This window comes from Pinus tabuliformis, chromosome X, assembly GCF_031772625.1.
Source record: "Pinus tabuliformis cultivar Carrire ecotype Pingquan chromosome X, CPIR1, whole genome shotgun sequence".
Lineage (NCBI taxonomy): Eukaryota > Viridiplantae > Streptophyta > Pinopsida > Pinales > Pinaceae > Pinus > Pinus tabuliformis.
This window is the reverse complement of record NC_142308.1, coordinates 1,670,842,027-1,670,914,115: the sequence shown is the minus strand read 5'-3', so window position 1 is coordinate 1,670,914,115 and position 72,089 is coordinate 1,670,842,027.

Below are 72,089 nucleotides of genomic sequence, written 5' to 3'. Positions count from 1 at the left end.
TTATGCATTCATTAGAACTTAATTGCTTTCATGTCAATCTTTTCTTCTGTCTCTTTTCATTTACGTGAACTATAAGTCAGCAACTGATATAAATCTATATGCAGGAAACATCTAAGGAAAAGCGCCAGAACTAGAAGAACAGAGAGGAAATGACGTCGCAGTTGGATACCGCATACAGCAGGACCGCGGATCCCAGAGTATCACTCAACAAATGTTGATGGAAATAGGCTATCTAGGACTCAGAGTCAAAGGCGCACAAAAGAAAAGCATTTATGAAAGATCCTGAGTCCCAAATTGGGTAAAGCAAAAAGAAAAACGCTTAAGGGGAAAGACATCTCAGAAAAGCCTGGAACAAAGAATGGAAACAAGTTTCAATTGAGAAAATCGTTCAGGCAACAAAATCCCCAGCTCATTGAGTCATTCGCACGGTCGGAAACCGAAATAGCAACAGCACAATCAGTTTGAAAGAAATCTGAGTTGTACTAAGTATACACGCCGTGAAGGCACTCCTCCAGAAGAACACTTTCAAAAATATCTTCTAGTTTGTCAGAAAGAGGTGCCAACTCTTGTTATTTCTAATTTTCAAGCTTGAACAAAAGGAAAGGACAAGCAGCCAACTCTTTCATGGCGAACAACGCATCGCTTACAAAACTAAGGAGCAGATACAGAAATGGTTAGAAATTAGATTCAGTTTTTAGAAATAAATTTGTTTTAGTAAAAGGGCGGTCATTTGAAGCCGTTCCCTAAATTTGTGTAATTAAAATTAGCCGGTTAGTAGTATTTAACCCTTCTTGTTGCATTGGAGAAGGGTCCGGAAATTTGTCAAAAAACTTGTCCTCAGAACATGCACTTCTGCACCCTCGGAGGGGGTTTTTGATGAATGGACGGATCAAGATTTATTTATGTTTGCATTTTAATACCTGCTACTGATGTTGCACTTCTGTACTCTTAGTAGGCATTAGAAGTAAGTAGAAATAGATCATTATTGCTTCAGGTCTGTGAGTATAAAGTCAGTCATAAATGGTACTTTTATCTCTTGACGAGTTTCTGCTTGCATTCTTAGAGTAATATACAGCTGATGTTGTTTATATGTTAACGTATGAATGAGTGGACTACCATTTGGCACTTCTGTACGGTGGAGTCATTGATTTATGCTTAATACATGAATAACTGATTATGCGATATGTTGTTCACAACCGTTTTGTTTAACTTTTTATGCAGGATGGTTCATCTTAATTGATTTATATTCTCATAATAGCTGAATAATCTTCATTACCAGTTATTGTGTGAAATCTTTCTAGATCGCATAATGGAAAAAGTTCTATCCCGGGTTAGCGTAGATTAGATGTGTTGTTCTTGATAGATTAAAGTAGTATAAAGTTTAGTCTCAGAGTTTAGAACTAGATTAGCTTAGAAATAATTCCATATTTTCATTATCTAATCTTACACACACACACATCACCGAACTCTACACACACACACCCCCTTAGAACGGGAAGCTGGTCCCGTTATCCCCAGTCGGACCCGCTACACCAAACGGGCACGGAGCCGCCAACCAGGTTCTCGACCGGGTGGGTATCCCCCTTGTTGTTGACCCAATTTCAGGGCCCTCAACATATTTGGCGCTAGAAGGAGGGCACGAACTATGAATGGCACATAAAGAAATATCAAAATACCATTCTGAGAGTAATACACCCTCATCAACTCCCTCGACTTCTCCAACATGGTTAAACCCAGAATTTGAAGTCGCTCGAGTACCTACCACTACTACATATTCGAACATATCAGACCAATCTATCATTGATCCCCCTAAAATTCAAACTTTGATTCGTAAACTCCAGGGATTCTCTATTTTTAACCAGAAGCCTGATAAATCTAAAAGCAGCGTGACTTCGCAGTACAACCCTGCTCATCCCCTTACCAGATCAAAGAGTGAAAAATTTGGCATACAACCAAGTGAACTCCCTCTCCCCACCAGGAAAAGAGCAAGGAAAACAGCACCAGAGTCTGACAGTCAGACTCCTTCATCCACTTCGTCTATATCAACTCCCTCACCGCGAAGTCAAACACCCACTCTTTCATTCCAACTCACTCACCCATCTTCTACAAACCTTCCTCTTCAAACATCAAAGATCTTAATATATTCATCTTCTCAACATCAGAGATCGTCTTCTGCACTTCCATTAACTAGCAGCTCAATGATGGCTCAGTCTCCATGGAACAATCCTGGGGTGGTTTTAATGCCTCCACCCCTGAGCCCTATACTGACCCATCCTGACAAATGGCTGCCTAAATTCAATCCGGAAGCAGGAATGCTAGCCGAGGAACATATCAATAATTTCATGCTTTCTGTTAATCTTAACGGAGTCACTAACAAAGACGCTGTTGTCCGGCTTTTCCCTTATACAATGCAAGGAACAGCCAGGTCATGGTACTTTTCGTTACCTTCTGGATCCATCACAAGCTGGGACATTTTTGAAAGCCAGTTCCTCACCAAGTTTGGTGATGACAGATCCACGGCGACATTGATCAATGACCTATCTAATCTTAAGGCTGAGGCTAGAGAACCCATTAAAGATTTTAACTTAAGGTTCAATAAGATCCTCAACAAAATCCCCGCTGCCTCACAACCCAGCGAGGAAGTAAGATGTGAATGGTACATCACGGCTTTACCTCCAAAATTGGCTATCTTCGTAGATAGGGCAAACAAGACCACCTTAGTTGACAACTTGACAGAAGCGTTAGCAGTGGAAAAATGCGTGGTAGCCCTAGAAAAGAGATCCGCTATAGAAGAACGCAAATCTAAGAAGATCTCTTTCAAAGAAGACACCAAGAAGAAGCAAACGAAAGATCCTTTCGATTTGGAAGGATTACAAAAAGTGTTGAAAGCCATGTCAAATGAGATGATTGATATTAAGAAACAAGTAGCAGAGACTTCTTCGAAAAAGCCCTTTAGGACTTTTAAAAGAAACCCTCCCATGGAGGTAAGACCACCTAGTGTTGTCTCAAACGTTGAATCTGAAGAAGACGAAGAAGAAGAGAATACCACTGAAGGGTAGACCGACAAGGAAGAGGTCATAGAACTACAAGGAATGTGGGACTTCATCCTCCCACAAGAAGAGGATCAAGAAGCATTTCCTGTTAGCACGAGAAGCAGAAATCAACTTGATCCTCCCCTAACTACCCCAAAACAAAAGGGCGCAAGCCCTGCAACAAAAGAAAAGGTCGCAACAAAAAAGACAACTGCTAAAGCGACCCAGATTAGCCCAGTCCAATCTGATCAAACGCCTCCATCAAGAACACTAATAGTGTCGGATGAAATGGAGTATAACATCATTGATGACATGAAGAAGACTAGGGCTAATATCACTCTGTATGAATTGAGTAAATTGAAACACCAGCAGAAAATAATGATGAAAGAATTACATGCTGTGCCTACTACATCTTTACCTACAGCTGTAGCTTCCCACAATCTGGGAAGGCCTCCAACCAACACGATCAATAAAATTGATCCAAATGACATCGCCTTGATTGGAGGAAGATCAAGATCTCATACTCCTCCTTTTCTTCTCACATATGAAATCTTCAACAAAAACGTGCACAATTGCTTGGTCGATTTTGGTGCTTCAACGAACATTTTACCCAGATCAATATGTGCCAAATTGAATGTGCAACCTCAAAAATCCGCAGTACGTATAGTTCAACTTGATCGATCCCAAGTCGAAGTGATTGGTGAACTCAATCAGGTGACCATAAGATTGTCGTCTAACCCAAAAGTGTGTCAGGTTATCGACATTCTAGTAGCTGATATCCCTGAATTCTATGGTTTGATTCTTAGCAGGGATTGGTCGGAAAAACTCCACGGATATTTTTCAACCGATTGGTCGCACATGTGGTTACCATACAATGGTAAACCAAATCAGATAAAGGTTGAACGAGAATTGCACCAAAAATACATAGTGACAGAACTGGAAGGAGAAAATGAGGCCATAACGTACAATAGTAGCATTGTAGGCAATTACGCGATAGATTCTTTCCTAGGTAATTTCAATGCCCATATTTCACCATACTTAGAGAATTCAGTTTTATCCCAAGTTGAAAATTTCTCCCAAACTGATGACTCAAAATGTTTTAGTTTTTAGATAATTCTGTAAATACATCTTTATTTTGGAAATTATATTTTGACGGATCAAAATCCAATGAGGGGGCGGGAGCAGGATGGGTTCTGATTAACCCAGACGGGAATAAGACTATGCTCACATGCAGACTTGAGTTCGATTGCACGAACAACACAACGGAGTACGAAGCCTTGGTTCAAGGCCTATACAAAGCAATCGGATTGAATGTTAAGTATCTTCAAGTCTTTAGAGATTCGGAGATCGTCGTAAAACAGGTACGTAACACCATACATTGCCTGTCAAGTCATTTAAAGCATTATTAATCATTAGTTCAAGATCTCACTGCACATTTCATAGCATTCAACATCTCGTCAATTCCAAGAATTCAAAACGCAAGCACAGACCTGTTAGCTAACGTAGCCTCTAGACTTATCCCTTCTGAAGATTTTAGTCCTGATAGGTTTTCAATAGAGTTAATCTTTAGACCATCCATCCCTGACAATATCACCAATTGGAGAGTGTTCAACGACGATCCTGACATCGTAAATTTCCTTACTTCTGAAGGATCCTACTCAAATCAGATAATCGACGAAGACCATCATGATCATCAAATACAACAAAATGGCTCCGATAATGCTATACTCGAAATCGGTGGTCAAGCTAGAAGATTTATATGATTTGAAAAGTTGGTTTAAAAGGTCCGCCAATGCTAAACTTTGTAGTTCTACCCTGAACTATGAATTAGTAAACCTAGGGACCGATCAGAAGCCACAAAACGTTAACCTAGGTCACAGCCTAGCCCCTGAAGAGAAATCAGCATATATCCGTCTTCTGAGACAATACAAAAACGTTTTTGCCTGGAATTACGATGAGCTAAAAACATACAACACTTCTATCATTCAACATGTTATCCCGATGATTGACAATGAAAAACCTGTCCAGCAGAAGCTCAGAAAAATACACCCTAACCTAGAAAATCAGATAAAAACTGAGCTTAATAAGTTGTTGAGAGCCTGAATAATTTTCCCTGTAAGGCATTCTAAATGGGTATCCAATATGCCCGTTAGGAAGAAAAACGGAGACATTAGAATCTGTATCGATTTCCGAAATCTCAACAAAGCCTGTCAGAAAGATAACTTTCCCCTCCCACCTATGGAGCAAATATTACAACCGGTAGCAGGCTCAGAATTAATGTCATTCTTGGATGGATTTTCAGGATACAATCAAGTACTGGTGCATCCCGATGATCAGTTAAAGACTACGTTCCGAACCAAATGGGGTACTTATGCATATCGGAAGATGCCATTTGGTCTGATCAATGCCGAAGCTACCTTTCAGAGAGCCATGGACATCGCGTTTAAAGGGTTAGTTAATAAATCAGTAGTGATTTACTTGGATGATATAACAGTGTACTCCAAAAAATGAAACAACCACCTCAAAGATTTGAAGCAAATCTTTCAAAGATGATTGAGGTATGGGATTTCGCTCAACCCAAAGAAATCTTTCTTTGCGTTAAGCGAAGGGAAATTGCTCGGATTCATAGTGTCGAAATCTGGTATTCATATAGAACCCGACAGAATCAATGAAATTTCCGAAATATCCATACCCCATAACAAGAAAGCCATGCAATCCTTCCTTGGACGGATCAATTTTGTCAAAATATTTGTCCCGGATTTTTCACGTATTATTTCTCCCTTACAAAATATGATAAAAAAGAATTCAAATTTCAAATGGGGCCTAGATGAGTACGAAGCGTTCAACTTAATCAAACAAGCTATCATCAATGCTCCATCTTTGGCCACCCCAAATTTTTCAGAATCTTTTACCTTATACACTTTTGCCTCAGAGAAATCCTATGCCGCGATTTTGACCCAAACAAATCAAGAGAAAGCGGAAGCTCCAATCGCATTCTTTAGCGCGAACTTACAAGGTGCTGAAATTAATTACTCAGACGTAGAGAAACAAGCATACGCTGTTTTCAAAGCAATCAAATATTTCAGACCTTTCTTGCTTAAAGCCCACACTAAAGTCGTAGTACCGTTTCCGGCGGTAAGAAACCTTTTGGTGCAGAAAGACGTGGGCGAAAAGAGAGCTAATTGGATTACCGCTTTACAAGAATATGATCTTGAGATCAAACCAGAAAACATCGTAAGAGGTCAAGGCTTCTGCAAGATGTTAGCCGGAGCATCACAAATCCCGGAGAACTCATCTGAAGAGGTACAAGCGTACGAGGTAAGCCTAAACGATGCAGAATCATCATATGCTTACACCATTTATTTTCTTAAGAACGGGTATGCTCCATCATGTCTGGATCATACCAAGAAAAGAGCTCTAAGATTAAAAGATAAACAATACCAGCTCATAAATGATGTCTTGTTTAAAAGGAATTATGATTATGTGCTTCTTAGGTGTCTTGAGAAAACTGAAGCCGAAAAGGTTTTGCAGGAACTCCATGATGGACCAGCGGGTGGACACTATGCCGGAGATGCGACTGCACATAAAATCTTGCGTGCAGGATATTATTGGCCCACGCTGTTCAAAGACTCATACAATCATGTGAGGAGATGCCAAGTCTGCCAGACTGCTGCAGGAAAACAAACGAAACCTGCCATGCCGCTACAACCAGTCATCATCGACCAACCATTCAGTCAATGGGGCTTGGACATAATAGGTGAGATCGTTCCTCACTCTTCTAAGCAGCATAAGTATATCCTTACGGCAACTGATTATTTTACCAAATGGGTAGAAGAAGTTCCTCTCAAGACAGTTCATTCTGAAAATATTATTGAATTCATAGATCAATTTATCATCACTAGGTTTGGATTTCCAACAGCATTAATGTTTGATAACGCTTCATATTTTTCTGGAAATACTATGACTGAGTTCGCGCTTAAAAGAGGTTTCAAACTGAAATATTCTGCCAACTACTATCCGCAAGGTAATGGATTGGCTGAATCAACAAACAAGAACCTAATCAGAATTATCAAAAGAACAGTCAACCAAAACAAAAGGAATTGGCACAAAGCGCTGGTAAATGCTTTATGGGCTGATAGAATCACAAAGAAAGCTTCAATCGGCACTTCTCCCTTTAATTTAGTTTATGGGAGAGAAGTGGTTCTTCCGACTCACCTAGTCATTCCCTCTTTGTCTTTAGTGCAATATATCGATGAAGTATCTACTTCCTCTTTACAATTAAGACAAATGGAAATAATCAAACTAGAAGAACAAAGAGAACAAGCTAGGAAAACCCATGCTCATCACCAAGCGCTAATAAAATCTTCTTTTGACTCAGCCATCATAACCAGAAAAAACTTTCAGATGGGTGATTTAGTTTTGAAATGGGATAAGGCTCATGAAGAAAAGGGCAAACATACGAAATTTCAGAAGCTGTGGCTTGGCCCTTTTCAGATTGTGGAAGTCGTAGGCCCATCTACATTCGTGTTGCAGGATCTGGCAGGAAGGAGAGATTCTTTACCTGTCAATGGACTGATTCTTAAATTATATTTTCCATAGAAGAGAAATCTTCTAATTTTTGTAGGATAGATTTAGTTTTTAGTTTTTATTTTGTTTTGTTTTTCTCTTTTATGAATAAAACCCGTTGTAGATGATCATTTAAAAAGGATTCATGAAAGAGCACGCCAATTCTCTATCATATTTTGACTTCGCTTGTACAAATAGCAAATTTTTTTTGAAAAGCTGAATTTTATTATTGACAAATAGAGTTAACTTCACTTTGATTACGATACTCGTTTCAACCTCTAAAAAACTTTGACAAAAGCAACCTCTGGTAAAAGAATTGTTTTGTATCACCACCATGAAGGGTATCATCAATAATAAAATAAGCATTCTCTGCAAAGCTGTTGTTTTCAAAAAATCTATTATTGTCGTCCAGAGCTTTCTTAGGGAAAAACAATGACTTCCTCCCCGCTAAAAGGAAACTACAGCATCCAGAGAAACAATCCAAACAAAACACTATATCTCAAAGAATAAGAGGTCTCATCACGAGCCGGCTTATCATGATCACAGATATTATAACTTGCTGACTTTGCCAATACTGTCTATCAAAACAGGGCAATGACTTAAGATTGTTGCAATCAAAAGACAAGAGGTCTCATCACGAGCTGGCTTGTTCAGCACAAGTGTAAATCAGGTGAATGACTGTGTCATAATTTGGCCACCAAACCAAGACATTGTTCTTTAGAGAATTAAAAAAGGAAAAGTGTGTTAAAAAGGATTTTTCTCTGGAATGTTGCGAGTAACCTCAAGCAGGAAAAAGGATCATTGCTGGATAACATGGTAACCCAGTCAAGGCTATGGACGCTTGCGGGCAGTAGAGGCTCTACCTACGACAAATGAGCATACTTTTAAGCCAGTACGCAGAGAAGACCTTATTTTATCTTTTATCAAGACCAAGTAATGTCTGATGCAAATGCAAGAAGAAACCCGAGGAAGCAAGAAATTGAGATATAAAAAGGGTTGAGACAAAATATCGTCGAAAAGGTGAGGGGCAATCTACTCTATCTGTCCATAACAAAATTTAGACATATAAAATTTTTTGCTGTTTCGGAAGTGAACGGTCAATAGAAATGCAGAGATAACTGGTTCTTCACAGTGAATCGCCATTGTTGTGGTCACCAACAACCCCCCTCTTTGTTTGATATTAGTAATAACATCAAGCAAAGGGGGACCCTTAACCAAAAAATCCAAAAAATATTTTTGTTTGAAAAAAATCTTTTATATCAACTCCCTAAGAGCTATATCGCGTCGCAAAGGAAAAAGGAGCGCTTTCCCAAAACGCACAAACACACCAAGGAAGAGCGACGCGAGAACTCATCGCATCGCGTGCATTAAAGGCACTCAAAAGAGGAGAACCTAAAGAGTAGCCGACGGCCGATATGCGACGTCGCACATCGCAATGTCGCATAAGCAGCACAAAGTGACAAAGCGAAAAACCTTGCGACCTTGCGATATTGCGATATGCGATCTGCGGCCATGCAAAGCTGTGACCTGCGATCTATGGTGTGCGACAAATGAGACTATCAATCACTGCGATGCCACCTATTTACCTCGCAATCTTCGATGCTGCGATGCAAATCACAGAAGCTAATCGTCACAGGCATTCCTCGACATGATCTGGGATCCTAAAGTTAGGCGCGCACCTTACGAGAAATTAATGATTGTACGCCTGTGTATCCAAAGATGATTATGTTGCATTTTTCGAAGAGTCAAGTCATAATGGGTGACATGATTATTCATTCATTAGAACTTAATTGCTTTCATGTCAATCTTTTCTTCTGTCTCTTTTCATTTACGTGAACTATAAGTCAGCAACTGATATAAATCTATATGCAGGAAACATCTAAGGAAAAGCGCCAGAACTAGAAGAACAGAGAGGAAATGACGTCGCAGTTGGATACCGCATACAGCAGGACCGCGGATCCCAGAGTATCACTCAACAAATGTTGATGGAAATAGGCTATCTAGGACTCAGAGTCAAAGGCACACAAAAGCAAAGCGTTTATGAAAGATCCTGAGTCCCAAATTGGGTAAAGCAAAAAGAAAAACGCTTAAGGGGAAAGACGTCTCAGAAAAGCCTGGAACAAAGAATGGAAACAAGTTTCAATTGAGAAAATCGTTCAGGCAACAAAATCCCCAGCTCATTGAGTCATTCGCAAGGCCGGAAACCGAAATAGCAACAGCACAATCAGTTTGAAAGAAATCTGAGTTGTACTAAGTATACACGCCGTGAAGACACTCCTCCAGAAGAACACTTTCAAAAATATCTTCTAGTTTGTCAGAAAGAGGTGCCAGCTCTTGTTATTTCTAATTTTCAAGCTTGAACAAAAGGAAAGGACAAGCAGCCGACTCTTTCATGGCGAACAGCGCATCGCTTACAGAACTAAGGAGCAGATACAGAAATGGTTAGAAATTAGATTCAATTTTTAGAAATAAATTTGTTTTAGTAAAAGGGCGGTCATTTGAAGCCATTCCCTAAATTTGTGTAATTAAAATTAGCCGGTTAGTAGTATTTAACCCTTCTCGTTGCATTGGAGAAGGGTCCGGAAATTTGTCAAAAAAATTGTCCTCAGAACATGCACTTCTGCACCCTCGGAGGGGGATTTTGATGAATGGACGGATCAAGATTTATTTATGTTTGCATTTTAATACCTGCTACTGATGTTGCACTTCTGTACTCTTAGTAGGCATTAGAAGTAAGTAGAAATAGATCATTATTGCTTCAGGTCTGTGAGTATAAAGTCAGTCATAAATGGTACTTTTATCTCTTGACGAGTTTCTGCTTGCATTCTTAGAGTAATATAAAACTGATGTTGTTTATATGTTAACGTATGAATGAGTGGACTACCATTTGGCACTTCTGTACAGTGGAGTCATTGATTTATGCTTAATACATGAATAACTGATTATGCGATATGCTGTTCACAACCGTTTTGTTTAACTTTTTATGTAGGATGGTTCATCTTAATTGATTTATATTCTCATAATAGCTGAATAATCTTCATTACCAGTTATTGTGTGAAATGTTTCTAGATCGCATAATGGAAAAATTTCTATCCCGGGTTAGCGTAGATTAGATGTGTTGTTCTTGATAGATTAAAGTAGTATAAAGTTTAGTCTCAGAGTTTAGAACTAGATTAGCTTAGAAATAATTCCATATTTTCATTATCTAATCTTACACACACACACATCACCGAACTCTACACACACACACCCCCTTAGAACGGGAAGCTGGTCCCATTATCCCCAGTCGGACCCGCTACACCAAATGGGCATGGAGCTGCCAACCAGGTTCCCGACCGGGTGGGTATCCCCCTTGTTGTTGACCCGATTTCAGGGCCCTCAACAGAACCAAAGAATACATTGGAAAAGATTAAATTAGAGTATGAAGTGTAGATATCAGAGTTGAAGATAAGGCTGCAGCCAGCCATGCCACCATAATTGCGGGAGAAGAGGCAGGAAGACTTAAAGGCATCACAGAAAGGCATCTCCGACAAATTGGCCGACTGTGGGGAATTATTGGATGACACGATGCAGATTTGTACCTCATTACAAGAGGATCCAAACGTCCAAAAGATTGAGGAGGAAATACAGGTGAAGCAGAAGCAGCGTGAGGAGATCATGGCAATTGTAAAGACCCTACTAGACTTGTAGAAGCTCGCCAGCATTACTAAAGGAAAGAAACTCCAAAATCAGATAGATGATCTTCGGAGGAAGGAGCAAATTTTGTAAGCGAGGACTCTGCCATGACAGGATGACGCCTTTAAAATTTCTCAGGAAGTGGATGAAAGGCTCAAAGAGTTGAAGAAAAGCGAGGCCAAAATACTGCAGAAGGTTGTTGGCCCAACCATAGAGGCATTGCTGGAGGAGGCACGCTGGGAGGAGAACCAAATGCTATAGATAGTCCAGTAGTATAATGCAGTGTACAATGGTTGTAGCAAAAATCAAGGGAACCATAGTTGAGTTACTCGGGACGAGTCACGGGTGAGTGTTGGGAGCTTGTTTAGCGGAGCCCAAATTAGTCCATGTTTTGGTCAAAGACTCTGTATTTTGAGGAGAGGAGCACACGGAGTTGGCAAATTTGTATTCATCTCACAATGTTTAGGGGCTTTGGGGTGGGTCAAAAGTCCCTTATTTTGTAATGGGTTTCAGGTATTAGTCCTTTTTTTGTCGTAACCATGGTATGCAGACCATGGTCTTGCAGTAAGAGAGCCTATATAAAAAATATGTAATACTTTGTCAAAAATAACTAACCAAGAATAGATAAAATTCATAATTGATCATATTTTCTAAGTCGTTGTTTTGGGGAAGGCTCCACAGCTGAGGGCACGGAGGCCTTGAAGAGTCTATAGCTGAGTGTGCAGACCACCTGTAGCTAGGTGCACAGGTCAAAGAAGTGCATGTATTGAAGATCCTTATTAATAAATAAGAAGTTTTGGCGAAGTATTGTGTATCTTTCTATGTTCATTATCTATTGTTATTGATATCGTTATGCATTCTTTTATTGAATTACACAGAAGAATACATGTTATGCTTTTTTATGTTATGTTTATGCATTAAGTACCAATCTGTGAAGTTAATCAGCAATGCAAAGTTATTCATGTATGTGAAGTTATAAATGGATATAATACATAAATTAACACACGTGCACCACAATGCACATATCCCTATGGCTATAGAAACCTAGTTCTGCAACCTCCCGTAATCGCTTCGGATGAGACTGTGATATTGTAAGGCTCCCTCCTAAGGTCCCCTCAGTAAAAACTAAATTTCTCTAATTTTAAACACAATAAGATGGGAAATAACTTATTTATATCTAAAAATTTGTTTGATGATAATATACCATTAAAATTTATTTACCACTAATTAAATAAGAATTTCATTGCAACCATTTAAATAAGTAATCAATAAATGGAGGAATACCTGTTCCAATAGCTTAGTTGAGATGCTCCTGAGCTCCTGACTCTGTTGGGATGCTCCTCTTGACTACCTGACTGGATTTGTCTCCCAGCCAACTAGGAAGTATTTCCTAGCCTAGGGAACCTCCATAGGTTCCCTAGCCCTCCGAGCCCAAGTCCAATCAGATGTAGCGTGTCTACGTTTAACAAACACTCTCTAGATCCAAGTTTGATCTCCCTCCTCTTTCTCCACATCCCTCCTCCAAAACAAAATCCTCCAAAACAAAACCAAAACCAAAACCAAGACCAAGGATCCCCCCTCTCCTCTCATCATCCTTCCCCTTTTATGCCTCTTCCTCCCATCCACCTCAACCACCTATCATTAATGTCATGACTACCCCCTCATCCTTTCATTTAGTATCCTTGACTTTTCTTACCATATCTTCTCCTAGGTAGATTTGAGAAGGCATTTTGGGGATAAGATATGGATATTTAATTTGGAAATTAATTGAAAAGACCATATCTTCTCCCAAGTATATTTTGAGAATACATTTTGGGATATGGATATTTAATTTGGAATCAATGGAAGGAGACCATATCCTATCCAAAATTAAATTTGAGAAGACAAGTTGGGAATTTAATAATAACAATAATAAAATTTATATTAGTAAATAAATTTACAGTTTCACAAATGTAGGTATGTACCAATATTTCTGATAATTATAAGTCAATATTTTTAGGTAATTTAAACACTAATAAATTTTTAATGATAAGATTAAGTAGGGCATTACATACACCCCTCCTTTAGAAAAATTCATCCTGATGTTAGAGTGAAAAGATACAAGGAGTTCGAAAGTAGTTTGACAATATAACATAACAAAATAGCGAAAGAGTTATAGTAATAAAATTTGATAAGTCAGACAATGACACCACTTCCCATCAAGAGTCTCCCACTAATATATATCCTCCTATCCTTCCTAACCTACTTCTGTTCCCACCCTACATCCTCTGCTGCTATATACTATGGCATCGGCTATACCAATCTAACCACTGATAAAACCAGTATGGTGGAAGCATCGACTACATCGACCTAACTTCCCCAGTAGGAAACTGACAATCATCATCACACATCTAGGGGAGCATGTCCATCACTTCCCTCCCATAATTCCAGGTTTGGATGTTACACAATGGGAAATACCTCCACCCCTCCTGACAACTAGGGTCAACACCCTAATATGGAGAACACTACAACACTGGTTGGATACTTGACATCGAATAACCTAGTCGGGTAGTCTTGTCACCTACCATTTACATTTTACCCGTGTCATAAGAGTTCATGTAAAGTAGATACAAATTTAATAAAAAATGTACATCATACCTTTCCTCAATAGATGTCTCGACCTTCTCCAATGGAAGAGTAGATCTTGGTCATCATATAGTTCTTTCCAATATGCGGGTTAGTTCTCATTCATGCATATATATGTAACAACAAAATATATATAGATAAGTGATCTTAAACATCATGTTATTAAGTTTGGTATCACATGTCAATTTTGTAGTTCATACTGGAAATAAATCTCACATTAGATAAATCATAATTTCACTAAGTCATTCATTAAATAAATCATTTCCACTTAAGCCATACATGAAACAACAATAACTCTGATAAGTGATGCACTAGATAGATCATAACCAAGTAAGTCATACATTAGGTCATACATCAAACATTTCCATCATCAATACCTAATCCATCTAATGATTTATATAAGTAGTTTCACCTATCCAACTAAATGCATCAATATTACATATCGTTCATAAATAAATAACATCGAACTGTAAAATAGAGCTTTTGCATAGGTAGCTATCTAATTCAAAATGGGTGTCACAGATGTTCAATGTGAGGGGTAGTCATGACGTATAGTCTCTGCATCCTCCCTGGTAGCAGATCCTAGGCTATACTTGTCCCACTGGACCTTAACCTGGTCCACCATGCGACCTTTGAGCTATTGAACCCTATGGTCCAATATGCATAATGGCTCGACCACTATGGTTCCCATGTCCGAGACCTGCAATTCCCTCCAATCCAGTTTGTGAGATTCATCATAAATATAATATCGTAAAATAGATACATGAAAAACATCATGAGTTTTATGCAAATGGGGTGGCAGTACAAGACGATAGGAAACTAGTCCAATCTTCTCCTTGATCCTAAAAGGTCCTACAAACTGAGGTGACAACTTTGTCCCTTTCCCAAACTGAATGGTGCTTTTGTTGGGTCGGATACGAATAAAAACTTGGTCCCCTACTTCATAACTACGATCAATCCTATGTGAATTAGCATAACTCTTCTATCTATCTTGTGCTTCCTTTAACCTTTGTCAAATATGTCTTACCTGTTCCTCCATTTCTTGAACTAATTCTAGCCCAACTATTACTTGGTCCTCCAACTTTTCCCAACTCAATGGTGTCCTACATGGCCTTCCATATAGAGATTGATAAGGAGGAATCTTGATTGAACTGTGGTAACTGTTATTATAACCAAACTCTACCAATGGTAAGTACCTTTTCCACTGAGTTTGATTATCCATAACGTACATTCTAAGCATGTATTCCATAACATGATTTACTCATTCAGTCTACCCATCTGTTTCTCGATGATATGCAATGCTTAGGTTCAGTTGAGTCCCTAGCGCTAACTACAAACTTGTCCAAAACCTGGATGTAAATCGTGAGTCTCTATAAAAAATGATCTTTGTTGATAACCCATGTAGTCAAATAACTTCACTTATAAAAACTGGTGCCACATAAGTATCATCATAAGTGTCTCTTACTGGAATGAAATGGGCACTTTTGGTCAATTTATCAACTATAACCAATATATCATTCTACCTCTGTGACGTGAGTGGCAAAACTACAGCGAAATCCATAGTGATTACCTCCCATTTAGACAAAGGGATGTCATGTGGATGTAGGAGTCCTGTTGGATGACGATGATTAGCCTTCACTCATTGACATTCAAAACATTTGGCGACAAAATGGGCTATGTCATGCTTCATGCCTGCCCAAAATAAGAGTTTCTTCATGTCCGCATACATCTTCTTCACTCTAGGATGTGCACAATACAGTTCTCTATGTGACTCTTCAAGGATGGTCCTTCTTATACCCCCTTCCTTAGGTATGTACATTCTCCCTTGAAATCTCAATAGTCCATCTGGTTCAAGGACATATCCCTCAAACTTTGGTTCTATCTGCTTCCCACTCTGGAGTGCTGATATAGCCTTTAGATACCAACTATCTTCAAAGATTTTATCCAACGCTAGTTCCCTCAAATTTACCCTCAAGGCTACTAGGGAGAAGGTTTGTGGCCTCCTGCTTAGTGCATCGACCACCACATTCTCCTTTCCATTAATGTATGAGATCTAAAAAGCATACTCACTCATGAATTTGCTCCACCGCCTTTGTCTAGCATTCATATCCCTCTGAGTGAAGAGGTGCTTCAGGCTTTGATGATCTGTTCTTAACTCAAATATTCTCCCAACAAGTTAGTGTCTCCACAGTTTCAAAGCTAACATCAGTACTGCTAACTCTAAGTCATGGGTAGCATACAACTCTTCATATTTCTTCAGTTTTCTAGATGCATAATCTATTACTCCACCTTATTGCATCAATACTTCTCCCAATCCTTGCTTTGAAGCATCAGTGCAAACAATCAAGTATTTTTCCATGTCTGGTACTTGAAGAATTGGTGCACTAGTTAGTAACCTCTTTATTTTAGTGAATGCAATGTCATATTCATATGTACATTCATACCTAACCCCTTTTCGCTGTAACGTGGTGATGAGTTTGGAAATCCTCGAAAAACCTTCCACAAACCTGTGATAATAGCGTGTTAACCGCCATAAAACTACACACCTCATGAGCATTTTTCGGTACTGGCCAATTCATTATGGCCTTTACCTTTTCCAGGTCAACTGAAATCCCTTCTCCTAAAATGATGTGCATGAGGTAATGAACTTTCTTCTGAAAGAAGGAACATTTTGACAATTTTCCATACAATTGATTTTCCCTTAAGCAAGTCAATACAACCCTTAGGTGCTTTTCATGCTCCTTTTTATTCTTGGAATACACAAGAATGTCCTCTAGAAAGACTTGCACAAATTTATCCAAATACTTCCTGAACACACCATTCATGAGGCTCATGAATACTGCTGGTGCATTGGTTAAACCAAATGGAACAACTACGAACTCATAGTGACCAAACTGAGTTCGAAATGTAGTTTTTGAGATATCACCTTCCTTCATCCTCAATTGGTGGTATCCAGATCGTAGATTGACCTTTGAGAAAATCGATGCTCCCTTCATTTGATCAAATAGGTCATCTATTCTAGGTATCGGGTACCTATTCTTTATTGTGGCTCTATTCAAGTCTCTATAATCTATGCATAACCTTAAGGAACCATCCTTCTTCTTGACAAAAGTCACTGGTGCACCCCAAGGTGAAATACTAGGTCTGATAAATCCCAAGGCTAAAAGCTCTTTTAACTACATCTGCAATGCACAAAGTTCTGGAGTTGTCATCCTATAGGGTGTCTTAGATATTGGTTCTGAACCAGGTTTTAGGTCTATTGTGAAGTCAATCTCCCTTACAGGAGGTAATCTAGGCAATTCCTTAGGAAAAAAATCCTTGAAATTTGACAAAATTAGGGGTTGATCTAGGTAGGGTCCTTTCTGGTTGCTTACAACCTCGACCACATATAGTTTGCACCCTTGTTAGAGACAATGTTTTACCTTCATCACATATATGAATCGTAGGGACACTCCTCTCTTGATTCCACAAATCTCAATTGACCTACCGTCATCATCTAAACAAATTACCTTCTTCTTGAAACAATCTACCAAAGCTCGATGAGCTTCTAGCTAGTCCATTCCAATAATTACATCGTACATCCCCAATGCTGTGACGTATGCCTTCAACTTAGTTATACACATTCTGAGGTTTACCTCACATTAGTCAACACTAGGTCCTACTACTTTTTTTTATCCCAGAGGCCATATCAACTTTCTTAAAGTCATCATATTCATAGGCTGCCAACCCACATTTTTCTAATGCAACTGGTGAAATGAAACTATCTGTAGCACCTGAATCAAACAAAATTTTAAATTTTACTTTTTTTTTATCATACTTGAGGTTTCTACTACTACAGATTGGTGTTCAACTTGTTGGTTATCAACTGCTACATAGATTCGATGGTGGCTCCTTGCTCCCCCCATTGGTGCTTTTCCTTATCTACGGTGGTTACTAGTATGTAACTCAAGATAGTCATGCTGGTAATGAAGTCCCCCACATCCCCAACAAGTGATGCATGGTAGACTTTGAACAAAACATTGTGGAGTTCTTTGGAAAGAGTTCCTTCCCTTGGGACCCCTGCCCCTACTTGTTTCTCCTCATGCATGACCTTGATTTGCATGCGTCCTTGAAGTTGTGGGTGAAGCTACACTAGTAACCATTGAAATCCCCACCGTCGGTGCTCTGGGTACAACCTTGTTTCCATATGGCGGTGGCCTTAAACTTCCTCCCCTGGGAAAGGTATGAGGGGCCTTCCCCATAAAACTTGGTGTTGTGGAAAAATGGTTTTCTTTCCACCCTTTAAGTCTAATTTCTCTTCAACATAACGAGCATGTTCCACAGCTTCTACCACTGAGGATGGTTTCCACATCCGCACCATTTCCCTAATCTAAGGGTTCAATCTATAAATGAAATGATCTGCTTGGCGCTGGTTAGTATCCATGTAGGAGACATACTTGACCAATTCGATGAATCTAATATTATATTCTTCTACTGTACCATTTCCCTATACCAAGGCATGGATGGCTCCTACCTGTTGTTCTTCATAATATGTTGTAGGTACTTTTTCCTGAATCTCTCCTCAAATAACTCCCAAGTAACTATGTCCAGAGCGAGGTGTAGTTGACGCTCTAAGTTACTCCACCAATTTAGAGCACTATATCTGAGTTGGAATATCACTATTTTAGCTTTTGAATTGGAAGTATAACCTCTTAGTGAGAAGCACCTTCTCATTCCTTCTAACCAGGCTTCTTCACGTTCGCTAGCACGACCTCCAGCGGACTTTGGGAACTTAATCTTTTGGAGCTCCCTAGTAATGTCCTTTGTTGGAGGTCCCCAATCAGAGTCTCTTGATCCCTCAATATTTTCTAACCCTGATGGAGGGAGCTCTACTTCCACTTCAATTGTTTGGCGCCCTCTTAAAGTATCATTAATTGCTTCTAGGGAACGCAAGATGAGAGCCAACTCCGGTGAAGGTAATGGGTTATTTGTAGGAGGTTCTTGGGATGACCCTCCTTGAACTTGATTTCTTTACATCCTCACCATTTTGAATTGTTTAAATATCTATATGATATGCAAGACTCATTAATCCAACTTAAGACTTGTCCACTCTTAGCTGACTCAAATACATGTGTATAACGATAGTCATAAGTTTTTCTTTTAATATGCTCGTAAATAAGCATTATTAATACTAAGAAGATTCCCAAGGATCTACCAAATCCTCTCATGTGTGAGTTCTACATAACTTACAAATTTTCTCTTGATACTCGCTAGGGTACTGGTGCAATGTACTTGTAAGTCATGCTCTAACACAAATTGTTTTCTTTAGTACCATAGTTATAATTTATATTAAGATAATTAATAACTTGGTTTAATATATTAAAATAAATAAGTTAAATACTAATGTGAATAATACCCTTTTTAGTCGTGTATTCCTTCTATGACCATTAGTTGTTCCTTCCCAACCTTTACATTATGTTTTAACATCATTTATGTCCATTCTATGAATCTTGGGATATCCTATCGAACACAGAGGAATTGGTCTCACCTATTGAAGAGGCAGTGTCCTTGAAGCAAGTGTTAGAAATCCATTTGGGCACATCACTCCCATCATTCAGATCAGTACCATTAGGGCTCATCAAACCCTAATTCAGTTGGTACATGCCCTAGACAAGTCACCATTTTGAATGCCTCCTTCCCTGAGAGTTTCTTGGCCTAAAGCTCTCCAGAATTGCCTCCTTGAGGAACCAATGCAGCCTTGGACAAGGGTAAGTGCGCTTTAGTGCAGGTAGGCCCATGTCAGGGTGCTCTGCAGAGCACCTAGGCCCACTTTGACCTGTGTTGGGCGAGATTGAGCAAAATTCAGATAAGGTTCTGGGAATATTGTTATCTTCTGGAGCCATCTAGAATATTCCCACACTTATCATCTCCTATGAGCTCGAAATTGGATAGGGAATGAGTTAAGTAACCTCTTATCCTCTCATCCCTTCCTCCATGGAAACTAACTCTAATTTTGGAAGGTCATTCAATACCATCATCTATGACAAAACCTCCTCCATTTGCCTATAAATTAAGCACTCATCTAAGTGATTAGGGGCTAGACTTTGAGAATTTGTAAGGAGATACTGTTGGTTTGAGACTTGAGAGTATAAGAAATTTTTTGTTATGCTGTCGAAGTGCTATGCTATTGATGTGATGTTGGTTGGAATCCAAGTTGGAGGAGTGATAATGGATCGGACTTCATGGTTGTAATTCTTCATTCTACTTAATAAAGTTGTTTACACCTTTTTCCATATGCTTATCTTGATATATGATGTTTATATGCGTGAATGTATCTGATTCCATTTACTTATATTTGATAGATCTCTTTCTTTGATTGGCTCAGTCACCTTCTGCTATGTCTACACTTGAGGTACTTCTGAACTGTCCCTCCCAAAAGTAGGCTTTGTTGTCAACAATTGGTGGAATCAATCCAACTGATTCCAATATTGTGGTTTTCAACCATGCGGGTTATACACCACAGTTACTAGTGCAATTAACATTCTTGATTCAGGTAAATTCCTTGAATAAAATTGTTCATCCAACCATTATTGACGAGGGGGCATCTACTTGTACTATGTATATGAAATGCTGGAAAACACTTGGCTTGCCACCTTTGTCACTTTCACCAACAATGTTAAAAGATTTTGATGGACACACATATACGCCTTGTGGAATATTGAGTAATCTGCAAATCGAACTAGGAGGCAAAACAATAACTGTTGAAGTTGAGGTTGTTGACGGACCCCTTGACTACAACATTTTACTAGGAAGACCATGGGTTTATGTTATGGCTGCTGTGGTTTCAACATACTTTTGTACGATTGCATTCCCTCATAAAGGTGGAATCACAGTTATCGACCAACTTGCCTTCTTTGCCTCTAGTTCATAGGCTACTGGAAGCATTCCGTTGGTACACAGACCCCCGCTATCTCTTCAAAACATTGGTGTAGGTCTCTTTAAAAATTCTTCCCTAATGGGTATTTTTTCATTACCACCACCATCAAATTTGGTGGAGGTGGCAAAATTTGAGACTTGCAACATAATATTTTCCACTTCATCTGACTTAAGAAAGATTACTAATAGCTTTTAAGTTGATAGTAGTAATGAAATAATGCTGCTAAGCCCTATTGAGCTAGCATAGCAATCAAGCTTTCTGGCTTGCGAGACGAACCCAAATCCATATTTTCAATTGTATGGGTAGATCATTCATTAGAATATGGTACTTCCTTCGATCCCTTTTCAGGTATATTTTCTACTGATGAAGGAATCATCCAATCAATGATGATCGAAGGAGAACAATGGGAAGATTATCATCATTGTTCCCATCTTCCAGATCACAGAGAAGATTATTCAAACGAACTTAATCACCCTTCAGTTGTCAATTTCCTTTCGAATTTTGTTTTCAAAGATACAATAGATTCTGAGTGAAACCTGTCAAATATCGAAGAAACTATTTCTATCGATACTTCGACCAAACGTAACATTGTAGAAAACATTCATGTTGGAAAATCTTGTTCTCCATTAGAACTTGATATTTACCCTGATCTTTTTCGTGAATTTCGAGATATATTTGCATGGTCGTACGAGGATATGTTAGGAATTGACTCTAGTATAGTTGAACATGAAATCAAAATGTATCCTGATGTCAAACCAATGCGACAACGCCTCTGTCTTGTTCATCCAAAGAAGGCTGATGATATTAAAGTAGAAGTTGAAATTTTTTTGCATGCTGGTTTCATTTACCCTGTTCCTCTTAGTAATTGGGTTTCCAATATTGTTCCTGTCATGAAGAAACAAGGGACAATATGATTGTGCGTCGATTATAGGGATGTTACTCAGGCTTGTCCAAAAGAAAATTATCCTACTCCCTTTATCGACCATATTATTGATGAATGTGTCAAATGCGAAATATTCTCATTTATGGATTCTTTTTCCAGCTATAATCAGATCAATACCCACCCAAAGGACCAATCTAAAACTGCTTTTATTTTTCCATGGGGCACATTTGCTAATAGGAAACTCCCTTTTGGTTTGAAGAACACAGGGGAAACATTTCAGAGGGCAATGAATTATGCCTTCCATGACATCAAACATATTGTTCAACCATACCTTGAAAATTTACCTGCTCATTCACGAAAGTGTATTGATCACCCACAACATTTGAGAGCTATATTTTTATGGTGCTGACACTACAAAATATGACTCAATCCAAAGAAATGTGTGTTTCGTGTTGGTTCTAGTCATTTTCTTGGATTCATAGTGTCTAAGGAGGGAATTCAATTTGATCCACTTAAGGTTCAAGCAATTCTTGATTTTCCTCTACCTTCAAATCTACTACAGTTACAAAGACTCCAAGGGAGGCTAACTTTCTAAGGAGGTTCATTCCCAATTATGTTGAAATGGCTAAAGGATTTAATTGTTTATTGAAAAAGGGGATGCCCTTCGATTGGGACTAGGTTGCGCAATCTTCCTTTGATGATCTTAAATATACCTTGATTAGAGCCTCATTAATGTATTCCTCGAATTATCAAAACAACTACTTCCTATATCTCGCCGCTGCAGATATAACCATTGGAATAGTTTTAGTTCAAGAAGAAAATGGGATTGAACGTTTGATATATTATTTGAGCTGTAATCTCAATGATACAGAAGTTAAGTACTCTTACGTCGAAAAGTTAGCTCTGGATGTTGTTCAACATGTATAGAGATTTCACCACTACATCCTGCTTCGAAAGACCACTGTCATTTCGGATTGAAACCTTATGAAATATGTTTTGTCACTTCAATTTTTGGGGGGAAAATACTCAAAATGGATCGTCATTTGCAGGAGTTTGATTTGGAATTCATCAAATCCAAATCAAAGAAATCTCTAGTCCTAACCGAGCTTCTTTGTGACCTTCCCTCGAATACCATTGATTCAACATCAGAACCATCAATTCTGGATGAGATTTTGTCCTTGATTTCATCATCTGATGTGTGGTATGGAGATATACTGATTTATCTCTAGACCCAAAACTTCTGGCTTGATGCCTCTCGCTCGCAACAACGACGTATCTGATACCAAGCCAAAGATTATATGATCGTTGGCAACACTCTTTATCATCGTGGTATTTTACGAAGGTGCCTCACTAATGAGGAAGCTGAGAAAGTTTTGAATGATTTCCATTTAGGTTCTTGTGGTGGACTCTTATATGGTTATGCTACCGCACAGAGAATTCTCCGTTCTAGTTACTTTTGGCCTTCCATATTCAAAAATTTCATAATTGCTGTCAGAAGTTGTCACGCATGCTATATCTATGACCGTAAAGCTAGATTACCACCTGCACCATTGCATCCTGTTGTTGCTGTTGGACCATTCGCTAAATGGGGCATTGACTTCATGACATGTAACCCCACCTCGGCTATGGGGCAAAGGTACATTATAGTCATCGTTGACTATTTCACAAAATGGGTCGAGGCGATGCCAACATTAAGCAACAACGACGATATGGCTGATATTTTCCTTTTCAACCACGTGGTTGCCCAGTTTGGTGTACCATAGGCTATAGTTACAGATCATGGGTTGCATTTTCACAATCACATGATGGCTGAGTTAACTTCCAAGTTAGGAATTTCACATGATAGTTCTACTCCTTATTATCTGCAAGTGAATGGACAAGTTGAGGCCATCAACAAAGTCATGAAGTGAATTATTCAAAGAATGATAGGGGTTCATAAACGAAACTGGCATTTAATCTTGTACTCTACCTTGTGGGCATATTGAACCTTGGTGAGAAATGCAACTGGATTCACACCCTTTCAATTGGTGTATGGTCTGGAGGCAATCTTTATGATACAATGCAAAATTTCATCTCTCAAACTCGCGATTAACTTGTTACCTGACATTTCTAAAGAAGAAGTGTGTTTCCTGGAACTTATCCATCTGGATGAAACCTTTCATGAAGGCACCTTAGCTAATGAAGCACATAAGAAACGAATCAAGGTGCAATATGATAGAAATGTCAAGCCTCGCATTTTCTTAGAAGGAGACCTGGTCTTTCTTTATGATGAGGAAGCTGATAAACTAGGAATAGGAAAATTTGAACCACTTTGGATGGGTCCTTATATTGTCAAGCGTGTTTTGGCAAAAGGTGTCTAGGAGTTGGTGGATTGTGATGGAATTCCATTTCGCAACCTTGAAATGGACTGTACCCCAAACGTTACTATGCTTAATTGATTGTAGTAAAAATCATTGTATATATGCTTTAATTGCATGTGTGTGTGTCAGTGTGTCTTTTAGAGTTTTTATGTGGTTAAGTAATCCGCTTTGTATTTGTTGCAAATGTCAGAACCTTTGGAGCCATTTGTTGGTTACACAGATGGTGCTAGTCATAGTAAGTAGAACCTATCTTCTGCGGCATGGGACATTTTCGCTCCAAGTGGCGAGTAAGTGAGTTTTCAAGGGATTTGTATCGGTCGATCGATGAACAATATCACTGAGTATAACACGTTGATCGAACTTCTCTCTAATGCCATTTCACTTGGCATTTGCCGAATCATCGTTAGGCTAGACTCACAACTCGTCGTACTGCAACTAACAAATGTTTATACTGTCCAAAACCGAACAATTCTTTGTATGTTCCTTAGAGTTCGTATTTTGGAAAGACATTTTGAGTACATTCAATATCAACATATTTATAGAAACTTTAACACATTAACTGACTCATTAGCAAACTATGTGTTAAATAGACATTTGTGACACATGTAAAAGTAAATTTTCAATTCACATCATTAGTTGAATAAGATTGAACATAATCATATTTATATAAAATCTGAAAGTAAAAATAGGTAGATGTTTTAAATTTTTTTTTAAAAATTTGTGTCCAATACATGTTTGGCATCTAACCTAAAAAATCAAAATGCATGCAAAAAACATCCTAAGTAGACCTGGTGATGCTCATGATAACAGGTCATAGCCTGAGCTATCATGGGTAAGAGCTACATCCAATGACCTGGAACACCAATAGTATGGCGTTGCAGCCTCATAGGTAACTCCTCGATCTAGACATATAAAATACCAAGGGTTAATCCTTCCACATGATCCTGCAACTCTTCCAGTGTCTTGGCCAAATCCAAATCCTAGAGAACTGCTCTCCCAATGTTTCTCCGTGTTGGCCCACCTACCTCCTATTGGTGCCTCATAGGTCGAACAACACCCACATTTGCATGCATGAGAACGATTTTAGTTTAGTCTTGGAACATCAAAACACAAACACATGTAGAAAATTAAAAATCAAAAAACATTTTGGTCAAAAACAATTTACCTATAGTACCCCATTGAGCACCCACTGGTAGACTCAACTTTGGATCTCCATGAAAATCCATCCCTGAATATGGATGCTCCTCGATGACAATGTGTTGTCAATCAAACCAACTGAAGAATCCAGTGGTAAATGTAATCAGTGACTGACCAGCATGTCTAGCCATCAATTCGACCCACTGTTGCATCAGTGGATCTCCAGGACTAGCTACACCCAGTGTTACATGTTGTGGTTGCATCAATGGAATTATTTCTATGGTAAAAGAAATTAAGAGTGATCCATGGCTAAATTTATTGGCCTTATCGCTCTTTACCTTTGTCAGCTGCTCTTTCAGTGAAGAAAGTACTGCCTCACACTAGTTGAATAAAGTTGGCTTAAGACACTCAAGTGCATGTTAAACATATGATCTGTTCACCAGATGAAGTGTCACACTGCCTAACAAATTTGCGATGGTGAAAAGGATTGTTCTCAAAGGAAAATCATGGATGTCCTTGATGATTATCTTTCCATCCTTGCTAGGCTATGTACCTGGCCAACATAATTGTCGAACATAGTCCCTCACTAACTCCCCTCCATGGCAAGCACCTGAAAGAGACATGGGGGCACCACATCTCGAAAACCTTGTAAGGAAGTAAACATCATCGATCACAATAGGGACAACTTTGTCTCTTATGTGAAAATCTTGATCTATCGAATCCCATGCATGAACTAGGAACTGTAATAGTTCTAACTGTTGCCTCATTCCGGACAACTTGAAGTATATGAGCAACCCATAGTTTTTGAGGGCCTCAACTGTACTCGGATCATTTAGGGAAACCATGTCTTGTTCTTCATGCTCTCTTTCTCACCAAGTAATAGACATTCTAATCCGATGAAAGCCTGAAATCAAACCATAAACTTAGTTAGGATCCTTTTCATGCAAAAAACTGAAGAAATTTGGGTCAATTTGGTGAAACAAATTTGGGAAACTCGCCCAGCACAGCCCAGGCAAGGAGACACTACAATGCAGTGCATAATCCCTTCTATCTGAGTGCTCCCTAGTGCATTTTTCGACATGCAAGCCTGTTCTGGTCCCACGATGAAAAATTCAAACCCCAGAGGCCCTAAAAACCCTAAAATATTGCATGAAACAGTAAAAGAATGATATGAAAAGAAAGAGGAGGGGTAGATATCCTACCTAGTCTGGACAACATGAGAAATGATCCACAGAATCTCTCATAATCAGCTAATGAAGATCGAGGTAAAAAATAGGGTCAAAGCACAAACTGAATGGTAAATATCAAATGGTGAAAATAACATGGTAAATTCTTGTTTTTATGTCTATTTCAAGATCATTAAATGAGTAAACGATAGTATTTACCTATTTTTACCAATGAAACAGGTATGTTTAATCCATTTGGTGTTGCTTTGAACAGATTTAGCGCTAGAATTTGATGTGCATGATTGTGAATTGTATTTTGACCACAGAGCATACTTTTATCTCTTTTTCGAGCTCTGTTAAACATCGAAAAAGGAACCCCCTTGGAGTCATCTTTAAGCTCTTTTCAGACTCTCAAAATATGAAAATATTGTCGAACACTTGTCCTTTTCAGCTCATTAACGGATTGGAAATGACATCTACTAAGTATAAGTTTAACCATTTTTCGGGCTGAGATAAATTATTTATGAAAAATGAATACATTGACCGAACATGGTTAATAGTTTCGCTCTTGTATTGTTTTACACTTTTTCGGACTTGAGAGACAAATATACGAAAAATAACTTGTGGAGTTTTCTTTTTTTCCCTTTTCAAACTCTCTAAACATGAAAATGACTAAGTTATAATTGTTGTTAGACTCGTTAAAACATCAAATAACGACAAAATTGTCCATCATGACAAGACCAAGTTTCACCTTCGCTAGACTCGTTAAAACATCACATAGTGATGGATTCACCTAAAGGGTGGAATTATATAGCAAGCATATGTTATCCTCCTCAAGCTTGATAAAAATAAAGAGGTACTAATCGGCAATGACTGGGGAAAATGGGAAAATGGGTAAACCACTTTATGGCAGCAGGTCTCTCTTGAACATGACACTTTCACTTCATCATTGTGACTATTTGGGTTGGGTTATCTGCTTGATGGTCATCATACCTTAGTCTATCATACCATCCATTAATTTTTTTTGGGTCAATGCTATCAATCCATTCAGTGTCACTGACATGTTCAAGAGAAGTCACTTAGTTTAAAATTCATCCTTTGCAATACTCATAAACCTTCATTTTCATGACCGCCATTCCTAAACCTTGTGTCGTCAGTTAAATTCCATCTCCAAAATGTTACACTCATTTTGTGTCATTGATGTGGGATACATTAAGGCCCTCCTGCGATGAGTCACTTCTAGTTGACATCAGCACATTATCTAAGGAGTTGACTTAGAAACACCCTTCTAGTACCTTGAGGCTTGCATACATCAATGGAAGGTTTCTCGCTTCCGATGATAGGTTAACATCACTGGCCTTTGACCGAAAGACTTTGTATGGTGTTCGAAATCAAAAAATCCATTTACACCATGTAGAATGTACTACAGTACCTTGAGGATCATTATCATTATCGATGATTTCTCTCGTGTCCGTTAACAGCTTACATAATTCGCTGGTAATCAGACGGTGTCTTCCCATGTTTGACTTGAGATCACATATTCGCATGGTTAGACTCGTACTTGAGTGAACGATTGAATGAGATAGAAGACCCCAGATCTAGTTTCATCCATCTGGGCTGCGATTTCAAGAAATGTACCAAATCATCCCATCATGGGTCTATATTTCTAGGCGACTATCTATGTACTTGTAATGAAAGTTTATATGCTGAAAATGGGTATGCCTTCCCTCAGTGATTCATGAGAAAAAAATCGAAATATCATGATATTACGTATTGTAATTGATGCAGGTCACCAACCACTTCAGAACCTCCTCATCACATCATAAAGCATATCACTCGATATCGTTATTTCCGACTTCATGCTTTAGGGGGTAGCTATTACAAATCCATTTGGGCACATCACTCCCATCATTCAGATCAGTACCATTAGGGCTCATCAAACCCTAATCCAATTGCTACATGCCCTAGACAAGTCACCATTTTGAATGCCTCCTTCCCTGAGCATTTCTTGGCTTGAAGCCCTCCAGAATTGCCTCCTTGAGGGACCAGTGAAGCCTTGGATAGGGGTAAGTGCACTTCAGTGCGGGTAGGCCCATGTTAGGGTGCTCTACAGAGCACCTAGGCCCACTTTGACCTGCACTAGGTGAGATTGAGTGAAATTCACATAGGGTTCTGGGAATATTCTTATCTTCTGGAGCCATCTAGAAGATTCCCACACTTATCATCTCCTATGAGCTCGAAATTGGATAGGGAATGAGTTAAGTAACCTTCTATCCTCTCATCTCTTCCTCTATGGAAACTAACTCTAAGTTTGGAAGGCCATTCAATACCCTCATTTATGAAAAAACCTCCTCCATTTTCTTATAAATTGAGCACTCATCTAAGTGCTCAGGGGCTGAACTTTGAGAATTTGTAAGGAGATATTGTTGGTATGAGAATTGATAGTATAAGAAAGTGTTGTTATGCTGCCGGAGTGCTATTCTATTGATGTGATGTTGGTTGGAACCCAAGGTGGAAGAGTGACAATGGATCAGACTTCATGGTTGTAATTCTTCCTTCTACTTAATAAAGTTGTTTACACCTTTTTCCATATGCTTATCTTGATATATGATGTTTATATGTGTGAATGTATCTGATTCCATTTACTTATAGTCGATAGATCTCTTGCTTTGATTGGTTCTCTATCTTCTGTTTATGCTTGCAGGTACTTGTTGAGTGAGTTAAGTTCAAGAAGGAGCGATGGGAGTCATACAAAGGAGACAAAAGGAAAGCGAAAGAACAAGTAGGTCATTTTATTCCCTTTGTCTTATTTATCGTCTATAGAAAAAGGATAAGCACTTTAAATCTGTTGTTCTAGGTATAGATACCTACCTAGGGAATTAGTATTTATCCGTAGATGCAAAATTCCTCATAACAGCAAGGTTTCTAAGAAATTATTATGAATTCATATATATATATATATATATATATGCAATAACTAGATTAAAGAAGAAAAATAACATTGTTAAAATAAATGTGAATTCTTACGAGCTTCATAGACAAAGTCTAAAATATTTTTGGATGAAAGAATGCCATTTTTGTGATATTCATAGAATGGAGAATGAAAATTAATATCATTTATATACTTGCATTAGACCAAACACATAAATCTTAATTTCAAAATGTATTTGACATATAATTTTCATAACTTCTTAACTCATCGAAATTAATGGAATTGAGAGATGCTTTTAGGTCATTATTTATGACTCAATTTCGATAGATTTTTTTTTTTTTTTTAAAGGCAATCCTGCATGTGACTTCAAGTAGACTAAGTTTTCCCCATATCCCAAGTGGTATATGCATTGGTTTAATCCCTTTACCTTTCAACCAAATACTTTTAAATTTCCCCTTTCATTTTTTTCATTTTTCTTGCAACCTATGGTTTAAACTGATTTTATTTCTAAATCTAGATTGGTTCTTCAAGGCTTCCAGCCTAATGTTTATAAAGAGTATTTCACTTGCAAATCGTTTCATTTCCCATTCTTGAATCACTTTTTTGCATATCTCTTAGATCTATAATGGCTTAACTTCAAAAACTTTTATCGATCTAAACAATAGATTGACTAAGCAGACTAAAGAAATGCTATAATTAACCAAACAATCTTGTGGTTTTAAGTTTATTTCATAGCTTCATTATTAGGGGTTTGAAAAAATTGACATTGTATCTTTAAAATTCTATATAATTCATGATCTCGTGACCCACATGCATTAAATCGATATCCAAGAATGCTTAATGAATTTCCTCTTTCTGGTTTGTCAACTTTTGAGGGTTCAAGAACTGGTTTGACATATTTGGCACCTATTCTCTTTAACTTTCACTTGTTTGGTTCTCCAACACCAAATCGACGAAAAATAATCCTCAACGACTTGGTTAAAGAACTTAACATTTCACCTTAAATGCAATTTACACCTGCTAGAATTTACTATATGGATGAAGGTTTCAGGTCTGATTTTTTTTCTTGAGTTTCTCAAATTGGAATTCAATTAATGCTTAAGTATATCCATAAGCTAAATCAATGATGGAGAAGGGTAAGCGATATTCTCCTTTTAACATACTTTTAGTCATTCATTTGATATAATATTTTATGTGGTTTAAGTCTGGTTTAATAGCATCAAAATAAATTTTATCTTTTGACATAATCATTGGTTATAAATCTGATGTCCTAAAGGGCTTGATAACATAATTAAAACTCCATGAATGGTTGGGATCTTTACGGTTGAATTTGTTTAGACTTATTTCATGGCTATCATACTCTGAAGCTAAACAAATATTCATGTGTTAAGTTTTAGTGCTGGCATAAATTCTACTGCGAATAAGGATTCTATAAACGGAATTTAATCAAGGATAACTCTTCCATTATTGCACCCAGCTGCTGGTTAAATCTAAGTCTTCCATTTCATGATGTTAAGTGATAAATTAATTTTATAATTTGACAATGGTTCATGGTAAATATACACATAGGAGGTGTGTAGGAGCTGCACGCAGAACCATGGAATCACCGAACAGTCTCTTGCTATTGTAATTCAGCCACAAAGTTTTCAGCGTTAGCAACGCCACTGCTTTGGAAATTCAACTCCTGGGGAGTTCCCACTAGCTGCTAATCCCTCAATTGTTTTACATGTGCTTACCGAATGTGATTTGGATCCACAAGATCTTGCAAGCCTTGAGGCTACATGTTTGTTTTTCAGACAACCTGCAAACTTTTCCCCTGATTTTGATCTGTCTATTTCTGAACTCGCGGCATTGGATATGTGCCAAAGAAGAACTGTATTTAAACCAATGACAAAAGAAGAAAGGGAGAGCCTAAAAAAAGATATGGAGGTTCGTGGAAGTTGGTATTGTGATTTTTGAAGGTTGGTGAAGTATGCTTCAAGTGTGAAAAGTGTCAAGCCATTGTTGGCCCTGGTCATAGTATTGTGGTAACAAAGACTGGAGCAGTTCATTCATTTGGATCTAACAGTTCTGGGCAGCTAGGTCATGGGACAAAAGAAGAAGAATGGTGGCCAAGGTTAATCAGGTCGCTTCAGGGCATTAGAATTTGTACATTGCACTTTTCTTCTCTCCTCTACTCTGCACGTACGTATGTTTTTAGTACAAAGGAAGGATTGAAGCTGAAGGTGCCTTTCAATTCACAGGTGTTTGTTATTTTTTTGGGATCTCAAGGGCATGGAAGGATAAATATGCCCATAAGCTCCATGTGATGCCACTGTCAACAGGTCTAGGGATCAAATATTGCTGATCAAGTCATGAGAAACTAGACATGGATTGTCATTGCCCAAGTGGTTGGGTAAATGCTACACCAATTTGACCTGGTGGATGCCTCGGCTCAAAAGTGTGTTGTGCAAAATGTTGTGTACCTGTTCAAGGGAACAAGTTGGGGTAGAGGAAGGTGGTCTCTCCAAAGATGTGATGGCTTTCAAAGAGGTCTCTGCCAATGGACTCTCTGCTAAAACAACTGAGGTTGAAACGAAACTTGATGAAGGAAACATTGAAGAAGCCGAGTCTTCACTCTGTGAGGCATTATCTCTAAATTATGAGGAGGCTAGAGCTCTATTAGGAAGATTAGAGTATCAAAGAGGAAACATTGAGGTTGCCTTGCAAGTATTCGAGGGAATTGAATTACATGTTGTAAAACAGCGCTTACGGTTGTCTATTTTAGAAAAAGCTCACTCTAAACGAGGTCGATCACAGCAAGAACTATCACAATCAGTTTCACTACATGCAGCCAACCTATTGCTTGAGGCGATATACTTGAAGGCATTGTCACTGCAAAAGCTTGGTCGAACAATTCTCATCAGTGATATGGGTCGGATTTTGGAACCATAAGATCTTGCAAGCTTATGAGTGACCCGTGGCGCAATGGTAGCGTGTCTAACTCTAGATGAGAAGGTTGCATGTTCGATTCACATCGACGTTATTCCTTTGATCCTTCTAGTATGTGATATTTTTAATGGATCCCAATTTTACCTCTATTTGACATAAAATTTTGATGTCTCTAGGCATAATTTTGAAAAAAAAATCAAATCGTTTTAGCAATAATTTTTTTATTTTTATTTTTATCATTTAAATTTATGGTCAATGTCAAATAATAATTTAATAATTCAATTTATTTTGGTTTCTAATATAATTAAATTTGTTTTCAAAAAATATTTTTTCCTAGTAGGTAGGCTTCAAGGTCCAGATTTTGAACCTAGGCTCTAATACCACGTGTGAGGCTCCCTCATAAGGTCCTCTAACTAAAACCTAAATTTCTCTAATTTTAAACACAATAAGATGGGAAATAATTTATTTATATCTAAACATTTATTTGATGATAATATACCATTAAAATTTATTTACCATAAATTAAATAAGTAAGAATTTCATTGCAACCATTTACATAAGTAATCAATAAATGGAGGAATACCTGTTCCAATAGCTTAGTTGAGATGCTCCTGAGCTCTTGACTCTGTTGGGATGCTCCTCTTGAATACCTAACTAGATTTGCCGCCCAACCAACTAGGAAGTATTTCCTAGCCTATGGAACCTCCACACGTTCCCTAGGCCTCCGAGCCCAAGTCCAACCAGATGTAGTGTGTCTAAGTTTAACAAACACTCTCCAGATCCAAGTTTGATCTCCCTCATTTTTCTCCACATCCCTCCTCCAAAACAAAATCCTCCAAAACAAGACCAAAACCAAAACCAAGACCAAGGATCCCCCCTCTCGTCTCATCATCCTTCCCCTTTTATGCCTTCTCCTCCCATCCACCTCAACCACCTATCATTAATGTCATGACTACCCCCTCATCCTTTCATTTAGTATCCTTGACTTTTCTTATCATATTTTCTCCCAAGTAGATTTCAGAAGACATTTTGGGGATAAGATATGGATATTTAATTTGGAAATTTATTGGAGAAGACCATATCTTCTCCCACGTATATTTTGAGAAGACATTTTGGGATATGGATATTTAATTTGGAATAAATGGAAGGAGACCATATCCTATCCAAAATTAAATTTGAGAAGACAAGTTGGGAATTGAATAATAACAATAATAAAATTTATATCAGTAAATAAATTTACAGTTTCACAAATGTAGGTATGTACCAATATTTCTTGATAATTATAAGTCAATATTTTTAGTTAATTTAAATACTAATAAAATTTGCATGATAAGATTAATTAGGGCATTACAGATATGCTTGTAGGTCATTGTTGAAAGGGCGAGTGATTGAGGGTTTTGTTGATGCACAGTACACTCTAAACCTGGGTCAAGTCCCCTTAAAACAAAAAAATATTAGTCAATCCTCCTTATCACAAGAACATGTGTTGGGTACACTTCCTTGGTCTGGCGCTAACGCACTCACTAGTTGCATTTGACACTCCTTGGCACAAAGATCTCTGTTAAGTGCACATCTAACTTCCAACCTAGTCACATGTGTGGATCTTCCTATACAAGCAACTCAACCCCAAGATCTCATTACACACATTCATTTCTCTCATTGGAGCTCTACGCACTTTTGGAAGCACAAGGCCAACCTCTTGCCCTTGATTGCAAGTGCACTATCTCCCATGTAAGTCCTCCTCCATAGCAATTTGAAATTGCGCTCTTGAATGTGTCATTTCATTCATTATAAAAAAATTTTGGTCTAAAATGGGCCTCCTAAGGAATATTATAAAATAATAGTGGAAATAATAAAATTATATTAAATTACATCATCAAATTTTAGAGGGAAAAAAAAGAAAAAAACTACTTTTTCAACTCATATTTTCAACTTATCTCCCTACGACTTTGCTCAAATTTCAAAGGGGATCACTCATTGGATGCATAATTTAATTCCTCATCCAAGAATACCCATGTTGCATACTTTTGATGGACACAACTACACGAAAAATAAGAAATGCATGAAAAAAACATGATTACAATAACATTTTTCATGTATTTCACATTTTTCGTGTAGCAGGGTTCATTGAAAGTATGCAACATGGGTACTCCTTACATGAGGAATTAAATTCTGCATCCAACGAGTTCTCCTGCTCAAAATTATAGTAAAATTTTAGGGAGATAAATTGAAAATATGACTTGAAAAGATAGTTTTTTTGGTTGTACATTTTTGTTTTTAGGCCCATTTTAGACCTCAAAATTTCTCTACTGTCTTGGATGTTGGTTTTTAGTGTCCCTTCACAGTCCTAGACTATTGGTATTCTTGTCATATGTTAATTCTATATATGTGTGCATGCCAAGGATTTCCATTTCTATGTTCCCTCTTTCTTGTTTTCATCTCACACTTAATCGATTTCTGAGAAAATCTTTGTTATCATGCCTTGCGCCAACTCTAAACCCTTTAATCTAAGCATCAACACATTGTTCTCTCCTATCTAGTAGACCATCAAACACTTGCTCCTTGGACCTACATCATATTCCCTTCATAAGAAACCTCTCCTTTTTAGTGCATAGTGTGCTTCTAGAGCCCAATCCCGAACCCTCTTTCTCCATGAACATGCACCATGAGCCCACCATTAGTAGCCCAATCTTGAGTAGCAAATAGTGAACTTCTAGTGGATAAGCATGCCAAACATTGGCCCTTATAGATGAAACATGCACCCAACTCAGAGGCCCTCTTTCAATAGTGGCACAATGTGCTCTCCTAGTGTCTAGGCCTCCAACCTCTACCTCCAAAACTTGTGCCATGCACCAAGGTTGGGCTCTCTCTAAGGCCTAACACGTTATACACCTTCAGTGACTAGTCTAAGAATATTTGCTTCTAGATTGTGTACAAGTGCCCAAAACTAGTGCATTGTCCCCGCATAGTTAATATTTATGCATAAGTAAAAAAGTTAGAGTAGGTATGTTTTTGGGAGTGATTGTGTGCTTGGACATGAGTGAGTTTTAGTTTCCAGATATTGCAAATCTAGAGCTTATCAGTCTATCATCTTCTATATTCATCTTTTACAGAAACCATGCCTTTAGTTCCACTCAAAGGACCAACAAGAGAGGCCACTGACAAGAATATTTAAGGTGTTGTGGATAATCTGAAAACCAAAGTACCAATCCTAGCAAACACGAGATGCTTCATAGAAAAGTCCATCACCTTGACATGTCGATGATATTTAAGGGTTTTGTTAAGAATGAGTTCTGAGAAGATCTAGAGGACATGGAAGTGTATATTAATGTTAAAAGGTCCAAATTCTATAGGGTTTCTATCCGTTATATAGTTTTACCCTATGCAGAGGTAATCAGGTGAATATCACAACATATTGATCCTAAAATCATGATCCTTAGAAATGAAAGTGGACAAGAGCTTTCCACATACCAGCGCCATGATCTTCATTCATATTACAAGCTTCCAAAGCGAGAGGAATACTTGAATTCAAAATTCTATGCTTCTTTCTCTCATCAGTAAAGCGAGAGGAATACTTGAATTCAAAATTCTATGCTTCTTTCTCTCATCAGTATACCATAAAGGACATGCCCAAGACATGGTGGCAAGAGTTGAGAAAGTTTCGCCAAAAGATTGAAGGGATTTACAGAACTAAGTCACTAAAGAAAGTAATCAATATCTGATGGCTATGTGTTATAGGTTGTTTTGGTGTGAAAACAGAGAATTATTTGAAGAAAGATGGGTCTATATGGTCTACCCATGCACCGCTGAAGGAAATATTTTCAATTGGTTTGACTTGATAGCCCAATAATTGTAGTAGAATGTTACAAAGGTGAAAAATGTCTTGCAAGGAGAGAAACCCTAGTTTTACATGTCATCCTACTTGCTAGATGGGATCTATGCCAAGAATGAATTCTTGGGTCTAGAGTGGAAGTGGACCAAGCAACAACCTCATGTCTACACCTACTATAAGATATTGTCAGAGGTTAGCTATAGGGGGATGTATGCGAAAATAACTAAGCAGTTCATTACAGTGTTATATCAGATGATATTTGGAGTTGAGGCACCTTGCATGACTGATAACACTAGGGAAGTTGGAGCTCAAGTTGCAGACTAGTTTAGATCTTCTCAAGGTACATTCATTAGGGTGTTAGAAGCTTATAATATTCCACATCTTATGCCAAAGTTTGTAACAGATAAAGTAGTCATGCAAGAGGTTGGTTACCAGCTCTGCACAAGATTATCTCAACAATTGTAGAGGTCAAGGAAGTCACCATGGCCTATTTTTCCTATGAAAATAGGGTTGTACGAATTGAAGAATTTAAACGTAGTGGAGGAAGAAATTGAATAACTTAATCGCCTCAGATTTGGTGAGATGATTGTTCAACGATACAAACCTAGAAGTATATGCAAACAACATTGTGCAAATATGAGGTATACCTAGCCATATGCTTCTGTCTCTTGGGAGGATGAAGAAAATATCAAGAACCACTATAATGCCTCTAAAGAAGTTGGACCAAGTGAAGAAGCAAGCCCTTCTCACACAATATATTTTATGGATACACACAAAAAAGGGACGTAATAGGGAATGGGCACTCAAGATAATGTCGAGTTGAAGAGGAAGCAGGAACAAGATGCTAAGGAGGAGAGGAGTAAGAAGTTAAAATCTGATCCACACACTAAAGGAGAAATCGAGGAAGAGAGGAAAATAAAAGAACTTGAGGAAGCTAAGAAAAAGAGACAAGAGTAAGAGCGCAAATGGAAAGAATAGCTGGATAAGAATAAACAAGAGGATACATAGAAGAGAAAATAGGAACAACAGAAAAGGAAAGAAGAGGAATCCCATGAGAGACAACAATGTTGAATGGTGTTGTCATTGATATCAACATTGATTATTGAATGCTCTTAATATTTGTCTAGATTAATTTAGTTGGAAGCTCCAAAGGAAGAAGCCCTAGAAAACCCGTGAAGCTCTGCACTTATTTTAATTTTTGAGGATGAAGATTGGTTTGGCTACTCCTAAGGTTACCACCATCAGATTCTCCTAATTAGGACGATTCTAATGGTATATGGTATGCCTCGTGCAAGCCCCATCTTGAGGTAAAAGCCCCAAAAGATGTGATGATGTGGAAATTTCTCTTTGGCTAAAACAAGACTCAAAATCATAAGGTTTTTTTGTTTGTCATGAATTAAATTAAATAATTTCATAGGGATGTTTATGGCGGGTCTCAACATTTTAAATAACGTCAGGAGTTTTAACTCCAAATAAGATTTAAATATCCCCTCCTAAAGGTCTCAATATTTGGCTCAAAATTTAAAAGTCAATTTCACGAACTATTGGGTCAACTCCCTCCCTAGAAGCCTCTACAACCTCTATAAAATGAAAATATTTTTCTCTCCAAGAGTGAGAAAACATTTGCTTTGAAATCAAGCATAGCCTTGAGGAGCTTTGGAAATATGATGAAGGATTTTATATGGGTTATGGGATATAGTGAATATATTAAGGTTTAGTTGGGGTTTATTGAGTTTTGTACGTGGTCTTTTTAACTCTATCTTCTATGACCAAGTTTAGAAATCATTCTCATTTCAGACTTGTGGTAATTTATGAAATTTTTGTATTTGTTGGAGGTTCCTTCTCAGAGAAAAATATCCGTTCAAGTATTTTATTTGATCCAGGGCACCTTATAATAGATTTAGTTGAGCTTTGCAAACGTGGATCATAGTTCAAGGGTTGGTATACATTCTTCTGTGCAAGGTTCTATCTAAGACTTGACCTTTGACCAACTTATCTTATGTTGCCCATGCACTAATCGCATTAAGAATTTACATGTTCTCTATTTGTTGAGAAGCCAACAAGGGATATTTGTAATTGATCTAAGGAAATCTGAGTATACTCAATGCTTTTGAGGATATTTTGACCAAGGAATCTTCTGATTGATTGCTTGTGGGATCAATTGGGATATATGATGACATTTTATAGACCCTAAGTCACTTTACAGGAAATTTATATCATCCTCAAACCAAATCTTTGAATATTTTGCGTAGTTTGAACCTTTGACTGTTGAGTGCACAATCTCGTAATAAACATAAGGCTTCATCTAAATGGATATGCAACCTGGAGTTGATTTTGTGCTTAAAAGATTCTAAAATTCTAATTTAGTAACCCTGGTCCTTTAGTAGGGCATCTAAATCCTTATGTAGCCAATTTTTTGAAGGAAAATGGAGTGATCTCAAGGGATTTGAATGAGTGTTGATTGTTATGAAATCAACTCACAAAAATATAGAAAATATAGATCAATGACTTAAAAATCAGCCTCTTCGAGGGGGAAACCTCCTTTACATTACACAAATGAACAATTCTTGGATGATACAAATGACAAGACCTCCTTTCTATATATAGGAGTCTAAGGGGTCCTAATACAATCAGAGCCTACATAAAAATAATATTGTAGGGGCACAACAATAACAATAGTGAGCTTCTATGGGGCATAATAATAACAACATGGGGACTATATGGGCACAATAATACAATAAGGGGTTACACTAGTAGTATAGGGACCTAGCATGCCCCTCTCCTTCAAAACATGTTGTCCTCAACGCTTGACTAGTTATGGATTCTTTTGTATAAACTTCTCATTTTTCCATGTGGAATCTTTAGCGGGTAAGTTCTTCCACTTGAAGAGATACTCTAAAATTGATCGATTATGTAGCTGTTGATTTCCTATTTTTGTGACTGCTTCCGATTCCAATATGATTTTGTTAGAAAATTATATATTACAGAGCAATGGAACACATAAAATATATTGCAGAAATATAAACACATAAAATGCATAAAACAAGAGAGACACAGATATATGTGGTTCACCCAATTTGGGCTACATCCATGGAGAAACAACCAGTCCTTCCTTTTATATTATCCAACAAAATGAAGAGATACAACCTACAAAAGATCCACTGTAATTCCCTCTTCGATCTCACACAATCTCCTCTCTCTTTCTCGCTCAGAATATAGATCTACATAGACACGATACAATTCCCTCATATATAGCGAGTGGTTTCCTTCTAGGAAAAAAACCCTAAATTAAACATAACTTCTACTGTTAGATTTATTCCTAATGAATGCCCCCCCTGGACCCGGCTGGCGGCACACATTTACGGGAGGTGTTGTCACTACATTAAGAAATGGGGACCAATGCAGCGATACCTCTCAATAAATAAGATAATTAGGCTCCACACCCAATAGATTTTTCCTTCCTCATCAATTTATGGCAATATTGTTTGAACTAGGATTTTCTCACCTATAACCTTCTTTAAGCATGAAACATGGAAAACTGGGTGCACTCGGGAAGATGCAAGAAGCTCCAATTTTATTCCATAGTACCAATCTTTTGTAGCACCTTGTAAGGACCATAGTACTTTGGTGATAATTTATTATCCTTCTTAGCATGCTTGAGGGACATTTTTTTGTATGGTTGTATTTGTAAAAATACCCAGTTTCCTATATCAAAACTTCTTTCGCTGCAATGTTGATATTGCTTTTGTTTCATTCGATTCTGCATGAAAGTGAGGTTATACTTTTTCTTCTTGATATGTCCTATCTTGGGAGTTTGAGGAGCGGTAATTCCTTCCAATGCATTGCAATATATGGCCAAATTCATTTCTTCTTTCTCTGGGGTTGGTTCCTAGTGTATATCCTCTTCTTTTGACATTTCTTGATCCTTTTATTCTTCCTCTTCACAATCAATGTAAAATAATTTCTTCTCAGCACACTTATGACCTTTAGTGTATTTTCTATCACAACTATAACAAAGGTCATTTTCTCCTTTTTCTTCCAATTGTTTTGGTGTCAACCTTGTAGGTTTTGGAAGGCTAGGAGCAACAACACTTCCATATTTATAATTGTGAGTGGTAGGATTTCTTGTTTCCATAATTTTTCTTTCAATTTTTTCTTTCCAGTCTGAATGTCTTCTCCAATGAATTAGGTTCGCAAAGACGAACCTCATGTTGAATGTTATCCTTTAAAGTCCCTATGAAGACATTAATCCTATGCTTCCCTAAAATATCATTTACCCATATATTCAATTTTTGGAAGTCCTCAATGTGCTCTTCCATTGAACCCTTTTGTTTGAGATTTATCAATTGGCTAAGGAAGGTGTTTCTCTTTGTATCCTCATAATGTGCTATCATTTCCTCCACGAGAATTGACCAAGTGACAAGTGGTTTATGAGAACAAAGCCCTTTATGCCATAAAAATTGATTTGGTTCTAAATATAAAGATGCAATACGTACCTTTTGTAATAGTTTCACATCATGTAGATCAAAATATTTCTTCATCTGTAGTATCCATGTTATGGGATCCTTGCCATAAAACTTCCTCATATCAATCTTTTGAATATGGTAGGTCTTCAATCTAATGTTAGATTCTATGAAATCATGAATAACATTTTGTTTTTCTCATCATGAGTTTCCTCTACTACCTTTTCGTCATTAGGAGGCCTTTCTTGTAGCAGCTTTGTCCCACCTTCCTTCAAACCTTCCATGTCTTTCTTCAAATATTCCATGCCTTTCTTCAAATCTACTTCTATACCATTGATATTAGCTTCCATGGCACATATAAAACTATTTATCTTAGCTTCGATTTCATTCTTCAAATCATCCATCCAATTTTTCTTACTAGGTGTTTCTATTTTCTTGATTTGAGTCATTATTTTCTTGCTTTTAGGAGCTTGATATTTAAACGAGTGTAACTCTATAATTGTAGATCTTCAAGTTCTAAAATTTTGGCCTGTGGTATCCCTCTGAGTCCTCTTTCTAACCCCACTATTCTGATCAATATTAGATTCTTCAATAAAGCGTTATTCCAAATCTCCTACAATGACCTGATTATAGACTGGTTCAGTAGAGAGAACTTGTATGACCTGCCACATGTCACTGTTTCAACCTTCGAAACTAAAAAATATACACAGAAAAGTAAAGTATGCCCTCTTTCTATAACTTCTTACATAATTTCAATTTGATGCTCAGAGAGAAATTTATGATGATTTTCCCATGGTTACCTATTTGGAATGTAATTTGTGAGTATGCAAAAAACCTAAATGTCTTGGACTGTATCTCCGAAAATATAGCTAAACAAGATCTGAAATTCGGGCCCGAGCTTCACCATGATTTCAAATCAAATGGGTTGTAATTTCAGAGTCTGAACCTTCGTAGAAAAGAAAGTACAGCGAAAATTCCATGATGACCTATTTGAGATGGAATTTTGGAGCTTGCAAAAACCCTAACTTCTTGAGATCATACCTCTGAAACTATAGCGAGAAAAGATCTAAAATTTGGATCCAAGTTTCAGAACAATTTCTGCTCAATTGCATTTTTTTTTTAGCTTCTGAAACTCCATAGAGAAAAATTTATACCGAAAATTCCATGATGAACTGTTTGGAGCAAAGAAATCCTAGAATCAAAAGCTATGATACCAAATGTTATGAAACCAACTCACAAAAAGATAGAAAAGATAGATCAACGAATTAAAAGTCAGCCTCTTCAAGGGGGAAACATCCTTTACATTACAAAAGCTAACAATTTTTGGGTGATACAAATTACAAGACCTCCTTTCTGTATATAGGAGTCTAAAGGGTCCCAATAAAATGAGAGCCTACGTAACAATAATATTGTAGGGGCACAACAATAACAATAGTGGAATTCTATGGGGCATAATAATAACAACATGGGGACTATATGGGCACAATAATACAAGGGGGTTGCACTATTAACAAGGGGTTACACTAGTATTGGTTCTTGACATTGATTGTGTTGGTTAGTTTTTGAATGGTCGAATACCTCTGAAGGAAGTCTATGGCTAGATTGACAAGCACAAATTAAATATTGACTCGACTCCACTAGATTGATTTGGAACTTCGTTTCAATTGGTTTTAGTCGATATAGTTCATATAATGTCGTTCCAATCAAAACCATGACAAGATTTTAGTCCTCTTCCTTTAATGTGAACTTCCATGATTTCCAGAGTTAACAAGGGATGATGCTTACCAATAGAATTTTTAACAACATGATTATCTAGAACTATGTACCGAAGGGTCATTAAAATTATAAATATTGATCGATAGTTGTGGCATTTGAATTGGGCATGCAAACATAGGCCAAATGAATATAGTATGTCATGTGCCAGTTTGTGTTGCATGGAAAAAGTTGTTGTGAAACATATTTTGTATATTCTAAGTTGTGTTTCTAGATAGGATATTATTCCATGATAGAAAGATTAACAATGTTGAAAATGTTTTATTTCCCCTACAGTTTCGATGTCTGAAATTGTAATGAATTGATAATGAATGACATCATACACTTCATCAAATCCAACAATTGGTATGGACAAGTTGTGTTCACAAGGGGGCCCAGTTTCAATTTTGACTCCTTCTTGATGACAAAGGACATTATTATTTAATTTGTAACATCATTGAATGATTAACCAAAATTCACTTTGAAGGCACCTTGAAATGCAAAAAATGTAGTATAATTAATTTATTCTGTGGGTGTTTTGAGGGTTTCTAGAAACCTTTAAGTCTGAATTGAATTATTTAAAAATGCCACAATCAAGGTTCTATAGTGAGAAATTAGAGATATGAAATGTCTTGATTTTGTTGTAAAGCCTTATTGTGGATCAAGGGGTTTCCATTGTTTGAGGTAGTAGTGAAAACATTTAGGTTTAATTGAGTATATTTGATAATGATGGATGTATCTTGTTGCTGAGGGATTATTTATTATGGGTGGTGGTTGAGCTTAGTTAGTTGTGATAATTGTATTATTGACAATGTTTATTTTTGAGCTTTTCACATGTTGAGAGGATTGGTATGTTGTTTGGATAAGAAAGAGTTTGATAGGCTATATATTGTCGATAAGCTAGGGTTTGTGCAAAGGGCTTGATGTAAACATTGAGATGTTTCAAGTGATTTGTTAGTAATGGTTGATATCACTTTTGAATAGTTTGATTGACGGAGAGATGCACACATGTTGTTTGTTTGATTTGTCAAAGAAGTATGCGTTATAGAATAATGCTAGGTTTGATACTAGAGCTGAGTAGAATTGTTTTCAATTGTGTATGTTGCTAGTATAAGTTGTCAAATATGCTTTGGTTAGAATTACTATAGGCTGCTAGGGTTTGTTGAGAGGAATTATATGTGGACAGATTATATGTGCCAGAGTTTAAAATTATTGTTGAATTAGAATGGTTGATGATAGGATGATGCTAATTGACTTTTATGAGTCCAGGGCTTGGTGTTGGATTATAGAAGAAGATTTCATTGATGTTATGGTTTGATGTGCATATTGATCAAAGATATATTTGATTGACCAAAGATTGTATTGCAATTTATTATTGTATTTGAGCACAGGTGGATCTAATCTAAAAGTTGTGAAATGTGGTCCACCGGTTGATCAGGGTGGTAGGGTGTTGCAAGGAAGGAGAGTGGAGTCTCCTTTAGGTCCAATTATGAGAATGCTTCAGGGTGGAAGGGTAGTGTTAGGGTAGGTTCGAGCTTATGCAAGGTGTTGTAGCATCCTTCCCGTAGCAACTAGTGAATCAAGAAGTACGACCTTCCTTCAAGTTAGAGCCTATAAACTTGGGTGTTGGAGCATCCATCTAGTTAGATCTAGTAAATAGGGTGTTGGAGCATCCTTCAAGTTGGAGATTGTAAATCTGGGAATTGGAGCATCGTTCTAGTATTAGCTAGTAAATAGGGTGTTGGAGCACCCATATGGTTGTAGCATGTAAACCATCAGTTGGAGCCTCCCTCATTTGTAGCTAAAAAATATGGAAGTTGTGGCTTCCTATTGATGCATTTATTAAAGACAAATATTAAGAAGCATTTGGTGGTTTTTCTCCCAGAATGGTTTCCACCTAAGAATATTCAGTGTCTACTGTCTTGATTCTATGAATTATTGGATGGTATTAATGATTGTTTATGTTTAACTAATGTTAATAATGTTTAATTCTCTAAAAATTTAAAATTAATAATTAAAGTAAGAAGTAATGACTCACCCCACTCTTATCATTTCTAGAAAAGAATATGAAGCTCTTAGAAAATAAAAGGAAGAAGCAGAGCAACGAAGTGTTGAGTGTGGAGCTTGAATATCTTCTTAATTCAATGGTCTTGTTTTTAGTTGGGTGTATACGCCAGGAATATTGTACACCCCTCCATGTGAGGGGGACTTGTCCCCCCGTTTTGGGGGTTTGGGGGCTAGCGGGTCCCCAATGGGGGTTTGGGGGCAGTGCCCCCGAAGCTAAAAATAGAAGAAAATTTGCCTTGTAAAATATTGTCATTTCATAGTCAATCTGGGCCGTTCATGAGGTAGATGATCTGATGGTAGAAGTTATGTTAATTTAGGGTTTTTCGCCCTAGAAGGCAACCCTCAATTTACATTAGGAAATTATATTGGAATTGTGTATTATTATTCTGAGCGATAAAGAGAGAGGAGACTGTGTGAGAGCGAAAAGGAAATTATAACAGATCTACTATAGGTTGTATCTCTTCATTTTGTTGGATCATATAAAAGGAAGGACTGGTCATTTCTCCATGGATGTAGCCCAAATTGGGTGAACCACGTATATTTGTCTCTCTCTTGTTTTATGCATTTATGTGTTTTTGTTTCCATTTTATCTTATGTGTTCCATTGCTTTGTGATTTAATTCTATAACAACTAGTGCGAGATCCAAAGGTCTATTTGGATGATAAACTCGTAGGAAATAAGGGTTCCTAGTTCAAGTGGGAGAAATGATGGAAGATGGTAGGTTTAGGGTTGATAAATTCAATGGTAAAAAATACCACCTATATAAGATATAAATGGATGATTATTTGTATCAGAAAGATATTTACCTACCAATGAGAAAAAAAGAAAAGAAGCTGACATGTATGACAAATGCAGAATGGGAGATTCTTGATAGAAAGGGACTTGGAACAATATGACTATGTTTGGAAGCATTTATGGCATTCAACATGTCAAAGAAAACAACAACAAAAGGTTTAATTGTGGCATTTTCCAAACTATATGAAAAACCCTCAGCCTCAAATAAAGTATTTCTTATGAAGAATTTATTTAATATGAAGATGTGAGAAGGTAGATCTGTTGCTGATCATTTAAATGAATTTAACATGATTACTAGTCAGTTATGTTCTGTAGGTGTAAATTTTGATGATGAATTTAGGGCTATGCTGTTTATGTGCTCATTGTGAGAAAGTTGGAATGGCTTAGTTATGGATATTAGTAATTCTATATCCGGATCTAGTACTTTAAAGTTTGATGACGTTGTCTGTTCCATCCTTAGTGAAGGAATCTAACGGAAAAGCTCTGGTGAGACATCAGGTAATGCTTTGATTGTAGAGACTAGGGGAATAAAAATGGAAAGAGGAAGGAGCTGGGGAAATCATAGTAAGTCAAGAAAAGGCAGATCCATATCTAGATCATGGATAGTGTGATGGAAATGTGGGAAGAAAGGACACCTAAAGAAAGACTACAAATCTCGGAAGGGAAAAGAAGGATATATAAATAAAGAGAACAATCATGAAGCGAATGTGAAAAGTGATGTGTTGCAAGATGCTTTGATTCTTTCTTTAAAGAATATTATTGATGCTGGGGTGGTAGATCCAGGGGATTCATTCCATGCCACAACTGATAGGAAACATTTTCATGACTATGTTCAAGGAGATTTTGGATAGTTTTGTTTCAGTGATGATAAACCCTGTAAAATCATTGGAATTGGTAGGGTTTTTATAAAGAAAAAAATGGAAACCAATGGCTATTGAAGGAGGTAAGGCATGTTTCAAATCTAAATAAGACTCTAATTTAAATAGGGTATTTAGGTCATGAAGGTTGTGTAACTACATTCACAAACAAAACCTGGAAGGTCACTAAAGGAGGCCTGGTAATAACAAAACAAGAAAAGGCTGGTGTGTCGCATTTATGCAATGGTATTTCTAATTATGTCAATGTTTTAACCTCCACTGGAGCAGACACAACATTGTTGCATCATAGACTCAAGAACATGAGTAAGAAGGGGATGCATATTCTTCACTCAAGAAATTTATTGATAGGTTTGAAGCACACTGATTTGGATTTTTGTGGGAAATGTGTTTATGGAAAGAAGAAGAGAGTTAGATTTATTAGAGTTGGGAAGGAAAATAAGAGCAAAAAATTAGATCTTGTGCATACAGATGTATGGGGAACTGCTCAGTTATCATCTCTTGATGGATCTCACTATTATGTTACTTTTATTGATGATGCAACTAGGAAAACCGGAATTTATTGTATTTGGAATAAATATGATGTATTTGATACTTTCAATAAATGAAAAGCTTTGGTTGAGAATGAGATAGGAAATAAGTTGAAGTGTCTCAGATTAAACAATGGAGGTGAATATTGCAGAAAAGAGTTTGATAACTACTATTCAAAGCATGGAATTCGTAAAGAGAAGTTCGTTCTAGGAACACCATAGGAAAATAGTGTGTCAGAAAGGATGAACAAGACAATCATGGAGCGTACAAGGTGCATGCGATTCCATGCCAAATCACCTTTACAATTTTGGGTAGATTTTGTAGATATTTGTGTTTATCTAATAAATAGATGGCCTTCAAATTCCTTGGATTGTGGTATTCTAGAGGAGGCATGGATAGGTAAAAGGTAAACTATTCATTTTTAAAGACTTTTAGATGTGAAGCCTTTGTCTACATCAATAAAGAAAATAGAATAAAGCTTGAGGAAAAATAAAATAAATTCACCTTTATTGGATATGGTGTTAATGATTTTGGTTATCACTTATATGATTATGAAAATCAAAAAATCATTAGGAACAGAGATTTCATATTCAATGAAAATGCCTTGTATAAGGACTAGATGTAGGGAAAGAAATAGGAAAAGGAAAAGAAAGAATATGTAGTTCTTGATGAAATCACAGAAAAAGTAAATATGCCTAAAAATCATAATCATAAGCAACCACAACATCAAAAACAACCATAACAACAACAACCATATCAAACACCTAAAAATGATGTTAAAAGATCTACCGAGATAAGTAGACCCCGTGAACAATATGCTCTTTCATTATATTATGTATTGTTGATTGATTATGGTGAACTAGAAAGATATGAAGAAGAAATGCATATAGAAACCACGAAGAAGTGGGAGCAAGCCATGGAAGAAGATATAGACTCCTTGATGCATAATCAGACTTGGGATTTAGTCAAGGTCTTTGCAGGTAAAACAACATTTCAAAATAAATGGGTTTACAGGTTGAAGGAAGAAGATGGAGGTAAACAAAGGTATAAGGATAGACTTCTGGTGAAGGGGTTTGAACAAAACAAAGGTATAGACTTTTATTAAATGTTTTCTGCTATTGTTAAAATGACTTCAATTAGAACTATTTGAAGTCTAGTGGCAACAAAATATCTGCATCTTGACCAGTTAGATATAAATACAACCTATGGGGATTTGGAGGAAGAAATGTATATGCAATAGACACAATGGTATGAGGTCAAAGGGAAGGAAAAATTAGTGTGAAAATTGAAGTTTGAGCTTGTATGACTTAAGTCAAGATCCAAGGTAGTGGTATCTAAATTTTGACAGGTTTATGTCTAAGCAAGGTTATAATAGATGTCACTCTGACCATTGTGTTTATCTAAAATAAAAAAATGATGGCAGTTATATTATATTATTATTGTATGTAGATGAAACGCTTGTTGTAGGGTCTAACATATGGGAAATAACTATGCTCAAAATAAAATTGGCAAATTCACTTGCAATGAAGGATTTGGGTGCTGCAAAACAAATCCTTGGTATGAGAATAACTAGAGACATGAAAAATCACAAATTAACATTATCTGAGAGTAAGTACATAGAAAAGATGTTGGAAATATTAAATATTTAGAATGAAAACCCAATTAGTACACCTTTGGCTAGCCATTTAAAATTAATTAAGGAGATGTGTCCTAAGACTCAAAAAGAGATGGATTATATGTGTAAAGTTCCATATGCATAAGAAATTTGAAGCTTAATGTATGCAATGGTCTACACAAGGCCTGATATTGTGCAAGCAGTGGGAGTTGTAAGAAGGTATAGGAAAAATTCAAGAAAAGAGAATTGGATGGAAGTGAAGTGGATTCTTAGGTATTTGAGAGGTGCCACAAATCAAGCATTATTCTTTGGTGGTTCAAACATTGATCTACAAGGATATGTTGATGCATATATGGCATGTGATAGAGATAAAATAAGGAGCACCATGGGGTACATGTTTATTGTAGGTGGAACAAATATCAGTTGGGTTTAAAAATTGCAAAAAATCATTGCACTTTCAACAACGAAAGCAGAGTATGTTGTTGCTACAGAGGCTAGTAAAGAAATGATTTGGTTACAAAGGTTTATGGATGAATTGGGCAAGAAGCAAGAGATGGGCATGTTATACAGTGAAAACCAAAGTTCCATTCATATTTCAAAGAAATCATCATTTCATTCCAAGTCTAAACATATACAACTCAAGTACCATTTCATACTGTTAGTGTTGGAAGATGGACAATTGAAGCTAGAAAAGATACATACTAGCCAAAATCCTGCAGATATGTTGATAAAATTCGTAACCAGGGATGAACTGATATTCTTCTCAGTTTCAATTGGTCTTCAAGTATGATGATGAAGATTAGAAACAATCAGATCAAAATTGGAATAATTTTCCAACAAGTGAAGCAACGATGGAGTTTCTATAACTAGTCTCCAAGTGGGAGATTGTTGGGTGTGGAGCCTGATTATCTTCCTAATTTAGAGGTATTGTTTCCAGCCAGGTGTATATCCTAGGAACATTGTACACCCCTCCATGTGGGGGTGTGAGGGGGAATTGTCCCCCCCCTGTTGGGGGGTCTGCAAGCTAGTGGGCCCCCGACGAGGGTTCGAGGGTAGCGCCCCCAAAGCTAAAAATAGATGAACAATTTCCTTGTAAAATATTGTAATTTCATAATCAATATGGGTCGTTCATTAGGCAGATGATTTGATGGTATAATTTATGTTAATTTAGGATTTTTACCCTAGAAGGAAACCCTCAATTTTTATGAGGGAATTGTATTACGACTGTGTATTATTATTCTAAGTGAGAAAGGGAGAGGAGAATGTGTGAGAGCGAAGAGGAAATTACATTGGATATGTTGTAGGTTGCATCTATTCATTTCGTTGGATAATATAAAAGAAAGGATTGGTTGTTTCTTCATGGACATATCTTAAATTGGGTGAACCACGCATATCTGTGTCTCTCTTGGTTTATGTGTTTCAGTGTTTTTGTTTGCACAATATTTTATGTGTTCCATTACTTTGTGATTTAATTTTGTAACACAAAGGCTATAAGTCGAAGAATAAAATAGAAAGAAACAAGAAGAGGAATTTGCAAAAAAGTTAGAGGAATATTTGGAGGCCTAATGTACAAATTATGAATAGGAAGAGGAGACCCAAGTGTCATAAACTAAGCGGATAATATCTCTTCTATATAATCAACCTCTAACTCCTCTAAATAGTGGGCACCTTCCTTTCAGTGAGATGGGGATTCCACCTCCAGATGATGATAGAATTATGGACATCTCAAATTTCACCTTTGATGAGCTCAAAGATAATATCATTCAAGAAAGGAGGAAGTACTTCCCAAATGAACCAGATCAACCTATTTCCATTCATATAGAAAGAGATTTTGTGTGAAACACTAAGACCAATCCCAAGGAAGTTTCTTTAGAAAATGTAGCCTTTGCATTAGCCATGAAAAGGAACACTGATTTTTTGATGCAAAGGAATGAACAATTGGAGAAAGAATTGGCTAGTGTAGAGAAACAAATTGATCAACTCTTTATCGAAATTTAAGGGATGTCTTTCACCATTTTAGTAGAAAAGGATTACAGTCAGCTATACCTAAAGAGCTCAAGAAATTGGAAGACATGATGAAGCAAACTTATGAAGAGATGATAATCTTGCATAAGGAAATGGAACCTTTGTACGAAGTCTAGAAGGGATCACAAGAAAAATTGAGGATTTTAAAGCTAGCTCATACAACTATAGACATGATTTAGGAATGGGATGCCAAGTACTTAAATGCATCGACATTGTTGAATAGAAAAGGAAGGGTTGAGGCTGAAATGGATAGGGTGGAGGTAAATATGCATATGCAGGCCTATGCCAAAACTCAACAATCATATATCCAACACTATGTTAGCTTACAGGCGATTTCATAATGGGTGGAAAGCCTTGGTACATGTGCATAAAGTTCCTTTTATAGGTGCACTTGGGGAGGTGAGACACAAAGATATTATCAGACATGAGTTAAAGGATTTTTTGGACCATATCAGACAGGTGGCCACCCATAATGACATAGATGTGACTAAAGACACTATTTAAGTTACATATGAATCTATTCATTTTGTGGAACAATGTACAATCAAGATCCAAAATCATATATCCAAATGCTTTGGAGGGCAACATGGGATACAACCAAAAGCTACCACAAAGAGTTGAAGGCATAGTATCAAAGTATAGGGATTAGTTTCAACACATTACAATGAAGTGTTGGCTTGTTGGTGCCTGATCCAAGTTCGGAGTTAATTAGCCAAACAAATCCCTATACTACTGGCCCTTTCGGCAATAGTCTGCAGAGTGCGGATTAAGGTCTCACCCGAAGTAGTATGGGGGGGTGCTGGAACTAGGTTTCCACACCCTTGAGATGTCTGAGGGGTTGATTTGGTCCAACTATGAGTCCCTTCACACAGGTTACTTCGCACACTTCCCTGGCCTTCGCGCCCTGATATATTCACCTTCGCGCAGCCCTAACCAAGGGCTGTGGAGCTTTTGCACTGCTGGAGCAGTGACCTGCACTATTTCCCTAATTCACACTCAAAATCTTACTTGTCTTCTTATACCAGTTACTTATCTTTCCGTAAATGGATGCCTTATGTTATATTTACTTACTCAGCACATTCATATGAGTTCGTGCAGTAAATAAACAGTAAACTTGCAATTCATACCCAATAATACATAAAACAAGAAAAGATACACAAAAATATGGTAAAACTTCTCTTTTATTAATTCTTCCCACGGTTACAAACTCGACCTACCCTGCGCACTCAGCTGCAGGGGTTTGCACACTCATCTGCAGACTATTAGGCCTCTGCACACTCAGCTACAGAGCCTTCTCCTACTCTACGACCCAAAGACACGATTTACACTTCGACTTAATGTCTCTTCAATTCCTTCTTTTCCATCGATTCTTCCATTCATTGTTTTCTACACTTAGAGCCTCACTCTATTTATACAATCCCATGGTCCGCGGACCATGGGTAGATCTTTCGAACCGACATTACATTACAAAATCAAGGGTAGACAACCCTATGACTCTATTATGACTTTGTGCTTTATAATGGAATTATTCAAAACTTGGGCTTTAAGCCCCAAAACATGCCTTGGGGGGATTCCACGCCCAATAGGACCCTAACACAAACATTGTGACTTGCCCTCGAGTCACTTTTTTGGTGCGGAGATCTTTGCATGGAGACCCTCTAACTATGCTGGAATAGCTGTAAGGTCAGAAATTCACTAAGTAGCTGCCTGCTGAATCTCCTGTACACGTTGTTTCGAGACCGCGGTGTCTTAACTGCTTCCCTGGATTTGTTCCTGCATCCTCTACATTTGCGCGAGCTTACCTTCAATTGTGGCTGTAATGATGAAGGTCTCGTCGATCCAAGGCTAAATGCATGCCTTCAAAACTACTTCTTTATGTCGTGCTGCATCCACTTGATCTTTTAGCACTTTGGCCTGCTACATTCGCATGATCCTCTTAGTGAGGACCACCATCTGCGCGGTCCCTTTGACACTATCATACTACTGCTGGAGCTCACACGCCAATGTCTCTAAGCATTGGATGTTAGGGTCCTCCTGTAGATTGGTGAGGACCTCAAATGACTCTTCCAACATCCTGGCGCAGTCCCTTACTACACTTCTGATCTCTACCATCACTGATGTAATAGCGCTGGTGTGTTGTTTACTTTTGGAGGGGTGGACAGTTGCACCTTTAACCGCAGCTCTGCTATTTGAAGGTTCAGCTCCAGTTGAACCTTATCCATTTCTTCTCGCACCTTGCACACCCCTGCTACTAATCTTTGGATGCGTGCCTCTGCTGGTGCTTCTGCAGGAATGGCCAGCTTAGGGACCATTTGGCAGGCTTCTTCCAATACCTATACAATCTGCCTGTTCTACGACACAACCTCGTCACGCTGCAAGCTCAACTACTCCATGGTGATATTTTGCTCACTCAGCACCTGCAACGTGCAACTCTCCCTAGCCCGCACTTCTGCAGTAATCCCATCCTACAGAACATAGAGCGTCTCCCACGGGAGCACAAACATGTTGATCCCGATGCCTTTTAGTGCACTAATTGTAGGTCGGTCGGCCTCATTTGCTATAACCAATGCCCCTTCTAGCAGCACTATTGGGTTGGTTGTTCAAGCGCGTAGCATTTTCTTGGCTGCAGCTGTCCCTACTGCGAGGCGGGTCAAAAGAGTACCATCCTTAGGAGTGTGCACCTGCAACTCCTGAATCTACGTTTGGAGGGCCCTCAACACAATTTGATTCTCCTTTGTGATGTTTTGGAGGGCCTCTCTAGTGACGTCGCACACTGTCTCTCCTAAATCATGCAGATCACCCTCAGTAACCTTGATTGGGTTGATTGACAGCTTGGATGCTTTCACCTTCTTGTGTGGCCCCATCTGCTAGCTCGGGTGTTGGCGCTTCAATAGTGTTGACGCTGTTTGTGGGTCCGCACCACCCTCTTCTTCCTCTCTTTCTGTTTCTTTCTCCTGCTCCGGTGGAGGCGAATTTTGGTCCTCCCGCGCCTTTTCTATTGCCTTCTATGCTGCTGCTGTTGCAGCCTCTTTTTATTCTACTACTACCTACGCAACGTCCTGTGCCTCTTGCGCTTTTGTTTCCGCTGCTTCCTGCCTTCTCTTTTCTACAAACTGTGCCATGTGCAGTTTGGCCTCCTCCTTCTTCTTCTACGCAGGAGAATTCCCCACCGCAGCGATGTCTCGGGTGCACCACTCCGGTGGCCATGTCTCCAGTACATTGAAAATCACATCATTTGTGGCTATGAAGGGTATCTCATTCCATTTCTTGGCCGGTTCCTTGCACGCTCTGAGATATATGTGGTGGAAGTCCGCTTTAAACTCTACAAAACTTTGTAGGCTATTGTAGAAAGTGGGTGATATCGCGGCTTGCGGTTAATCCCCATTCTGATGTTCATCTCCATGAACACCTAGAATATCTTACTGTCGTGGATCCGGTTCACGTCCTTAGTGTCCCATAGCGAAGCGTACTTCGTGACCTCTGGCAGATCCCTTTCAATTGTGGGGAACTAGCTGTCCTCCGACAATTTCCCTGCCACCAGCACTATGGACAATAGAAGCCATGCATAGTGGAATGTTTTTCTTGTTCCTGTGCCTCACAGAAATTTTCCATGAACTACTTACACAAGAACTCGGACCAGTTAAACTGGACCCCCTCCGTGCACTGCTTGGCAAGTGCAACCACTGGCGCAAGCACCTCGTTCATGCAGCACTTCGGCATGAGTTTACCTGCCAGTGTCTGCGTCGCAACTTTAACTGCTTTGTTGTTGATGTTGGATATGGCGTAGCCCCTTTTCTTCTTTTCCATCTTGTATTTCTTTTTCATGGCATCTGCATTGGCCAAATCGCTTTTGTTCCCCTCTGACATGTCTACAGGGTCGTCTCCTTTACATGGGATCTGAGTAATGCAATGGATTAAGTGGTCGGTGATGGGGATGGGCTCCTTTAGCCACAAACACCCACCATGCACCAGGCAGAGCAGCTGCCTAATATGAAGATCGTCACTGGGGTGTGGTGGAAATGCAGCACCCAGAGCAGGTTTAATAACCCTGCCTTTTCCACTCTGCGTAAACACTTTCGCGACTCCAATTCTATAGCCCCCGCTATAGTGTTATGCTTGGACTTCATGAGTTGCGCAGTCTCTAAGTGAGGGAATTTCTCATGGTCAACGAGATCCCAATCTTCAAAGTCAAGTTTGGCACCCGTCCCAAGTGCGTGCCCTCAAAGATGATGCCATCTGGGAGGAGCGAAGTCTAGAGAGAGCTATTTCTCTCGTCTAGGTCCTTGGGCACTTTTGCCTTCCCCTTTCATGGGGGGATATACACAAGAAACTTTTTTGGATGGTGCATAGGCTCAGCTTCTTCCTCCATGCCCTCATCCTCGTCTTCTTCAATTATGAGGTCTCCTAGGTCTTCTTCCTCCTCATCAGTGTCCAGGTTAACTGTTTTCCTTTTTTCCTCCATCTTTAATCTGGTGCGCAATGGGTTTCGAGGGGACACACACACCAAAATAATTGTCTATTTATATTTATTTGGCCTCGATGTGCATGGTTATTTAGGGCCATGTTTCATAGTTAGGGCCTTTCGGTAGTCATCTCTGCAATTTCCCTAGCTTCCTCAGATTCGACCATCTTGCTCGTTTAGAAATATCTCAGTTGCTTAATCAGGGGCTCATTCAACGCTCTGCATAGGGAAAACAAGTCCTTGCTCAAAATATGCAGGGCATACGACAACTCAATTCGTAAATGACCAAGTGTTGTTTGCTGGGCAGCCATTTGTAATTTATAGCATCTTTTGAATTTGAATTCGACCGTTCCCCCCAAATCCGATCCATTAATGCTCCCTTAGTGGCAGATTTTCCCATATATTTCCCATAAAGTGCATCTTAAATGCCTGTCACCCACTCCATTTGGTCTCAAGTCAAGCATCACATCGTGAATAGTGACAACAACAGTCACTTTCCAGCCAACCCATGCAGCAATGCGACCCCCCTTGCGCGGTCGCATACCTTGTGACACTTTGCTCCTGCGTGTAGATCTAACATAATGCAGCTCCTGAGCATAGTAGTTTATAGTCTCGTTCCTCCTTTCAAATTCCTGGAGTGCTACGACTATACTTCCCACTATTAGTCAGGTGGTCGTGCCACTTGTATAGGGTTTCAACCGGTCATACATCACTTTTCCTGGAAAACATTCACCTTTATTGTTACTGGCTGCGTCACACACTTTATCATCTGTAGCGTGCCACCATGGGTGATCCATTTAGTAATATGTGGTCCAATCCAAGGCACCAGCTTGATCAAATCTCAGTGGTAGTCCCCAAATTTGTCAACGTGATTGTGTGCACCCTGTTTTATCACCCTGGCTTTCTTATCGAGAAAATATTTCTTTATTTCTTCCTCAAGCTTCTTCACTTCCACTTCTAGCAGAGCACTTTTCTCCCTTAATCGTGCCCTTTATTTCATAAGTTCTTGGAGACTAAGATCACCTTGTCAGATTTCTTCCTCAGTTCCCAAGCATTCTACTTCGGTTAGCTGTGCGACCCCTTCTTCCAAGGTTGCATGAGCTGTCATATCTATTGGCACTGTTATGCGTGGACTAGGCATTTTATACCCTATGGGGATTACAGAGTTTGATCCATACCCCAGCCATGGTGGCATCTGCTCCATCAGTTTCTTACACGTTGTCCTATAAGCCCACAGAACCGCTAGTACACGCAGGTCCCAGTCAGTCCACTGCACATCATATACCTTGTTCAGTTCTTCACGTACTTTGTTAAAAGCTTTTGCTTGGATAACCTTCTACACACTTGTTCTTTCCATACTATATTGTTCCAACTGGGGGGGTTGTTCACGCAATTTCCTCGCTCACACATGCTTACTGACCATGTCTCCCAACGCAAAATCTGTGTGCATCCGTGTAGGTTTTTTAAGATATGCCTATATCCATCTGGATAGGTGTGTGTGTGGATCATTCCATTTGGAAATCTTGCCTGTTAATTGCATCTGAGGCTTCCCAAACCATATGCACATCATTCTCCTACATTCACGCTAGTCCTCAAAGCTTCCTTGGTGTGTACCCCACCACCTCACGGGCATAGTGTACAATACCCATTTCAAAGCCTCAAAGCATTGCTGCTCTGACACTTCTCTTTTGAATCTATTCAAGAAGGCATCTACCTCGCTTAAGCCATCATACGTAGGTAGACACCTTACCTCTATTGATATGCAGCACAACGTTCTCATCATCATGTTACAGTTTAGCGTGGTTACCTCGTGTAACCAGTTCTGCCATCACTCTATCTCCTTGTCAGAATTTGATGTATAGGAGCTTTCGCACTCCTATGAGATTTGTCCATCTGTGATGGGATTTACCCAATATTTCTCTCGCACAGTTATGTTGTAGATGCAGTCCAAGTCGTCATTGCTTTCATAGTTGCACATTGGCTCTGTGCAGCGTGATCATGTCAGTGGCTCAATCTATTCCTAATAACGCATGGTAGGGATTGGTATCGTCAACAATCTCTATCACTTCAAAATCTGTCAGTGCACTTGCCCCTTCAATATCTACGATGATTCCCTGTAATCTTCCCATTGGTAGGGTCTTTTGCTAGTTCGCCATTTGTAGTTGGATAGGAGACCGTTGTAGGGTAGGCCTTCCCATGCGCTCCCATGTCTACTTCGGCCAAACATTCACGTCCAATCCTAGGTCCACAATCACTTGGTCCATCTCATATTCCCCAATCTGTGTGGTAAACCTCATTTCTCTTCCTGTCCTTATCGCGTGCTTTCCAAACCTTTGAACTACATGCAGTTCTCCTAGCGCTGTCCCAGTGCATCTATTTATGAGTTCCTGCAGTCCTTTTACAGCCTTGCTATCACACAACAGCTTCATGCATGTTTATAGGAATGTCATGAGCATCGATGGGTCCATTTCTGGCTTTGTTTTGTCTTTGCTTCCTGAAGTGGAGGCATCAAAGAAGCTCTTCCTTGCTTCCATGAAGGTTTCCTTAGCGTGCTTCAAATCAAACTTTGGTTCTTTTGTTGGAGCCTTGAGAACCAAAGTACTATCTTCAAGTTGCTTGCCTTTGTCATCCCCTGTCGTAATTCCACTTCAGAGCACAATATTTACATTAGGGTCTTGATTGCATGGATTAGACCTCATCATTTGTAGGTTCTAAATTTGGGGAGGTTGGAGTGCTCCCTTGTCGTGCAATCATGCTATCAGTGTGGGACAATACTCTGTCTCATGATCAAACAATGAACAATATAGACATGATAGACATGTTGGATTCATACAATCATGGGCATAATGTCTTGGCCCTCTACAATTGTAACATATCAATTGTCCGCGACCTCTTCTAGGTCCTCCTCCACCTTGGCTTCATCCATGCCCTTGAAATATAGTTCCCGCCATCCCTGCGTTCTGGTCAAGGGGCCGCATCTTTGCCTGAACTCTGTAGGTGGGAGTCTTATCCGTCATTAGCTCATAGCTTCTACAAGTGTGCTCATCATGTCCCACTGATCTACAGAAATTACAGAACAATTATTGCAAATTATGCATGTATTTCTGCAACAAATGGAAGTTGTTCGTAGCATGCTTTCCTCCTATTTTACAAATCTCGCACCACAATGCAAGCACCATGCTGGGTCTTGCTTGTGCCTTTGGTCTCAATGGAATTTGTCCTCCCCTCATGAGGTAATTCATGAACACTGGGAAGTGGTTCTTTTCATGACCCTGACCCTTACATTTAACACACCATACCTTGTTGCGCACTTCTGGGCGAGCTGTCATGTCCTGTTTCAGACTCTACATCTCAAGGCACAAGTTTTTCCACTACATGTGGATCTGCTGAAATCCCAAGTTAGGATCCTATATTGAGGTTTCTTGCAGCCTCATCGCGATCTCTAAGGCCTTGGCTTGAGTTGTTAGCCTCTGTTGTGACAACGTGTTCCTTAAATGCAGCGTTAACGATGCTACAAACCATTTGCAGTGTTGTTGATCCCTCAAAGTCATGTTAGCTTCACGAATTGTGCACTTGAGTCTCTGATCCAACTCCCAAGGAGTCTCACCTGGTAGCATCATGATCTCCTTGAACCCAATGATCGACTACACCTCTGACGTCGTCTTGCTAAATATTCTGTTCAACGTAGTTTGGATATCCGTGATCGCCGCATTCGAATTGTCATTGGAATGCTTAATGTACCAGGTTAGCACGCGATCCTGCAGAGCACTGACCAATGTTGATTTCTTTATATTGTTATCTGTAACTCCCTGTGCTTCCCATATAGCTTTTATCATGAACCAAAATTGGTTCGGATCTTCATTTCCTACTCCCTTGAACACTGGAAACTTTATTGCACTTGCCATATTGACTCGCAGTGGTGGCGGAGGTGGTATGGGCGAAGATGGGGATGAGATGGTGAAACTGGCAGTGGTGTGGGTGGGGGTGGTATGCACGAAATCCTTTTCCTTATCAGATTGATCGCACTTCTTGGTGAGACCTTTGCGAGCTCTTCCTTGTCCCCTCGCGGAGGTGAAATCAAGGGGCTAGTTTCTAGTTCTGCACTACCTTCGTTTATGTAAATTCTCCCACTTTCCGTAGCCCCAAAAATGAATGTATTTGCACAACCAGATTTTCACACAGTAGCATTTTAATCCATGTTTTCAAAGACTTAACTTACTTACCTCGCGGTCCTTTGAGGAAGCGTCGTTATGCCTCAATATAGCTAACTGAAGTATCTACCGCGAACTCAGTGATGAATCCTCCTATAATTCGATCGAGCCAGTGATCAACAACGTGCGTGATCTTATCCTCCGATGCTTCCAATTTGCACACCAATTCTGGAGTCCATACAATAGGTCTGTCGAGCTTGCACCTTCCTTGGCTATTTGCTAGCTTCACAATCCACTCATACAGCTCAGTAGGGAAAGATGCGAAGAAAATTTCGTGGATCTATGTGTATAGGTAGCAGTCTAACCACTCTTCTTTTGATAGTTGCCGAATCCTGTTCTCCTGCACCATGAACTCATGAATTTTCCTATCCAACCAATCTTCAATTCCTTTCTTATTTGGATTCTAGTGATACGACATCAGACATCTCTATGCAGATCCCAACCCCGACAACATAACCATTTGTTGGCTTGTTGGGGCCTGACCCAGGTTCGGAGTTAATTATCCAAACAAATCCCTGTACTACTCACCATTTCGGTAATAGTTCACGGAGCACGGACTGAGGTCTCACCCAAAGTAGTATGGGGGGGGGGGGGTGCTGGAACCAAGTTTCTGCACCCTTGAGATTTTTGAGGGGTTGATTTGGTCCAACTAGGAGTCCCTTCACACAAGTTACTTCGCACACTTCCCTAGCCTTTGTGCCCTGATATATTCACCTTCGTGCAACCCTAACTAGGCATTGTGGGGCTTCTGCACTATTGGAGAAGTGACCTGCACTATTTCCCTAAGACACACCTGAGATCTTACTTGTCTTCTTATACCAGTTAGTTATCTTTGCGTAAACATATGCATTATGTTATATTTACTTATTTAGCACATTCATATGAGTTCGTGCAGTAAATAAATAGTAAAATTGAAATTCATACCCAATAATACATAAAATAGGAAAACACACACAGAAATATGGTAAAACATCTCTTTTATTAATTCTTCCCATGGTTACAGACTCGACCTACCCTGCGCACTCAGCTGTAGGGGTCCGCGCACTCAATTGCGGACTACTAGGCCTCTGTGCACTCAGCTGCAGAGCCTTCTCCTACTCTACAATCCAAAGACATGATTTACACTTTGACTCAATGCCTCTTCAATTCCTTCTTTTCCATCGATTCTTCCATTCACTGTTTTCTACACTTAGAACCTTGCTCTATTTATACAATCCCATGGTCTTCAGACCATGGGTAGATCTTTTGAACCGACATTACATTACGAAAACAAGGGCGGAAAGCCCTATGACTCTATTATGACTTCGCGCTCCGTGCCCACAATTCGCGGAGTCTTTACAATGGACTTAGTCAAAACTTGGGCTTTAAGTCCCAAAACATGCCTTGGGGGGATTCCGTGCCCAATATGAAGCTTCATGTCATAGTAGCTAAATTACGGTTTCCCCAAATATGATCACAAATATGTTCATTTTGTTTTTTTAGATTTTTCCACAATTTTATGAAATGTAGATTTTGTAGTTAAGAAATGAAAAATGTAAAAAATATATGGAATACCAAAAGAATGTGAAAAGGCTCTAGGAATTCCAAAGGACATATGGGAGGTCAAGAGTCATGAGGGTTCTCAAGAGTCAAATGGAAGGTGAAATGTCACCTCTTTTGTTATAAATAGGCATTCATGGCTCAAGCAAAAGGATTTCTAGACTTGGTTTCTCTTTCTAGCATAGGAGATAGATATAATTCTTTTAAGAAGCAAGTTGTGGCTTCATGCTCCAATATTGGAGCAAGTGAGATGGCATTGTAATTATGTATTTTGGCATTTCCACATAATCATTCAAATCTCTCTAGAGCCAAACAAACTTTTCATGCATGTATTAGAAGCATTTTAAGAATAATTTTAATGGTTGCGGTATATGTTTGTGTTTATATGTACTAAGGAAAATGAACTACTTTATTATCTTTAATACATATTCTTATTGAAATTGCATGTCCTATTTTCTTTTAATGATTTTGTTTATTTGAAAACTACTTTTCAAATATATCAATGATTCTTTACATGTTTGTGTTTCTTTATTAGATTAATGCTATTATTTTTCTTCTAAAGGCTGACTTTATTTACTCTATCCGTGGAAGCGCCTTATATTCATTATAATGGTATGTCTCACAAAGATAACATTTCTTGCTTGTCTCAAAAGTAATATAGATTCTCCCTTATGTTTCTTTCTCAGCGTAGGTGTATCTTTAAGTTAATTATAATGGAATTCATGCCCATTTCCCAAATTGGATTCCCACACCAATTCATGTAGATTCTAATTGGGCCTTTATAGTAGAAAGATCCCCTTCGTGTTGGCAGATTTCCAACATTGTCCATACTTTTGGCACTATAAGGAGGGAAACCAATGTATGGTTGATCATTCATCACATTCACATCCTAAATATTGACATCGAGGAAACAATTGTCCAATTCCAACTCCATCACAAGTATCTGAGAAAGAAGAATCACCCCCTCTGTTAAATTTTCAGATTGTTCTATGATGTATCAATTATTTTAGCCCAATTTAATACTTAAATTAGTAATATTTACAATCATAAACACTAATTGAAGATAGAACAATAAATGAAATGAAAAAGGGGAAAATCAACACAACAACAAGAGACACCAGTTTTGGTCAAAGACCAAGGAAAAGACCCAAAAGGGGGAAACCCTTTAAAATTCGTATTATATTAGATTTTCATGAAATGTTTAGCAGAGAGTAAAATGAGCCCAATAAAATATCATCCAACAACCCAATAACATCCAGAAATATGCTTGCAGCATCTAAATATATCAGAGGCAACATTTCCTGTCTGCGGTCAACTTTGATCAACGGTCAAATTTCAGTCAAAATTCACAGTTGCTTGGAGGAGGAGTTGTGTGAGTGACTAAAGGATTCTAGACACTCACTTGAGCCTAAAAGCCAATGACTATGATTAAATTTTTCTTGTGATGAGCCAATGACTGTAACACAGAAACCATAAAATAGATGTGAGCCTCAGACCCTGTAATTTCAGAACTTTGTGAACATATTTTGTCATCCTAGCCTCAGACCTATGTGAACCAATCAATGAAGAAGAGAAGAAGAATATGCTTGGTGATGATAAAATGAGATTGAGGTCACTTGTATTTACATGCTTCCAAGGGTAACCAATTTACCATTAGGGTCGATCTATCCAAATGTGCATATGTGGACTTTCCTTCATAAGTACACTTTCCCTTGTACAAATTGATGATATTTAGGTCAATTTTGGTCCTCTTGAATATAGGAATTCAATGAAATCATCATATCCATCAAATGAGTTGTCAAAAGTGGAATTTGAGCCTAGTTTCATAATTTAACACTCCCTCTCAACTAGGGAGAATTCCACCTGTCAATATCTAACTATCGATCAACATGTCATCCTATCATCACATCATGTCTCATCTCTGTTCAACTCTATTTTCTGAAACATTCTTGGATCTAAAGAAGAAGAATCATCGGGGAGATAATGATACCACCCTTTACATCATAGCAGAGCATATCTCAATTTGAAACCACATTGGAGAGTACATCTCAGCCCATAATCTCATGGGGGAGCTAAATATCTCTGACCCCATATTGAGCAATAGGTGATATAGTGGAGCACATCTCAAACCATCCTATTTCCTACCAATCTTCCCAAGAATGACCCTTAAGAGTCATGTGGCATAACACTTGCATCATAATCTTAGCTTGGGCTAGATAGCCGACTTACAAAAAGGTAAGGATCACATGCCCCAAGCCTCCTCAACGTGTTGACCAAATGGGGAGGGACATTCCCAAGAAGCCCAAATTGTGTGTATGATGTCAAATGGGGTATTCTTTGCAAAGAAAAAGATAGGGGAGAAACATCTCCAACCCTATGGGTAACAGATATGGGTGATACCCTAATGTCCAAATATCCCTCAACCCTAGGAGCCCTCTATCTCAATTCCACACATTGGGAGCTCAAATAGGGGGTAAACGTTGGCTCAATGTCCTCAATCAATGATGCCCCTTATCAGGAGGTGTCACATCCTTCAATCCACGTTGCTATCTGAAGACTAGGAACTTCCCTTTCAGCAAAGCCTTGGTGAGAATATCTGCAATCTTCTCATCTATTGATATGTGATGGAGTCTAATGGCTCCTCTCTGCACCATGTTTAGAACTAAGTGATATCAGATCTCTATGTTCTTGGTTTTGTCATGATATATGGGATTCTCTTCCATACATAATCCCATTCTTGTTGGTGCAATATATCATTGTAGTGTCGAAGACCTATTCAAATAGTTCTCCAAAGAGCTTCCTCAACCAAACTTCTTCACAAATACCCATGCTAGCAATAATATACTCTACCTCAGTGCTACTCAATGATACGGACTTATGATTCCTACTCATCCAAGGTATCATGACATATCCAAGGCTAAAAAGACATCCAGACATACTCTCCCTCTCAAAAATGTTTCCTGCCTAGTTAACATTAGTGTATCCATGAAGTCCAACATCTCCGATAGAATATCTCAGACCAAGTGTGATCATCCCATGAAAATTTCTCAAAAATGTGTTTGGAAATGATCCAATGTGCATGGAGAGGCTCAGTCATGCATTGACTCAATGTATTCACTATGTAGCATATGTCTGGATGAGTTTTCACTAGGAACATAAGAGTCCCAATCAATTGTCTATACTTAGATGGATTCACTAAATTAGCTCATGTAACCTCTCCACATAACTTCTTGAAGGTCATTTCCATTGATGTGGGAAGGGACTTGCATTCTGCCATTTCAAATCTTTCCAACAACTTCTCAACATATTTTCCTTGTGAAAGGAAAATATCACCGAGCGTTTAGCACACCTCAAGGCCTAGAAAGTAATGCATGAGTCCAAGGTCCTTCATCTCAAATTTAGAAGTCGTCTCCCTCTTACACTCGATCATGATGGCTCACTACCTATCAAGAATAGATCACCAACACATAAAACCAAAATCAACATCATACCTTGGACTACCTTGAAGTAGAGGTTGGGATTGACATTGCTTCTTGTGAATCCCAACTTCACTAAATAAGTGTCTATGTGGGCATACCATTCTCTAGCAGCTTGCTTCAAACCATACAATGCCTTCTTCAATCTGCAAACATGTGCCTTTTGATATTCTACTTCAAATCCCTGTGGCTAGTCAACGTACACTGTTATAGGACAAATTGACCTCCTAATCAACTCAGAGGAGAAAGACAAGATGACTGAAAGAATGACCATAGTTGCAAGCCCAGAATCCACACTAACGCTATCTGTACATTGACAACCTACTTTATAAAGCTTGTTTACAAGCATAAAGGAGCATTAGTCACCAGCTAACTCATGTTGTTAGACCAGGGGGAGTGTTAGTGAACTTTAGTGATGCTCAAGTGGTTATGCCAACAAATCTGCCATAAAATATCTAGATATAATTTCCCTAAATTTGTGCAAGAAAAGCAGGGAAACTCCAAAATTAAGATATTTGGAGAAATTATATTTCGGAAACAGAGGCAGATGGGAAAAAGCTGGTAAAAGAGGCAGGTTCATGGTTTTTACCCAAATGAACTACAGGTGGAGTTGGGAAGCCCTAATTCGATTGCTATTTAAGCAACGAGAGGGCCATTGCACAAGGGTCAGAGCATTTAGAAGGAAGGTACATGGTGCTATCGTGATATTGTCATATTCTTGAAGGAGCTAGCTGAAAGAAGGAGAGAGAGAGAGGAAGAAGGGATAAGGAAGGGTGATGCAACAGGGTTGTTGTAATCACTCTTCTGTTCTGAATATAGGACTAGAGTTGTGTTCTACTACTCAAAGTGTCAATGATATTGTGCATTTATTTGTCCATTCTGATGCTTGTTGTGTTGAGTAGATAAGTTACACATTTATACATGTTTGTTATGGATTCTTTAATTAATAATCAGAAGCATATGTTGTGATTGGTTTGCTTCATTCTTTTGTCAGGAATCGTCTTGGAGCCAGTCAGGAGGAGTTCTTCTTACCGCATGGAGATCCTCAAGCAAATCTAGAAAGAAAGAAAGGTGATCCTTTCTCCATATCCTATCAATATATGTCAGATAGATGAACATGTGTGTAACAGGTACCTTTTGCAGATAACCTTACGGTCTGTCGGAAGTCCCGGGAAGACTTTCGAGGGTTGTTTTCATCCCATGCATTTTACCCCATAGCAGAACTGGCAACTCTGCTGGGGACTATACATTTAGTTCCTGGTCATCCGGACTCCTCTCAGATGTCTTCTCTCTTCTATGAGCTTCCCACTTCTTGACATCCTTCTCTGATCCACCATCTAGTTTGTTGCATCCTGCAAAGTTGCTTTCTCTTCAGAAACTGATCCCAAAAGTCCACTTTTTGAGATCTTTCCCTCACTAATGCAAGTTTTTGGTCTAAACAGAGCTTTATAAAGCTCTTTGACTATGCACAGGGAGCATTAGTGGCCAAACTAAAGCTCTGTTTACACATAGACAGAGCGTTAGTGACCCATTTCCATGTTTTTCAAGAGATCTTGTGGACCAAAAGGGGGGGAACTTGTCCCAAGGGCTAAATTAAGATCTGCAACAGTATCATGCTAACAAATTTGGTGTCTTAAAATTTATTTTTTAAGAAAATGCTTTAGTTTTTCTCTCATAAAAGAAATTTTTGTTGAAAGAAAAGCTAATGAACTGTACATCTCCTTCTATCGAAATAGTTGTAGGCTACTTTGTTTTGGTTCAATAGTTGTTAGGGAATATTGAGAAAAGGAACTTTCGGTTATGAAAAGTGTTGAATGAATTTAGATGCACTGGCAAATACATGAATATGTGAAATAATACATGTTTAGAATAAGACTTGTTTGCATAAGAAATTGATTTTTTTTTTCAAAGCATTATTCTACACAGTTTATTGAGTCGAGAGTCTCATCATATTCATACGTCAACACCCCCTCTGAAGACAAATAAGAAAGTACACTAAAATTTACACTAAAATCAATCAGATACTCTTTTTTAGAGAAAACCAACATTAGATATATTAGGACCTTGGGATAAGAGAGTGAGTCAACTACCCAAGGTTGAAAATCAAACTAGTGTCGTTAAAGAGTGAAAAATCCTTCTGCACTCATATTACCAGGACCACTCCACTCACACTGGAGAAAAATACGAGACAACATCGGATTGTAATCAAAGGTATCCCTCCTTATTTTACAACTCCTTTGGGAATTCTGTGTAATGGGGGTCCCTTCGGGGATTTCGGAACTGAGTCGGGGACTCAGGTATCCTACCCACACAGCATGTTGTCTACGACTATGTCCCCCCTGGTAATGTCTGTGATTTGAGGTATCTCTAGTGGCCAATACTTCTAGTACTTCCCTAAGGTGATTTGGATGGGCTGTCCTGGTACCTCAAACGGACAGACCTACTTTGTCTTCATTTTTTGGGAGGATGCTCATCTTCATGAAAGTACTTGGCCCCTCAATCTAAGGTGCAGGCAAAGCTCAAAAGTAACTGTAACTGTACATTTGGCCATTCTTCTTCGTTACTCATTGAGAGACTGGGTTTCATCTCCAGTAATCGGTGTTTATCAGACAAGGTAATTTCACTTTGTTTGTTGATTGTCATTTTTAGTGTATTTCTTTTTTAGGTACCTGAGTGCTATCGTTTTTGAGACTTAAAGAATATCATCTTAAAATTTATCTAATAAAATTTACCAGTCATTGTGGCTACATCTTGCTCTCACTATCAATCCAGATGGTTGTTAGGACTTACTCCACTCACTGTGGAGGACCTGTTGAGATCCACTAACTCAGATTCCTCATATTCGAGGAATTAGTCTCCTAAATCGCACACGAGATCATTCTGGACGACTGATAATTTTGATTTGCCAGAGGATTTCTTCGCAGAAGGATTTATTCCTCATTTTAACACTCCGCTTACAAATCAGTCAAATCCTGTTATTTCTCCCGTCGTACCAGTACTTCACTCTTCACTGGGAGGAACTCTCCCATCTATTCTGTTAGGTTCCTATACCAATAGGTTTCATTTTTCATGATTGACAGTGGAAGTGCTAAATATGTTCATCTTTTCATGCTACAAAGGTTCCATATTTTGTAAAAAAGGATTAGAGAGAGTTAAAAAATTTAAAGAGGGTATGCCCTAAAAGAAAAATCAATTGGTCAGAAAAAATGATAGAAATGAACCCCAAAGAAAGACCAGGAAAGTGGCCAGCCAAAATGCCACTGCTAGCTGATTTGCAAGTTCACAATGTGCAAAGTCTTGTTGTTTATCACACTTGCTGGATGGCCCAACAGTTCAATCTGGACCATGCCATGTTTTAAATTGCTTGTTCTAGACTAGAGAATGAATATCTGTCCAAACAGTTCAAGCTTGGCAGATCACTAGCTAGGTAGAGAAATTAAGGAGCCCAACTGCTTAATCTGGGCCCTTGGAAGAAATAAGGGTAGATTTAGATAGGAGGGCAGTCAAAAGAAAAAAGGATAATCAGGGTCTGCAAGTCTAAGTGCACCCATTCAAAATGAAGAAAAAATGTTAGGTGTATTAGGCTGGGTAAGCAGTTTGAGGTTGCAGAAGCAAGGTTTTGATCACCTCATGTATTGTCAATCAGAGCTCATCTCATCAAGGACAGAAAGGTCAAAGCAGTTGTCGAATGCCAGAACTATGGAAGCATGTCTAATTCCCCTTCAACCCCCCCCCCCCCAAAGTTTCTTACTAACATCCCCTTAAGGGCCTTTGGATCTGCCCAATAAGTCCTGCTCTCACTTCATTATTGTCAAATACTAAGTCAATTCCAAAAAATATTACATAACCCACCCCATGGCGTTATAGCCACATAATGTAGTCTTGGGAGATATTAGTCCATTTGGGACTAATATAAACCCTTCTGCGTCTAAACCTGGAGTTAGTTTAACCTCTGGTTAAATTAAAAACCGCTGCCCACCTCCCCACTCATTAAACTTTGTTACTATACCCTCCACGTTCATTTTTAAAAGTTTGGTGTTTAAAAGCTTATTAAACATTAAACCCCTCTAGCGTGTGTAACACATATAACCCGCTTTCCAAATGTTTGAACCCCCTGCCACATAAATAAATCAATATAATATATAGTGGGCCCCCATACATTAACCTGCCACCAGCTTCGCACTCCGTCGGCCCTCCGATCTGCTCTCCCAGATCCGACATCTATCGTTGATATCGGAGTGCCCTCGACGTGCGGGAGTTAGCGTCCGATGGAGGGTGGTTTTGCCACCGTACGTAGGGACGTGTGCCCTATTTTCATTTAGTCGGGCCTCCTCTGACACTTATTGCCCCCGTACAGAAGGTGGTCCGATAAAACCACTTACCGCCTTCTTTTCTGGTGCCACATCCCGTGACGTCACCTCCGCGTCAACCCGCTGCTGCTCCGTGTCACCGCCACCGCATCTGCCTGTGTCCCTACCCTGCCACCGTGTCCTGTGCCACGTCATCGTCCCAATCAACTGCCACGTCACCTTGTCGTACCCGAGACCCTCCGATGACGTCATGCTGATGTCATCGCAAAAAAGTGCCAAAAGCACCAAAATGCCGCAAAAACACAAATTTGCGTTAAAACTCGTGAAAGTGGCGTTTTTGTTTGTTTTTTTTGCAACCAAACGGTGCAACTTCGTGCATGCAACTTAGGTCCAAATCACATTCGATGTTCCTGTCATCCACCCAGGCCTACTCAACCTACAACCCGACCTCTTCGGCCTCCGCCTGCAGCTATTCACCACAGCAATCTCTTGAAATAACAGGTATTTACACGAAGAAATGCTCGTAACCCTATTTTTTATAGTTTCTCTGCAAAAAATTGCCAATACACCTAAAAATTCACTTGAAAGACATCGGAACTCACGAGCTTCTCCTCTCTACCCCATTATATAACTTGATTTGTGGCCAAAACCCGGCATATCTATCCCCTCTGATAAAATTACCACTTCTAGCTCGAATTCCAGCTCCAATTTGCCCACGGAACCACTAAAGACAGTTTGCTAAAGCCATTTATTTTTACTCCCTTTCTAGTGTACTTATTGCAGAGTCCTCCATACTCTTCATTCCCCTTAAGCTTTACTCAGAAATAACATCTCGGCACAAAACTTAAAACTGTAAGTTCCTTCCCCAGAAAATCATTGTCAGAACTCTGCGTTTTGCTAAAATACAGGCCTAATCCAACTATAATCACAGTCAAAACATGGAGGCCCCAGTTTCCCTCAATATTGCACCACTAAATGCACCCCATAGATAGTTAGAATGGATTCCACTAGCAGATAGAGACTATCAAATTGCTGATATGGAAGGAGACAAGCTTCATCTTCAGGCTTTCTGTGAGATAAGGAATAAGTTTAGAAACAAAACTGATCCATTGAGAATATGGGAGTCCAACATGCCCATGTACTACTTGCCCTCAGTAAATGTCTTTCCTAACCTCATCCATCAATGCTGTTCCAATTATGATCCTTCTCAAAGGGTAGTGATGGGCCCTGCTGGTAAAGTCCTGTTTTACATTACTCCCCAGTCTATCAATCAGATGTTGCAATTCAAACCAACTCAGCCTTTGGTCCCCCTTTCCATGAAGAATCTACTGGATCAAGCCTCAAAGTTTCCCTCTGCAGAGATTGACTGAATTGCTAAGTTGTTTATGCCACCAGACTGTTACTCCATATTCACAATCCCCTATCTCCATGTTGCATTTACTGAGGAGGGAAAAATGCTTATAGATATGATCTCCTACATCCTGGGATTTAGAACAAGTGAAATTGTGGATAGCATTGTATTTGCCTTGATGTCTATCTTCACTCCAGGACAGCCCCCTGCTATCCAATATGATTATGCCACCTTCATAGCTGATAAGATTCATGAGCAATTCATGAACCTAGAAAGGGAAAGGGTATTCAAATACACCTCATACATCTATCATTTGCTGCTATATTATCAGTCTGAAAGTTTCCCAGTCGTCCTCAAAAAATTGGATGCTAGGGGGGAGAGGAGGTCAGTCATATTTTGGTCATCAGTATTCCATCATGTTAGTTACTCCCCATACACATATTTTGAATTCATTGACCTTTTTGTCTATCCAGCTACCTGCTTATTATCAACAGATCCTCCTCCCAGACTCACTGATGAGATGCAAAAGATTCTACAGCTTTCCAAAAGCTACAACATTGGTGACTGGTATTTTTACCAAAACCACACAATAATCAGGGTTTATGGCTGTGAATTAGCCCCCTACCAACTGCCAAAATATGTCCCTATGAGACTCTTTGCCTTAGAATACTTTCGGAAATTTGGTAATGCAGACATGATTCATTTCCATGGCAAAAGCAAAAAGGCACAGCTGAAAATCAGACATCAATTGGGCCCCTTTATTTTCAATAAGAGAGAATAAGCATGGAAGGATGCTGACCAGATTCTGGGATAGAAACTTAAGCTCAAACTAAGTTTCATCTGGTCACCATATGATCCCAATCACTTTATAAGCCTTAGAAGAATCAAATATAGGCTTGCAGGATATGTACATTGCAATATCCCTCAAATTGAACAATATGCCAATCAACAAGAATGGGTAGAAGGAACCCTAATGGAAGAGCTCACTGAAGAGGAAATCACATAAAAAGCAATCAAGAATCTGGAAAAATCTGTTGACTTGGAATCTTTTGGACAAGTCTTTTTTACAGCTCCTCGGCACCTTGGAGAAGGCACCTCATTTGCCACGACCCCCCAGCAACTTGCCCAAGTAAGGGCCCCACCTGCAGCAACAGATAAAGGAAAAGTGGTGCAACATTCAGAAGAACAAGTGCACAATTTGGGACAGTAAGAAACAATGGCAGATCGGCTGGTTTCTAGAGATGGACAGAGTCAATGGCAAGACCCTTAAATTCAAGCAAAAGTGACTGAAATTCATGTGTTGTAGACACCTCTTAATGAGGAAAGGGAAAAGAAGAGGGATAGACAGGAAGAGACCCCTCTAGGGACATCCACAGAGCAGCAAGGAGAAAAGAGACAAAGGTTAAATCCTTTTTCGGAGGAAGAAATGCCAGAGGGGCCCACAGAATAGCAAATTCCCCCAAGCATGGAGACATCAGCCAGCTCCTTTCAGCAGGAGCAAGAGAGACAATAGGGGGTGGAGGTAACATCCACCAGGCAATAGGGTCGACAAGGCTCTGATATTAAAAAAGCATTCACTGATATCAAAGCTAGGAATGAGCCAGTGAGATTACAGTTGTACAATCAACTAATAAGGATGGGCCCCACCAATCAGCAAAGGCTAATGGCAGCCTATGACATCCAGGAAGGGATAATGACCCTCGATCACTTCAGACCTACAACTCAGCAACCCTAATCAGCTGCTGACTACATCAGAACCAATCTGGAAGTGTTCGCCAAAGTCATCCATCTGGTGGACCAGATTGAATTGCACAAGCAGACCGGGGAGATGGTATATTCTACCTTAGCAGATAAAACATTGTTAGCCCACAGATTGCAAAACTCTTTGCACAATACTGCTGCCCAACTAGAGTTAGAGAAAGCTTCATCACAGGCCAAGGACAATAGAATCAAGTCCTTAGAGGAGATCATCATAGAGCTGGGACATGATCCCACTGATCCCAAGGGTGTGCAAGCTTTGATAAAAAAGAAATATGAAGACATAGCAACCCTTAGAAGACAAATCAAGCTGTCACCTACGTTGCATCCTCAAACTACGGAGGTGGCACAACAAAAAGAATAGCAGGATGTCGTAGCTTTGCTTACAACCTTACATAAAAGGTTGGTAAAGACAGAAAGTGCCTTGGAGGCATCCTTACAGGGAAGACAGGGGGAGTTGGCCTCTCAGCCAATTCAAACATCTCAGATTCTCACAGTTGCTCCTCCTACGACCACCACAACAGTCCCTCCCACTGTTACAACATCAGAAGCAGGTGCTTCAAGCTCAGCAACAATTTCAACAACTACTTCAGCACCTGTAGAACAACGGACCAGCTTGAGAATGGATAATATGATGAAAGAAATAGAATCCTTGGAATTGAAAATGGCAGAATTGAAAGAAACCAAAGAAAAGCTGGCTAGAATTGAGGAAAAATATGACAAGTCAAAGCAGGAAGTAGCTGAGAAGACAAGGGAAGTGAAAGCCCTGGAAAGAAGAATAAAGGAGTTGGAGAAAGAGCTCAC